Raw genomic sequence first — 71,431 nt, forward strand, 5'->3', positions numbered from 1 at the left:
TGGGCCCCAGGGTATGCACACAGACAATACAGTCCACCCTTGGGGAAAGAACCCGGGGAAGAGAACAGTGCAGGCTTTGTAACCATTTGGACAGGGAATTCTGAGGTCACAAGCATATTCTCTAAAGAGGGGCACAGGATCTAGATGCATGTCCTCCTAGCCCTGTAATTCCTCACCCCCTGGGGAGGGGCATGGCCAAAGGAGGGGTAGATGAGGACCCAGGGCAGGGGCTCTCTGACCAAGGTCAGTAAGGGAAGTAGATGACACTCCTCAACCTTTAAGGAGCCTCACCCTAAAGGTAACCACAGCACTTCTGCTCAAGATGAAGTGACCAGAACTTAGTCATTCAGCCACATGTATTGGCAAGGAAAGCTGGGAAAGATAGTCTTTGTTCTGGGAAGCCATGTGCCCCACTAATATTCAGAAATTCTTTTGCTCACTTGAAAAGGAAAATAGATATTGGGAGTAAACTAGCAATCTCTGTCTCAGACACATGCCTTTTCACAAATCACACTTTTGTTTAGACAAGTGAGTTCTTCACAATCTGCTTTCAGAGAGGTGAACTTGGAGGCAAGACAATACTGTCAGTTATAATTGACGGTCAAAATAATTGCACACCTGAGTTTTTTTTAATGGGCAGCCAATATGGAATGTTTCAGCTCTCAAATTTTATCTAATTTTCAGATAACTCAGGAAGAACCAAGTGAATTTTTTTCAATTCAAAGGATATAGTATGATTATGACATTCAATAAAACAGTTTTAATCTTAAGCCCTGAGAATCAATTGGACCTTAAGCAAACAAAAACTTAAACCTAAAACCTGACCATGCTTAGCAGAATTTTTTCCAGAAATATTCAGCCACTACTAAATGTATACTTGCCAATCCAAAAAGAGCAAAAATTTGGTTCTGGCATTGTTTCCACTGTCCTATTCATATATGGGAATAATGCAAAATTCATTAATTATGCATAGGCAGATGCATCTTCCATATTGCAAAATTAACCAACTATATAATAATTACAATATAATATTATAATAATGTAATAACTATGGAATACTCTAAATGGAACAATGTAAAAATGTATAATAGCATATAGCATTGATGTTTTTTTTACAAGTTGTAACAACACTCTGAAATCTTATGAAGAAATAATAGCGATACTGTGATGATAAATATATCGAACCTGCTTCATCTGTCTCCTTCCCTCTGTCCTCCCTGAAAGAAAATCAGTCTTTCAGGCCGGGCACAGTGGCTCACGCCTGTAATCCTAGCACTCTGGAAGGCCGAGGTGGGCGGATCGTTTGAGCTCAGGAGTTCGAGACCAGCCTGAGCAAGAGCGAGACCCCATCTCTACTAAAAATAGAAAGAAATTATATGGACAGCTAAAAATATATATAGAAAAAATTAGCCGGGCATGGTGGTGCATGCCTGTAGTCCCAACTACTCGGGAGGCTGAGACAGGAGGATCCCTTGGGCTCAGGAGTTTGAGGTTGCTGTGAGCTAGGCTGATGCCACGGCACTCACTCTAGCCTGGGCAACAAAGTGAGACTCTGTCTCAAAAAAAAAAAAAAAAAAAAAAAGAAAATCAGTCTTTCCACAAAGGAAAGAGAGCTATCTCCCTGTTTATCCATAGAGAGACTTTGAACACACTGCTTTTGCTCCCACCCTCTGGGCTAGTGGGAGCATCAGGTGTGCATTTCCTTGGTCGGAAACCAAGAATGGAGCCCTAGTGAGTCAGCTGTAATTCACATACTGAGCAAATGCTTCTGGCTGGTGATCATTTTGCTATGATCCTTCTCAAACTGTGGCATGCTGCTAGTTGTACCCCAATATTCATTTACTCCTTCCCCAATGGTAATAGATTTGTTAAACATTTTTACACACTTCTAAACATTTCCCAGCCTCCCTTGCAGCCAGGTGTGTCCATGTCTAAGTTCTGGACATGAGTGGAAGTGACGTTGCCAACTTCTGGGTCTTGACTTCTTGGCCCCATTCTTCTTGCCACAAGCTGAGAACTAGCAAGAGCATCAGCCCTGGAGCCAGAAGTGGAACCTCTTGTTAGGAATGGCAGACCAGTCCTTCTAGCTCAGAATTGCCTACTTCTAGATTGTAGCATGGTAACAAATAAACTACTACCTTTTTAAAGCCATTTTTTAGAAGGGGTAGGAGTCTGTATTACAGCTACTTAGCCCATACTTTAGTTCATTCCCTACCATTCAGAGTAATGCGTAGCACAGAATGTAGCTACGGAAATTGGCAAATCATCCTGCAAGTGAGGGCATCACACAGCTGAAAGTCTGAAATGCAATAGGACGGCGTGTATTTTGTTCATTCATTTCCTTCCCATTGTATAAAGGGGGAAAATGCTTTTAAAACTCAAATGGAAGAGCTTCATCTTCTGCCATTTCCTTTATTAATTATTTTGCCAGTAATGAAGATATATGCACAAAATGGATTTTCAAAATATGATGGACCACAAGTTGCCTCCTTAATACAGGTGTGTGCGTATATACACACATACACACACACACACACACACACACACACACCGGTTCAAAAGCCAGGCATCTGACATACCCCATTTTCACTCTTGCCTTACTAAGCATGAGGGAAATTATTTAGACTTTTTAAATCTCAGAAGCAGAGACCATAATTGCAATTTCCTTTGTATTTCTTTACATTACCTCATTAGAGAATAATTCATTATAAATACTCAGTTGCTGGATAGACCGAGACCTGGTGGCCAAGTCTAATATTCCATTGCTATCATTTATAATTACATGTAGTTCATTATATTTACAGAATCATTTCCTTGCCCTCATAAACTCACTTATATTTATTTTGTTGTGCCATATGTATTTTTAGGAGCCACCTCAAATTCTTTTTTGGAACAAGAAGAGATACAAATAAACGTAGTATTTGATACTTCACAAAACACTTACACATCTCATTTGATCCTAACAACAGTCTTATGAGGAGAGAATTATTCCCCTGTGGCAGATGAGGACACAGAGAATTAGGTGAATTGGCTTGTTTGAGGTCACACTGAGAGTGAGTGACGGAAGCAGGTATCAAACTGTTACTCTCTGCCTCCATGTCCAGGGCTCCTGTCAGCAAGCCCTGGCTGCCTGTGTTGAGGGACCAGTATAGAGCCTGTGTGTTCTAAGGTGTTTACAAGCTTTCATTTAAATTTTCTATGTTTTTTTTAAAAATGAAACAATATATTCAAAGTATTCTGAAGTGCCTATTTCTGTGATCCCGAGCATTGCAAAGTGTGACTTTTCAGGAAATGTCAGAAATTTTTAAATGGATTAAAACAAATCTCTATTCCTCTACTAAGGGTTAAAATGTACATCAACTGTTTTCAGAAAACAGTGCCTGGTGGTTTGGCCTTGGCAAAATATGAAAAATATAAATTGATTTGACTTATTTTAATGGGTATTTACCTGCAATTTGTCTCAAATCCAGGTGTAATCTAGATTCATTATCTTGCCCCTTCTGTCTGGGAACTATGAGTGCTGAGCACAGGTCTGGCAGGCTAGGAGAAAAGGAATTAGGAAGGGAACTGTTGAGCCAGGAAATCCAATCCTATGTGTCTATAGGATCGGTGTAGTCACTGACTCGGAAGGCACAAAATATAGACAGTAGCCAGGCCCAACAAAGAGACATAGAGGCAGGTGGCGGGGAAAGAATCTCAAAGTCTGGTTCTCCTTGGTACCCCTTGGAGCCGCAGAGCGAATCACTTCTATTGCTGCTGCTTTGTTGTGACCCTGAGCTTCCTATGGGCCAAGGGTTCCTTTTGGCAAGAGGCTCCCTAATCTGCCAGAGTATTTTGCTAGCCTCACTGTTTCCCTCCTTGCAGCATTGGGGGAAAGGGAACCATTGATCCAGTGGGATTCCCAGGCCTGTGCAGGAAACTTAGGAGTTGCCACACCTTTCCCAGATCCCTTTGCCTACATAGCAATCATCATTTTAGACAAGGCATTAATGGAAAAAGTAGGCAGGCAGCCAGCCAGATATCCATCTCCTACACCAGCAACACAGTGTCTTTCTCCCAGAATCTGAGAAAAGAAGATCAAGTGGAAAAAAAATTCAGCTTAAGATGTAAGATATGGTTTTGGTTGCACCCCTTGCTCCAGATCCCCAGGTATAAAAGGGAAAGGTGAATACCTTGATTTGGTTTACAAAGTTGAGAATAAAGTGATTTTTCTTATAGTCTGATTTTTATTTAAAACATTACTCAGTGAAACCTCAATGTTTAAAAATTTATATACCCCACAGCCTTGCAGTTTTAGTCTAAAGGAGGTCACCACACTATACAGAGTATCTTGCAGCACATTTTTTCAGAAGACAGATCTGGGGTACAGCAGCGTCTGAACATTTATATGTCAAGTGTGTAAATGCTTTGGAAGCCTCAGAGGAAAAATCCCTGACACACCTGGCAAGCCTGGAACCTGATCTCTCGTTCTTCCTCGCTGCTTCACATCGCGCTGACATGGTGCACAGGGGGAGGCTCAGAAAGAAAGAAAACAAAACCCACTGCCTGAGAATTTAGACGGCATAGTAAGCTCAAGTAATAATCAACAAAAGCAGGCACAATCACACGTAGAGTCACCTATTTCCAAGAGCCATCCTTGGGCATTTTCAAAGGACATACAAAGGAGTGTACCACTAGCTTTACAATGTAGCATTTGGTAAAAAGCAGTTAATCATATCACCCAAATTTTTTTATACTCAGAAGTTGCACACAAATGATATTTGACTTTACTTCAAAGCCATTCAACCTGAAAGATTTCCAAGCATGTCACATGTCACATTTAGCCACTTTTGCTATGAAGGGCATTCAGCCAACTGGCTCACATTCATTGCCTAGAAAAGCAGAGGAAGAGAAATGCTTAGCCAGTCAACAAGCAAATAGGTAACCTCCCGAAATAAATTGTATTATACTAGTTCAGAATAAACCACACAGCTTCCTCACGTAGATTATAACCCTTCAACCAAATGTATCCTGTAATCTTGGAGATGTATTTGTTCTGCTGTTTAAGCAAATCCCCATTCTACATGTCAGAATCCAGTTCATTACTTAAGACCTAGCTTGGATCCCAGCCCCATGAGCCTTTTTCCAGCTCCCCTTCCCCCACCGTGATTTCTGATTTGTCTCTGCCTTTCTTGTATACATACCTTAGAGTGTTCGCTGTGGGGATTACCTGTGTGCTTCGCTTATTTGTGTTACCGGATTGTTAGGAAACGAGGAGTGTAGAAGGTGCTGTGTTCACGTATCCTTCCAAAATGCCTTGCTATGAGTAGATTCTAAATATTTGTTGACTCTAGTTGATTTTCTGAACAGCCTAATCGCCATCTGTGACATCATCTGTGAGGTACCAACCAAAAGTGTACACACATAAACACATGCACACAGATTTCTTTATGGTAATTTCCTTCAAGTTTCAGATAACCTTCAGAATATGCATGTATCCTAGTCATTTTTCCTTTGCTCATTAGCAATAGCTACAAAATCTTAAACATTAAAACTCAGACATATAGTTCACGCCCTCTTTCCTTCCTGCTTCCTCACATGGACACTAATAACGATAACCCTACAAAGAAATTTGTAACTACAGACTTTAGTCATGCCTGCCTTTTAGATTATTGAGCCTTTTATGCTTTCATTTCTGCTTACTGTCCTTTCTAGAACAAACTAGAGCATAAAGAAATGAAAGAATTGTTTAAAACAAAGAAAAAATATGTCTTTATTTATGCTTTTTTGTCATTCAAAAAATAGACATTTACTTAATGATTGATAGACGGGTGCTAAGGATACTAATGAATAGATCTGCATGAATATTGCTATATGAATATTACAAGTTCTTGACCTTCTTGACATTTCTAACATCTCTGTTGATTGTGCATCTGTATAATAGTGTCTTTCATCCTAGGTATATTTGTAATAAATAAGTACAGGCAAACTGAAATCACAGAATATTTTCACATTATTTTAAATGTTTTAAAATAGTTTGATCATTTGTACACAGCTTGTATTTACATGACAATAAACAAGCCTTTTCTCAGAAAAGAAACTAGCTGGAACATATGTGTATGGACCACAATATTTTAAAAAATCAGTTCTACTCTTTATCTTTTTTTGTTTTTTTCCATATTGAAGGAAGTTTTCGAAATGAGGGATTTCAGCCAGGTTGTCCCCAGTTGAGTTCACCTCTGGAAGGCTCTGTTTAGCCATCAGGGGAGAGCCCCATCCGGCCGCACCTTTAGCTTCCCACACCCACTTCGTCCTCACACACCAGATATGTTCCTTTAAGTCAGGGTTTTTATGAAACAAATCATGTGAGCTAGAAGCACTGATAATGAATTTGATGGAGATCCTTTTGAAAACAAAAATTATTTTGCAATATGAATATTTCTCCCTCATTACAATAACTATTATAATTATGATCAGTTACTGGGTATGATTAAATCAGCCTATATCTACAAGGAAACAGTTGGGATAGTAGGTAGAGTTCAAAACCACTTTATACTTTTGAAAACATGACCCAACATTATTGCATAGAAACAAACTTCCCAAGACCTTTAACAGATGTTATAGCTGACTTACCTGAACATATGAAAAATATTGACCCTTTGATTGGTACCTTTTTTTTTTATTATGTCCATATTTCTGTGAAAATGCTAAGCTCCTAGAGAAAGTTAAGCCTTGAAATAGAATCATCAGGTCAACTTACAGACAGAGGGAAACAAGCATTTGTAGGAATCTATAATTGCTGAAAAGCTACATTTGATTTTCAAAAATTGCATTTTAGAACCCTGGCAAAAAAACAAAACAAAGCCCCCCCCAAAAAACCCCTCACATTATTTATGTGACATTTTCTAATTATGCTTTCATTTGTGCATTTACATGTTTTCATTTCGTCCTAAAGAAGAAAAAGCCTTAATATGCTTTGTTTTGGACATTGAAAATATTCCACCAAGATTCCTAGTACAGTTTCTGCAATGGCTATAATTTGTAAAATCCAGTAGGAATAGGAGGTGATTATATTGGGCTTAAATCTGAAGAATTGTTTTAGCAGGAATTTTATATGCAAGATTAAATGCTGATCAACAGAGCATAATATTATATTCTGAAGTATGCTAGCAAAAGCAAAATTAATTTTTTCTTCTTCTTTTTTTCTTCCCCTGAAATCTTCTGCCATAGCGACTGCATTTGCCTCCAGACTTGTCAGACACGGTGAGCCGCTCAAGCAAACAGGATCTGGCAGAATCCGCCAAGCGGCTGGGCCCGGGCTGTGGCATGATGGCCGGAGGCAAGAAGCACCTGGATTTCTAGGGATTCCTCCTTAGTCGTTGCATGCAGAATTATATGACACTCTAATTATGATTGCTAATAGCTTATGTAAATATTTTTCTTAACAATTTGACCCTCCAATCCTTGAAAAACACAGGATTGAAAAATGGGGCCACCATTCTTCATTTTTTTTAACCAACTTTTTATACAGAAGCAGTACAGCAGAAATACTTTTATTTTAAAATTTTGCCTTATGGCATATTTGGAGAAAATAATTTTATTTTAAATAAATGCAAAAAAAAGGGTCAAAATCTCCAGATGCATTACAGTGGTCGTTACGTGTACTAAGGCACTGGGTATCATGGGTACATGTTAGAGCAGGTAGCATATAAAACATTGTGAAATTCAAGATTGTATATGAAAATATATTTTCTCTTTATTTCAGAAAAAGCCACTTGCCACCAAAAATGCTAAGGTTTTTTTTTTTTAATGAAAATGTGTTTGCTAATACATAAAATAAATTTGCATTTATGTATACCGTTATTAAATTGATGAAGACAAAATAATATTTTGGGATTTAGATTCTATTAAAGATAATTACTCTGCCATAGTAGTTAATAAATATAAAGAATTTGAGTGATAGAAAGAATAGAAAAAAGAAGTTGATGGTCTTCAGTTTAGTAATCCTAAACAATTGAAGTCAGCACTATGAAATTATGTCAACAGATGTAATTCAGGATTGAAATTCAAACTGACAGCTACATTAATGCTAGGATACCAGGGGAAAAACATATACTGAAGCTTGGTGAGAGATTTTTACTGAACGTAGGTCTGAGACAAAGTAGAAAAATGAAACTAACTCAGATTTCCATTGTATCACATAAACCTTTTGTTAATTATGAACATTGGTTGAGTATGTAAATTTCTAACCATATAAACATGTGTTTTGGGATGTATAGCATACTGAACCAGTTTTCATATGAAACACTAGATTTTTAAATCATAGTTCCATATTTTCAAAGCTTTTAACAAATAATAGATAAAAAGTGAAACTTAAAAAGTAACTTGCATATTTAAGTAAAGAGTCTCAATTTTTAAAAAGATATTTAAAAATCCATTGGGAGAAACTGAATTTCCAAAATACATTTGCAAATATCTTAGAATATTTTGAAGCAGTTATAACTAGCATTTTTAAGCAGTTTGCTTTTAATATACCACAAATTATACTTTATTTGTTCTTGACACATTGTAGAAAACAAAGACTACGTTTTTAAAACCGTCTACCCAATATGATGAATGTCAGTCACTTAAAAAAAAACCCACTGTAGCATAAACACATACTGTATACAGCTTTTATTCAGAATTAGAATAATTGAATCAATGACAGTGATTTGCCAGGATGTCAAATCTCTCCATCATATCCTGTCACTACCAGTTTATTTTTTGTGATCAAAATCAAAAAGACAACTATTTTGTCACCCGCTATTTCATTAGTACTAAAAATCAGGTTTCTTCTTCTATTTTTTTTAGAATGTCTGGTTTATTTTTTTCTTTTCTTTTAATTCTAAAGACACAAATTCTTCCCCATTTTCTTTTCAAAATAAAGTTTCAGAATTGATCTGTCAGTTAAAATTAAAGGGCTTTTTTATTAAGCAAAGGTGCTTTTAAAATTTAAAGCAACTTCAAAAAAATCGATGTAGTCCATAGATAATAAATAATGTTGTGCAGATAGATGCTCCACAAAAGCTTTGATATGTCCTTTGAAAGCATTATGAACAATCTGAATGAATTCAAATGAATATTTAAGTCAGGTTATTATTTTAATAACTCTAACCTTTTTCTTACCGTGTTGTGGTTCATTTTACACAAACACACAACGGAACAATTACATAGCATTTGACTCTGAAAAGGAGATGTGAGGTCATCAGATATGTAAATTGCTTGTCAAAATACTTAATAGGTCATTGATTTACTTCCCTGGCTACCATGTCTATAAATTAACAGCCAATTACTAGTTAATATATGCTTTGCAAATAGATAAATACTATAAAAATTGAATGTGCATATTTGAACCCTTATTTTAAATGTAAAAGAAAACTTTTCAAACTCAGTAAAAGTGCATTTTGAACAATAAGAGTACCTGGCTTTCCAAAAATCAGATCGAAGTGCTCTGTTTTTCTGATTCACTGGGCAGGCTTTGTAAAAATAAGCTACTGGAGAGGGATGTATATTTTTGTTTTCCTCTGAAAAAAACCCACTCTAAAAATGTGTTTTCCTTCCTTCTGGAAGCACTATTTGTTATCCATTATGCTAATAACTTACTACATAAAAATATTGGTCTTCAATAATGGTACTGTAGGTATAGACACCATTGTGATACATTATGAAATATACACTCTAGTAACAGACTTTTTTCAATTATCAACTTGACTCAAAGATATAAATACTTAAAAACAATGCCAAACATAGTATCTGGAATGTCCTTATATCTTTCAAATGTTTCTAGTACATGAATTTCAAAACCCTACAGGGTATTCATTTCTTACACTAGATTTGTCTTTCCTTAACATGAGGTAAATATTTTGACTACTGCAGTCTGCTCAGGTGCTTGGGTTCTAAGACCTTCTGAATTTCTTTTTAGTAGTCATCAATGTCCACTTTTCTCTTTCTTTCTTCCATTTATTCTTTATCTCCACCTCCATGATCTTTAAATACTAACACTAGAAACACACACATACCATACAAAAGGAGAATGGGGGGTACCCCTATTCATTTGTTTAAGCTCATTATTAATGTCATTTCTAAGACATCATGTTACTGCTTTCCAAAGATAGTCACCATCAACAGTATGGAAATTAAATAATACTAACCCTAACTACTTACACCTTGAACTTTAAAACTGAGCAGTTAAGTCATTCAGGACCAAGGCCAAAAAATAGATGAGGTTTAGTCTTGAGAAACAGAAAAGAGAAGAGTATATGTTTGGCCTTGGGGAGCCAAACATACAGAAAAGAAAAGCCTTTTTTTTTTTTTTTTTAATCTTGTTAATAGTAAAGGCCAGTGCAAAAAAAAAAAATGACCAGAAGAATATAGACAGAATCCTAAAATGACAAACATTCATAAAACAAAGCTGAATCTTAAAATAATACTGTGTAAATGAATCTTAGGAAACCTAGTTATAATAAAAAAATTAGGAGGAAATGATTACGTGAGCCACATCAGGAAGCCAGTTGTTTACCATTTAAGAATTAAGAGGCACAGCTTTGGGGGGGAAATATTCTGGAAATTCGTTGCAGTAAAAAGCATTTTTTACTTAAAGTAATTTGAATATTTATTACTTAAACATTCAGCTCTAATTCTGTTCACCTGGTTTCCCTACGTCAGTCAAATTTGGAGAATAATTTTAGGCTGTTAGTCCTGTGATTCTACTGAGGACTGCACAAATAGATAGTCTCCATCCTGGAAGATGGCATCAAAATATCCCTGCAGATTTCCCATTGATAAATATATAAATACACCTATCAGTACATAAATAAAAATAAATTATTTCAACAATGAGTAAAAGGCCAGTTCCCAGGCACTGCTACCACACAGTGCCTGCCACGCAGTCCCCAGGAGAGTGCCTGGAGCTCTGTTCAGAAGGACAGCTCATGTCCCTAGGGTGTGGGCAGAAGGCAAGGCAGCCGTTCCCGTCCTGCTGGACCAGAGGGCATCTGCAGCTGAGCAGCCGCTTCTCCAGATTAAACCAGGCTGTGCCACTCGGCCTTGGCAATCCTGACCCTCAGAGGACACGTGTACGTGCCCAAGCGCACACATGCAGGCCCTCGGCTCTCACATCACTCCCCTTCTCCCATTCCCAGCTCTTGCACCTAGCGTGCCACACCCAGGTCTCCAGAGTCCCTGCTCTCTACACAACAGAGCTGTGGTCCAGGATTGGCTGCCTGACCCAGGCCCAAAGCATAGCCATTTGGAAACTGTCCCTTCTTGCGGGGAAGAAGCAAGCCAGCCAGCAGCTGCAGCACACACTCCCACATAGCCCTTCTCTGACAGTTTCCTCAGTACACGTCCCTCAGGGAATGTAGGCTGCAAAATGTCAGGAGGTAGAAATGTCTGCACAGGCGATTGTACCAACAGTGTATGTGTGTGCTCACATCCCTGCAGAAGTGTGCCGCTGTGCAGTGCAGACTGACATTGACTAAAACTACATGCACATGTATAAAAACTGCAATCAACTTAGGAAGATGTCTCTAAATGTGCAGCAACTCTGGTGGAATAAAATTATTGGCATATTGAATGCCACAGCGATAAATCTCAATTACCTGTTCCTTAACAAATAGTTCCTTAACTAAAAAAACAGTAGATGTTGAACTAGAAGGTTAGGTTTAAATGCTCCAATTAATTTCTATATTTCTGATCATTTGCCTTTGGGAATTAAAAAAATAGACAAGCAGGGTCCAATTCAGTGGAAGTGTGTCTTTGTCCCCAGAGGTTTCTGCATGTGCAAGCATTTTAATCCAGACTGCCAGAACCCCCAGGCTTTTTACTTTTAGTTTGCAGAAGAAAACTTATCTATATTGACTTATATGTTGCACAGAACAGACAAATAAAAGTCTCAGACGGCCTTTTTTACCCAACAAAGGCTTATTTTTTTTCCATCCTTTGCTTGGGCTCAAGCACTCCTGCCCTGCGTGCCGCCACTTTAAACATGATCAGATCTGTGCTTCATTGCAAATAACAACTGACCAACAATGGGCCCTGCTTCATAGATTTGGGAATGTTTGGCTTAAGCTGCCAATGACTGAAGGCCTTTAACTCCCACCGGCCAGTCACAGTCCGCTTTGTTGTTGTCTGTTGATGTGTCTGTGCTCATTATTCCTTGACATGCAACATCCCCCCTTCCACCCTCTAACCATCCACAACCGCACAGAAAGCAAGATTCAAATGGGAACAGCTGTAGTGGTTCAATGGGAAATGATGCCTCTTGTGCAAAGGGGAGGGAGACAGAAAAGGGAGAGGGCCTATTTGAGAAAGGCAACAGCTTTCAGAGAGTCTCGTTTAAGAAATCCACTTTTGAATATACTTCAGTGAAATCATTGTTGAAATAGGCTGACAATGGAAATCTGCCCAGATTGAAAATGCCAGCCCTAATTCAAAAAACAATTCCTAGTTAATAGCTTGTTGCATTTTTAAATTATTTCTGGACTTTGAGCTTTTGAATTAAATGGCTAGCTGGGAAATGTTACCATTTTGTATATATGTTGTGCGTATAAATGGGCACAGATCTACACAGAGCTTTAAGTGGATTTTTTTTCCTAACACATTTTTGATTTATGATATCTGTAAGAATTATTTCTTTAAAGATCATCAGGATGTAAAACAGGATTATGAAAGTAACCATTGGTTTAGAATGTTAATCTAACATGGAAACAAAATTTGTAACACCACACTATAAGGTTAAAAAGAAAATAGTATAATAAAGGAAATACAAAGGCTTTGGCATGGTTTTTACAATCAACAATGGTTAATTTTGATATGTAGTTGTGAACAACTTCAAAACACTTAAGTTTAAAACTCTTGCAAGCACTTTTAATTGATTAGGAATGAATTCTAGATGCACAAAATGATTGGACTGTGAACAGTAATACAACTATATCTAAGAACAATTAACTTTTGCTGGCCAAAAAAGAAACGTATGATTGCATGAAAATGTGTATAAAACATCTATAGAGTATTCTTGTCAAATATAAATGAAATTAACTTTATTATAGAAATCATTCTGAGGATTTCTAGGGAAGACAAATACTTACATTTTGACATAAAACAAATTGGATTATATCGAAGACACACTCTACCTTTTAGCTATCAACTTTTTTCTTCCTTGAATTTATATCTTACCCTTTTTTGCACATATACTTCATCTGTTAACAACCTTTGGAAAACCAACAGATATTTCTTACATAAATCTAGTGCGTGTTGTTCCAGGTTTAATTATATGCAAAGGAATGATACAAACTTGGAACATCAGTCCATAAAATGAACAGATGGGTAGAAGTATTCGATATATCTTGATAAAACTCTTAAATTCATGGCAAAGCTTGTTGATCATGGTTTCCTTTTTTAAAAAAAACAACTTCATGACCAACACAGATCAAACATCCATCCAGTCTACGTTGTTCTTTTTTTCATTATAACATACAAATGCCCATTTACAAATAATACACCAAAATGAATAAAAGTTTGGATACCAAAATGAAGATTTGTTCCAACTGATATCGTGCCTTCTGTATACAAAGGTCCTTGTTTCAAGTCCATTCCCCAGTGGTAAAATACAGGACACAGTTGTAGAACTGAAGTGCTTCTAACAGCCATTTTCTTTCTTTCCTGAACGCCCAACTGTTGTGTCCACATAGTCACTGACTGAATTAACACAATATTTCTTTTTTTTTTTTTTTTTTTTTTTTACTGTAATCTTGGCCAATATTGAGACATATCAGGTTCACTTCCGGGAACTTGAACTGGAACTGACACACCAGGGGAAATGAGTCCTAGAAGTGGATGAAAGAAATAGCCATGTAGATATTCCTTTCAAGAGACAGGCATGGAGTATGAATTTATAGGCTTTCAAAAGCCTCTAATACTTTCTAACATTTTTTTACTATATTAAAAAAGATTTCAACAGTTACCAAAAAAAGTAGCTTCAGAAACTAGACAAGTTTATTGATACCTATTAATTCCAAGTCCCCCCACCCAAGATAAAAGAAAAAAAAAAACTCTTGACTTGTTTGAATGTTTGGAACTTCAGCAAGAAAACTCTCTCTGGAAAAGCACTGTGGTACTTCTTCACTTGCAGCGAAAGGCATATAGGAGCTGGGAGGGTGAGAAGTCTTTGAACAAGCACCCACCACACAGCTCAGTGAGCCCTTACTATTGAGGTTTGGTTAATAATCTGCCCTCAGAGACAGTCTCAGGCCCTGTCTTCATGCACAACTTTTGTGACCAAATTCAGGAAAAACTACTTTGGTTTTTGTCTGTATGGTGTCAAATTACTAACTAGCTTAACTGAGTTTCCCTCTTCGATCAGTTTTTTCCCAGAAATAAAGGCAGCAAAGAATTAAACACACCCTCACACCAGGCCAAGAGGTTCTTTTTGGGTAAACTTTGAGCGAAGGGAGATCACCTGGCAAAAGTTGTAAAAGCCACCCCCGTGCAGCCTGCAGAGCAGGGACTCACCTGTTGAAGTGGTGCCCGAGGTGCCCATTGGCTGACTGTTCATGTGTGTCTGCATGTGTGGGGGGGTGTAGGTATCATAACTCCGCCCGTTCACCGAAGGGCTGGTGGGCAGCATGCAGGAGTACGAGGAGGTCTGGCTGGGGACTGGGGGCTGTGAGGAGAAAAGCAAACCTGTGGTTACTGAGAAACGCATCACATATCCCTATCCCCAAGGCTCCCTCCTCCCCAGGAACTCTGCCAACAAGTCTGATCATTAAGGATCCCTTCATGTAAAGAAAGTATTGGAACTCCATGTGATAAATCTACCATCTGGCCTCCAACTAGTCCTTCTTTGGCCACAGCTGGAGTGAAGCCATCTGTACATCAAACTTCTAAAGCACTGTAAATTCAGACAACAGTTAGCACCATCCATAAATGAATAGGATTTTTGTCCATTTTCATCTCTAACCTCTACTGGCATCTTTAGGGAACCTGTAGCATGAGGACCCCCATTAAAACACATCCCCTCTCCCTGCAAATCTGGATCTATTTGGGAACCCTGTGACCCCCAAATCCCGTATCTCAAGCTTTAGGGCAGAGAGCAGTGGGAGGAGCTCTCAGTAAAGTGTGGTTTAGGGACCTTGGGAACCTTTCACAGCTGGACTCCCGGGATTAAAAATTCTTTGAAGAGGCAGATCCATAATGATCTCAGGTTAAAATGGTCAGAAGTGTCAGTAAATATAACCCAACTCCATTCTGAGAACTAACTGTGGCCGTATGGTGTCAAAAACCCAGATTGGGTTTTAACCATAAAATTGTGTTGCTGCACTCTACATGTTCAGACTGGTAGTGCTGAGGAGATAAACCTTTCTCCTAACTACATAAGAAATATGCAGAGCTGGGACAAAACCTCTCCCGAGTTCTCACGGAGCAATGCCAGGGCAGCAAACTTGGGATGAATTCATAGACGCATAATGCTGGGAACAGGGAGACGACAGTACAGTTTACCACTCTGCTCTGCAAACGGGAGAAATGTTTAACATTTCAGGATCCACATTCTCAGAGAGGGTGACGCATCAGAGAAGGTTCAGAGGAAGACATTCACCCTTTATAAAATGGTTGTGAAGATTTTGGTCAACAGAACGAATAGAAGGACAGACTGGCCCACCCACACCAAAATTCAAAGAGTATTTTTCTCTGAACAGTAAAATTATTTTCATTGTCTTTATGCTTTATGAATGCAAATACTTTTGATTTATGTAAATTGTGTGATTTTTAAAAGTCAGTGTTTACCCCTACACCACTCTGTATATGGAAACAACGCTAATATATGGTAGCAACACATTTTGTTATCCTCACAGCAACTTGGATATTGCCATAATATATAAAACTGAACAAGACACTCTGTGGCCTTATTAAAGTCAGATGATGACTGCCAACATCAAGTTCAAAGAGGCAAACAAGCCTTGAGGGCCTTGTCAGAATTTCAGCTTGCATTTGTTTCTAATTCCTACAATCATTTCCTCTAGGCAAACTGACTTCTGGAAAATTCCAAGGCGGTTATAGCAACACCAACTAATGGGCTATTAATCCCTTAATTTACATCAATTGCACTATCGCCAGTAATATCCAGATGCAATAAAAATAAACATGTAAATAATTCCTCTGAACTCGCTTATCTAGCTGCTCCTATGTTAGTCTGAAGACTGTGAAACATTCATTTTGCTGTTATTTGGATTCAAAATCCAGCAAAAGATGTTCAGTGGAGAATAAACAATCTGTGTAACCCCAGAACTGCTTCCAGCAGAGGCACATGCTGGCCCATCTCACACCATCCGACATCTCTAATTGTTGCACAAACAGGAGTCCCAGGAAAACCAAGACAGAAGGCCCATCAGAAGATGGATTTTTTTTCCCATCAAGAATTCATCCAGTAACAAGGTCTAGTACAGGCCAGCACCTGCCTTGTACAACTGACATCATAAATGGTGAACCTAGTACAGAGCCTCGAGATGCATTTTGATGCATTCACACAATCCACAGTAGAGACACACTAAATTTCCAGCAAACACCTTCTATACCTTTTCTTATTGTAAGACATACAGAGAAAACTAGTTTTCCCACTATAGAAAGGATATCTCACTATGTAAAAATTCCATTTCTGGTCCTTTTTCCTTCCTCACTAGTTTATCACATATACCCTAAATAATGTCCCAAATGCATAGATTATATATGTTATTAATATGAACATATTAACATAAATCCAAATTTAAAAATACTAACCTCTTACTGTCTCACAGTGTGCCAGCATTATTTCTACTTTCTGGTACAAGTTTCACTGCTACCCAAAACATGCCCCAGTACCACCCAACATTGTCAAGCTAACATTATGATAAAAGGCAGATTAACTTGACTGAAGGGATCAGTTTTGTTTTGGTTTTTTTTTTTTTTTTTTTTTTTTAAGGCATGAATCAATGAGTCAATCAGTTAAAAGAGATTGGATCGACTGTCTCAGACTTGACTAGTCAGGCCAATGACTATAGTGCAAAAGGCTCCCAAGGGGGCAGACACAGCCAGCGAGGTCTGCAGACCCCGACCTATTCCTCACTTCTTCTCGGGGTACCGGGTGAGCAGGCGGCCGCCAGCCTCACTTACTTGCATAGGCAGGTTATTCGCCATGGTGAAGCTGGGCATGGGTGGCAGAGCACTGTACGTGTTTGTGAGGGCTGTGTCTGTTCGGCCCAACATGGAGCCAGATGTGAAGGAGGAAACTGCAGAGAGAGAGAAATGACAGGTAGTCACGGTGAGAGTCAGAGCCCAGAGCACACAGGTTTAAACCCACTTAATAGCAGCATTAGGATTTCAAATTACCAGGTGTGGTGGGTTGTGGGATTGGTTGGTAGACACTGGTGCTGAAACTACTGCTGATGGGAATATGACTAGGGGTGTTGCTGGCCTGTCTTCTCTGATTCCTCAGTTTTTCTTCTCTTCTCCATTTGGCCCTTCGATTAGAAAACCATACCTAGGGAGCAGACAGAACAGGTTAACCCTGTGCTGCCCCAAGCCAAGCCCACCCGACACCTCCATCGCCGCCCTCCCCACCTCCATGGCAGCAGATTATTTAGTAGATTGAACCTGTTACTATTTATATTAATAAATGGTATCCCTTAGAAGCACGTTTGTTTCTAGGAATGGCAAATGGTATGAACTACAAAGCATGAAACCACACAGTCCCTGGGTACCTGTATTCTTGCTTCAGGGAGATCTATTTTGGCTGCTAGTCTTTCTCGGGCAAACACATCTGGATAATGGGTTCTCTCAAACTCTGAAAGAGTAAGTTATTTTCTATGTTGCGCCAGAACTACACAAAATATGTTGACCAAGCCCTGGATCAAGCTGATTCCCACCTCTCCACTCCCATCACCTCCAGCCAATTCCCCTTAAAATCCTTTGGCTATTAGTGTTGACTGTGCTTGGAAGAACTTTCCCACCAGAACCAAGTTAAATTTTCTTTGGAATGATATTCAACGACCCTTCAGTGGCCTGAAATAGCCAAATCATCATTTTTTCTTTGTAAGTTAGACTTCTAGTCTTTGAATTACTGGTACATGAAAAGAAGAAAGAAGACACACACACATACACACACACTCTGAAAAGATGCCCAGAGAAAATAAAAAGACAGAAAGAAAAAAGAAACCTTTTCAGTCCTCTATGCAAAGGGCCCTGGCTAAATTTAGCTCTTTGTACTGAAGATGTGGCATTTACTTTGATTTACTGCTTCTCTACTTTGAAAAACTCTATCACCTTTCTCCAGGGCCTCAATTTGCTCTTGGGTAAAGGATGTTCTATTTCTTTGCAGCTTCCGCTTCAGCTGAAGTCGCATTTGAGCCTCGTCTGAATCTTCTCCGTTGGAGCTGATAGAGTTGGTATTCTCTCCCCCTCCTTCCTGTTGCTGGCAGCCATCTGGAACAAAAAGAATAGGACGGTAAGAGAAATTTGGAATAACTTGGAGCCTCCAAAAGGGACATGGTATAGTCTTAAGCTCCAAGAGCAGTATATTCTAACAGTCTCACCAAAACATTCCCAAGGTAACTAAGTATCAGCCTTCTTTCAATAAAAGACATTCAAGACATTAGTTACCTGGCCCGCATTTTATTTCTCTCTGTTTTTATCAAGATGAGTCTTTACAGTACACACACAGTGGCATTTCTTCGAATGACAAAATAAGCACTGAAGTTTCCAATTAAAATGATCTTTCATTAGTAACCCCGACGCCCCAAATGTCTCACTCAGTTCCCTTTCCCTACAGAATGTATTTACCTAGGGCTGTGTTGGGAAAATAGAAGAGTGATGTTCAAGATTTCAGTTGATCTATAATCAGTAATTCCTATCTAATCAATTAGATGTTGATAGGTTTGTAGAAAATGCTATTAAGAAACCAAACCAAGCTTGTAATCTTTTAAAAAAAATATTTATCTAGTTTTTATTTGAATTCTGCACAGTCAATTTCATTTTAAAGGTTGTGAATTTAGAAGTGCTCGCATTGTTCTGCAGTTTTATTCAACTATTGTATGAGTGCGCTTCGCCTTGACACCTATTACGAGCACAGCTGTAATTATATCATCACCAAGAACAGGCTATAATTGCTGAAAATGGAATTTTATATTTAGATAAAAGGACTGTCCATTCTTTGTAATGTGTTGCACCAGAGAAAAGTAAGATTTCTTTTAAATTTTTAACGTGTAATTTTAAAAAAGAAATAGTAGAGAGTTCACTAACTAGCTAAATATGCTATGCTGCAGCTGAATCCTTGGCATATCATTTAAGTGGTACATTTTTAATTAGGGCATTTCCACCACTTTTAATGTAATTTCTATCATTAAACAGGGGAAAGTTTTATTGTTTTCCCTTGCCGCTTGGAGGGTGAGATGTGCACTTGGGCTAGCTGTCTCTAGCCTTGCACCTTGCCTGTGAGGCCAGAGCCGGTCTGAAGGGAAGGACTCAGGCCCTGGCTGGGCCTCCAGGGCCACTGCAGGCTGGGTCCTGGATCTTGGGTCCTGAGGCCCCCAAGGGATATCAACCGGGCTGCCCCACTCCCTATCCTGGAAACTTGGCCAGTTGGCGGGGGAGGAGCCACTAGGAGTGCCTTGGTGGGAATCGACTTGGCCAGGAATATCATTTATAACCAGGAGACAATAGGCAGCGCCTTCAAAGAGTTCAGAGAATTGTGACAGGATCTAGTGGGATCTTTTCAGGAACTTTGAAATGTTTTAAAACCCCAACTTTCTCCCCCATTTAAACAGGCGGATTCATCGGCACTGGCCACCATATGGGCCCTTGGAGATCTATTGAGATGACCACCAACACTTGAATAGCGAGGGGCTGCTTTTCAGCGCCGCACAATGCCCTGCGAGTAAGGGAAACTATTAAACTCCTGGGGCAGGAGCGTTGGCAAACTTTCGTGGGCAGAATTTTGAGGCTACAATGAGTGCGGACAACAAAAGGATTCTCTTGAGGCGTGCAGCGGGCCACATTGTGTTACAAGAAGCCCAGTCAACAGACTTTTCAGTGAAGTGTGTTAACCCCTCTGCTCTGCTATCATTAATCACTGTCCGAAGAGCGGGCGCCTCGGTGCTATTTAGGGAGCTTGGCTGGGGGGCTGGAGGGTGGATGGGGGGCCAGGGCAGGGGGTGGGAGGAGGCAGGGAGGGTGGATGGGGACCAGGCTGGGTGTGTTTGTGGGGGATGGGAGGAGGCCGGAGGGAGACCTGGGTTGGGGGTGGGAGAGGGAAACGGGGGAATGATGAGGGGAGGGAGAAGGAGGGAGAAAGAAGACTCAAAAGAGACAGACGCCAGAAAGGTATAAGAAGAAAGGACAGAAAAGAATGAGGAGATAAGAGGGTCGAACAAGAGGGGGAGAGAGAGGAAGAAGAGGACAAGGGGGAGAAAGAGCATTAGCAAATAAGCAAGCTGTGGCTCTATTTTGGGTCGTCCTGCACTACATCAGAAGGGGGGAGGCGGGGAGGGCTACTTAGTGGAGGGCGACAGGCTTGCTCACGACTCAAGTGTGCAGGCACAAGTGTCTGTGCTAATGTACTGCCCCAAGTTTCTGGGTGACTTTTCAAAGTGTTTTGCTTCCCTCCTTATTTTGGGGTTTGGTGAACCAGGAAGGCTAGAAATACAACCCTTTTTATGCCAATAGAAAGGCAGATCAGTTATGGCTTTTGGAAAATACAAAAATCTGCGCACATCAGGAATTTCGGGTGGGGATGCTGAGGAGAACACAGTCCCTATCTCCCGGATGGTCACTCATACCCCTGCCTTCCAGGAGGCCCCACCCCAGTCCCTTTTCTGGCTCATTCGGTCTTGCCAATGAGACAAAGCTGCCTGAGTCTCCCTCAGAAGACCCCTACAGATAGCATTCTCTGCTCTCCTTTGCCTCTTTGACATTTTCCAAATTTTAAAAACATGGAGATTCATAATCATATTTCTCTCTCTCTCTCTCTCTCACACACACACACACACACACACACTCTTACACACATGCGAATGCTACAGTCACCCAGAGCTGGCATTTAAAGGGAGAAAAGTCAATAGGGAAGGGGAGCTAGATTTTAAATCTTTAAGAAAAAAAAAAAGTGGAATTAGCAGCAAGAAGAAACCCGTGGCTGCAGGATCCCTCCACAACCCTGGAGAGCAAGCGTGCACTATTGAAAATTTGCTTGCTACTTTAAAAGTGGCAACAGTTTGCAGCCAGACGGTCACCAGTGACTAAGTGGTCACTCTCAGATTGGGTGCCTTTTTTTTTTCCCATTTAGTGGCTTTACCTTCCACTCTTAAAGCTTTTAACAAAATAAAACTAGAAGTTGGATCTCAAATTCCCCACATGATAAACCTAAGTGGTAGACAATTAAGATATCTTCTTTAAAAGGCGCCCCCTCGGAGTCGCGCAAAGAAGGGGCCTTCAATGTCCCGTCCACCTTGCAGCCTAATCCGTGAGAAGGCGAGTGAAAGCGCCTCCCATTATCCCAGCCCCAGGACCATCTGACGCAGGGGATAGGATTTGTTTCCTGGAAGAAGGAGAAGAGAAAGAGAGAGAGACAGAAAAAAAAAAAAGACGCTGGGAAATAAAATCATTCCTTAGTTTCTTAGTGTCTTAATCAGTGAGGCGGAAAACAAGCAAGAAAAGATAGCAACCCGGTTGCGGCACCTTTTCAGCTCTGGAGCGCGGATCAAAACATTGTAGCATCTGTTGAAAGAGAGACTGACTAAATCCTATAGAGGGCCTGGGTATTATGGGGGGTGGGGGGTGGGGTGAGGGGAGGAGATAAGAAAAAGTGTCTCCGTGATCCCTAAAACCACCAAATCGCTGGAGAATTGGGGCTGGATAGAGTTGTCTCTTGTTGTTGTCAGCCCACGTCGTCATGATTTTATTCACTGCCGCATGGCATTGATCAGATGGAAACCATATTTGTCTCCCTCTGAGACCTAACCTCGCCTTATGCTTTTGGAGTAATGGACTCTTTAAAACCCAAGAACGGCTTCCCGGGCCGGGAAAGGGGGCCAGGGAGGGAGGGGGACCCTCTTAGCGCCGAAAGGCCTGAGGATTCCCCAGGATCGTGAGCGGAAGCTCGCCTCCACCGCCCGAGCGAACCGAGCGTGACAGGCGTCCTCCCCACGCAGCTGGGGCTACGGGTCGTGCACCTGGGGGAGGATGCACAAGAACAGGGGTTTTGGAGGGGGGAATTGGCAGTTGACCCAGAATTTTCTAGCAACTAGGCATGTTAAAGTTAAAAGCTTCTGAACTAGCGCCACCTCCGGCCTCAACCATCACCAAGAGTTTAGCAGGTTAGACTCTCGCTTCCTGTCCTCACGCTGCCAGGGACGAAAATTTGCCCTAATCGGGCGCCACCTCTGGTGGAAGCTGCTGCCCTCCTCTTCTGTCTGGGCGCCAGGAAGCGGGAGGGCATATCCACCCCCTGCGCCCCAAGCAAATGTGAGCCCTCCACCCGGGAGGCCCGGAGTTGGAGGCTCTGGACTCAGCGCCCCCATCCTCCAGCCCTGGGCCACTGTGTCCTGCGTCCCTCCCCAAGACTTCCTGCACCAAGTCGGCCAGACTCTTGGCGGGGGAGGGAGTCACCAGGACTTGAGATTGCTGGGGGCGGAAGGTGGACGTTGTCAGGAGCGCGAGTGCGAAGTTCTGGAGTCATTTGGGTGTGTCCAGTGTGTGCACGTGGGAATCCTACAGTTTCAAAGGTCAGGCGGGGTTGGGGTTGTCTACACTCAGCTGGGTCAATCGCTAGTCCCACCAGAGGCTGGAGTCGGCCTGGGCCTGGGCCTGGGCACCCGCTGCGCTCCCGGAGGCCGCGGGGTTCAGGCCCTCGCGGGCGGGGTCGCCCAGGGGAGCCGGGCCCCGCGCGTCAGGAGGCCTCGGCCGGCCGAGTGGCCGCGCCGGGAAACAAGAAGCGAGCGCTTTGCTCCCTATCTTCCCAGTGTCCGTCCTATATTGTTTTCTGCTCTTAAAACTGACATGTCTAATTGGCAATTGGTGCCGAATCGTGTCCAGAGGTCTCTTGTGGAACATTTCTACAGCTGTCTCCTTCAACTAGACGCTTATTCATGTCGCCTTAATGAGAAACAAAACGTTCTCTAATGAGCAATTACAGAGCGACAGGATTGTTCCCATAACAAATTCTTGCGAGTGACAGAAGCATCCTTTGTACCAGATATTTCGCATACTGTTACCGATTTTCCCTTCCCTAGCCCGACTCCATGGAGGCGCCGGGCATCCGGAGCCGGTCCTAGAGCGCACGGACGCGCCGGCAGCCTCCTCGCCGTCCCCGCGGCCGCCCCCGGCCCGGAGCCCCCAGGCTCCGTTGTGCTCCTGGGAGTGAGACGCCACGTCCCATTATCCCGCATATTATCTCCTTGTCACGAGGACAACAAATACCGATTAATCTTCAGAGTAAACTGTTTCCTATTCTTGACCAAGCTAGGTCGGTGTGCGTGTGCAGGGGGGTGGGGGGGGCAACAGACCCCCTTCCCCACCCACTCCTCTTCCTCCAACCCTTCGCACGGAACCTGGGGCATTGCAGGGCAGATCTCGCCTTCCAGCCCCAGAGCCTCTCCCTGCACCCCGCCATCCTCCTCACAGTATCCTCACCCCACCACTTATACGTAGTCGCCACCCACAGAGAGTGTAGACTGGGGGCCCGGAGGGGTGGAGGGAGGAGGGGGAGGGGCAAGGATGGTGGAGTTGTTTTGGTTGGGAGACCACCACTTCCAGTGCCCAATTCTCTTCCGCCCAGCATCTCCCTGCTCACCTCTGATGCACCCTACTCATAGTCACATAATTTGTCAATTATGGCAAAAAGCAAAACGATACAATTATGTTTACCTCCCAGTCTGTCAGTGTGTTAACTTGTCACACTTCTACAGCAAGGGGCTCTCCGTGCATTTTAATGTCAAACTTGAATAGTGCACCACCGGGCTTGCTCTTACACATGCACATACTCCTGCCCACAAACACACACACACCAGCCATGTTCATACTACTCTTGTCATGCACAACCCTCACATTCCCAGGCCAACAAATGGTTCAACAACAACACCTACATACAGTGTAAGTTGATGTGTCCCAGGCCCTTGAATGCAGTCTCCCCTACCACATTCCCCAAGCACAGAAACCCAGAGGAGGAAAAGGCTGGGGCAGGAGAGGGTAGGCAAGGGGCTGCATATATATGGAGAGTTGGGAGGATGGCTGCTTGAGTTTTACCTTGTGTAGGTTGCCCTGGCACCGAAGTCCCCGGATACCAACCCGGGCGGGTGCCCCAGCTTCCGGTCTGCCCGTTCAACATCCTTAGTTTATCATACATGCCGTCTGCGCCCATCTGTTGCTTTTCGCTAGCCAGGTTGCGAAGAACTCTGTTTATTGATGACACCTGCAAATCAAACCAAAATCAAACTAAATGGTCTTGTCTCCGGAAGACACAGTCACCCATCTCAGCTCACCCACTGCCTTAAAAACCCTCAACACATTAAAAAGCCTGGGACAGTGGGTGGATTTGCAGATACACTGTGGAAAAAAAATGACAGCCACCACTCTTGGCATGGAAATTGAGTTGGGTAGAGAACTGGGAGAAGGGGAGTCCTTCACCGTTGCTCGGTATCTCTGGTGACCTAACTCACATGATTGCTTTGCTTTGTTAAAACACTTCCCGAAAAAAAAAAAAAAAGATTTAGAAGTGGTTTAGAGCTTTCTTTCATTTTATTTGTTTTATATTAGGGTGGAAATAGGTGTGTGACACCTGAAGGAAGGTTCAGGCAGGTGGATTTGGAGGAAGTTAGAATCTGGTTTTCATTTTCATTTTCCTTCTTGATTCATGTACCTTTCCCCAGGTGCCTCTGCCCTCTGTTTTGCAGCATGCAAATGAAGTGAACTACTTCCCACACTTGACTCCCATTTTCCAGACAGTCAAAAAGGTCAGGGCATTCCTCGATACCCCCAGGTACAGAGGAGACAAATGTGGAGTAGGCAGAGGACAGAGACAGAGCTACACTGGGACAGAGGAAAGTGGGAGGAGGTAAAGAAGAAGGAGGTAAAGAGAAAGCGTGGAGCTTAGGTTGGGGGGGCAAATGTCCTCAGTGAACTTACACTTGGTATGTTATCGTTGGTACAGACCCCCTCGGACAGTAATCTGTCTCGGATTTCCCAAGCAAAGATGGACGGGCACTCCCGCTTATACTGGGCTATTTTGCTTACAACTTCTGGAGTCGCTACTCTCGGTTTACTACCACCGATTGCCCTGGGTCTGATGGAGCCAGTCTCGTAATACCTGCCCAGAATCTTACTCACACATCCGTTGGACACCTGCATAGGGGAAGTGGACAGAAAACCACATTATTAATAATTTCAAGACAAAAATAAAATTGTTTAAGTATGCATTAAACAATGACAAGCTTACGTTTTGATTGTCCAGCACTTGGACTTTTGCATCTGCATGGGTCTATAACACAAAAATATACCTTCAATGGTATGAGAACTTACTGTAGAGAGCTTTTTTTCTTAAAATTACATTTGTAGCCCTAAAAACTAAAAATATGATACTTTCAAACAGTTTGAACTAAAAAACTAATTTAAAAGTTTTTTTTAAAAAACTGTTTTTTAAAACACTGCCTGAAGATGCATCAAAACGAAGTCAGATTTTTTTGTGCTGATCTTGCTTAAATTGGTGTTATGTTTTAAAGAGCAAAGGGGAAAAATAAACTGCATTTTAACTTCTTTCTCCTTAAAAAAAAAAATGCCCAATTGAGTAAATCTGACTTAGGGCGGGGTAAATAGCAGTTGCCCTTTAAAGTCAATATATATTCTTCATAAACATGAAGAATGCAAACAAATATCTGAAAATCTGAGGTAAGCATGGGATGGGGAAGAGCGGAATGAAATTATGCCGGTTTATATAACTCAGCTCATTACAGTTCATGAACTATTATCGCAATGAATGTCTTTACCAAATGAAAAAACGTTTTTAAAAAAAATCACAATTTTTTTTGCTTAAGCAGATGAGTTATCTTATGTAACTGACCCAGGTTGAAAGAAATAGGGAAGGATGGTAGAAGGAGAGGGGAAAGCCGGAAGGCAGGGAGTGGGGTGGGGACTGGGGACTGAGGACTGGGGTGGGTGAGGGTGGGGGGTCCATAATTAGCAGCATTTACAGTAAGAAATGAAGAGAGGGCGTTGAGAGTGGAGGGCCGCGGGAGCGGCGAGTGGGGCGGCGCCGGGAGGATCACCTGCAGAATTCGGGAAATGTCGCACGGCCGGGCCCCGCTGTGAGCTAGCTCTACAATCTTCTGCCGGGTGGAGTCCGGCAGTGGCCGCCCGTTGACAAAGACACCACCGAGCTGATTCACTCCGCTGTGACCTGAGGAAAGGGAGAGTAGGAAAGGAGAGGAGAGCACAGCAGAGTGAGGAGGGAGAAGAGGAGGAGGAGAAGAGGAAGAGGAATAATAAGAGGAAGAAGAAAAAGAGGAGAAAGAGGAGGAGGAGGAGGAGGAAGAGAAGACAACCACAATGCATCCTCAGCCCTCTGCCAACCCATGCCAACCTCGGCAATCAAGTCCCTGCTATAGATCAAAAAAAATGACAACCGGACCACCAGCCATGCGGGGCATCAGGCAGCCCAGCCCCAAACACAGTCGTGCTCCTGCCCACTGGATCGCAGAAGCCACATAGAGTCAGACACATGCCAACGAGCAAGAATCATGTACCTCACTACCACCGTCACCCCATCAGTGCCCCCCAGCCCGCTGCCCTCTTCATAAACACTCCAGAACCCACAAGGTGCAAATGACCGGCTCTAAGAATCTCCTCCCAAAGATCTCCTTTGAGTGTCACTGAAAACCGTGAGTTCTTCAGAACCCACACTGAATCTCCAAGGTCTCTGCAGTGTTGCAACAGTGATAAGCAAATCCTACAGCCTTTCAGTGCTCCCTTGGATGCCAAAATCCAGAAATGTTTACGTCACAATCCAAACTCTGGCGAAGGCCCGGCACAAACACCAGGTTTGGTTTAGTCTAGTTTTAATAGGAGAAGGGAAGGGAGAGGAGTAGAGGAGAACCAGAGCAGCAAATCTGTGGCCAGTGAACCCCAATCCTGGTTTTTTCTGCACCTCCACTGCCGAAGTGAGAGTCAGCCCCCGCTCGGCTTCAGCCACGAAGGAGACCGGCTGCCGCAAGTAAGACCGAGAGCCCGGGGTCTGCTCTCTCCGGCCACTGCTCGCTTTACTCCGCCCTCCCCTCAGCCAAGGACAGATATTAGCAAAAATCAAAAACAGAAAGGAAAAAGAAAAGACCACATTACAGCGTCCCCCATCCCTCCTTTATCTTTATATCTCACAACCTCATCCTATTGTCCAATCTTAGAGAATAGGGAGAGGGAGTTAGCACCTCTCTGTAGCCCCCTCCCCAAAAACCACAGGCACACATATAAAGCCAATCGCCAATTTCCACTTCCTTAAAAATCTCCAACCTGCAGCCCCGACTCTAGAGAGCAGCCCTCCCTGGAGAAGACGTGGCTCCCTGCTCAGCTCTTCTCTCCTCTCCTCTCCTCTCCTCTCTTCTCCTTGGAGCCTCCTGATAAATTGACTCCAGGAGCCTGAGCTTCTTAGCAATAAATAAGCTCCAAATATAGAAGAGGGGGGAAAATATGATGAGCCTCTCTGACATTTGTCTTTAAAATAAAACTAGCTGCACGTCAAGTTTGAGCTTAATTTCTGGAAATAGGCGGAAGTCGCTCCGGATCATGCATGGAAGGCTAATTGAAAAGATCAGTCGGGGCGCTTGTGGCAGCCTTGTCACTTTGTGACAGTGCTCCGCTCCGGGAAATTGCATCGTCACGACAAACGGGACCGTGATAAAACGACCCTTTCCGTCCCTATTTGTAGATCACTCAGATGAGATTGAACTGCACTCGTTTCCCCTTCGAGGGGAGCCGCGTTTTCAGGATAGCCGAAGGCTTGGGGCTGGGTTGGGGGGGGGGCTTCACTGAGGGTGGGGCAGAGCCTCAACTCGATGAGAAGTGACAGGCGTTTGGGGGATCTGGGCTGCGGCCGGGCCCAGAGCATGCGGAGATATTGCGGGGACACCACTTCTCCAACAGAGTAAGGCCTAGTCCGCGCTTCCGGTTTCTCCTAAATTCCCTTTATTGCTTTCCTTTGCCTGACAATTTCCATCTATCGCTCCAGCTACCGAGCCCCACCTCTGGGCAAAGGAAGCCTCCTGGAAAAAGAAAGGCTGTCCCAGAGAGACCAAGAGACACTTTCCGAACTTCACGCATAGTCAGGGCAATTCCCAGTCTATGAATGCCAAGGCGTGTGAAGCCGCCTAAACCTAGACCTAGACCTCCCTCCTTTTGCCCCCATTGCAAAAAATAACACCCTGCACGCCGCCACCTCCGCAGCTACGGCTGGCGGGTGCTCGCCCAGGAGACGCCAGGGCCAGGGGCGCCTCTGCCAGCGTCGAAATGGCAGCGAGGAAACGCAGCTCTAAATTCCCCTTCAGAGGTTAAGCTTCAATCATTGTGTCCCTTCCCTAGGGACGGCTGGCGCTCTCGCCCAGTGGTGATGATTATGCGCCTAGAATTCGACCGCGAAGCATCTAATAGGAAAACATATGGTGTCAATTTGGATGCTCCGCGCCTCGCGCACAGCCGGGAACGAGCGGCACAAAGCCCTGCGGGCTGGTCTGCGACCCCGCGCCCCTCGGGGCCCGCCAGCCAGGCCGCAGCGGCAAACGCTCAGCGCCGCCTGCCCTGGCCGGGGCCCACCCGAGAGAGCCTGCGGCTGGGAAGTCTGAACTCCAGGGAGAGAACCCAGCCGCCGGAGGGGTGCCTCCTGGGCCAAGCCCTGGGATCTGGCAGGTTCTGCACAACTACCGCCACACAGCTCGCCACCTTTGTGCCCTTTCCTGAGCTTGGTGCCTACCAGGCCCGGAGGCGCCAGGGGGCGACCAGCGTTTCCAGAACAGAGGGCTAAGGCGCTGGAGACCCTCTTAAGTTTTCACGGTTCGGCAAGGGCAGGTTGCTAGAAGATTTAGGCCTTTCCACATACTGAGTACTGTTGAGCCCTGAAGCCCTGTACCTCAACCCGGTTTCACTGGGCCTCCAGGCTTCCAGGCCCGAGCTCTAGACTAGCCCTGCCACATACTAGCACTCACCGACCAAGCAGGGAGGTGGGTGGGGGCCCAAGGGGTCTGGGCAGAGGAAAGAAGGGAGGCACAAGAGCCATGGAATCAAAAGCACCTGGGCCTGGGACGACCAGGACCCACACAGTTGCAGCTGGCAGGGCAGGGCTTTTCCAGTTCCTGGACGCAGCCCCCACCTTCTCCCCACACCTAGTAAACCCTCCCGAGCTCTGTAACAGCCCCACGGTGCAAGTCTGCCACCCCACCCCTCTGCAGGCCTGGGTGCTCCGCTTTCCTTCTAGGCCCATAACTGGGGTGGGAAGGGGAGGAGCTGCCCTGAGAGTGACTTGGGGAGGGAAGCCCCCCATCCTGCCCGGTCGGTGGAGACATTCAGTCTTGGCTAAGCCCAAAGGGGCCTCCTTTTCCTCGCGCAACTTGGAGAAACCTTCGCCCCGCCCTGCTCAGCCCAGCCCCTCTCTCCGGGGTCAGAGCCCGGGCAGGGGCGGGGAGGGGGTATGAGTTACAGGATTTGGTGGGGGGGGGGTTTCTCTACAGCAGCTTCGAAAACTCGAGAGGGCTGTTCTTAAGGGCCCAGCCCCTGCCCTTCCAGGATCGAGAACAGCAGAACAAACGCCCTCCCCTCCCGGGCTGCCGGGCGCGGAGAGGGGTGAAGCCGGCGCTAGTTCCCGGGCCTCTTCCCTCCAGCGGGCGGCCTGGCCCCCGCCGCCACCGCGAGCCTCTGCGCCCTCCACTGACCCGCGGGTCCGCGCGCCCACAGCCCGAAGTCCAAAAAAGATCGGAGGCACTTACTGTTCTGCATGCTGGCGCTGGATGGGGGCCGCGGGATCCCACGGGGCTCGAATATGGGTCTCTGTTTGCAAGAAAATAGGGGTTAATCCCGGGCTGCTGCATCAAGTAGGCCTGAACTCCCAAGCGAGGAGGACTCGGGCCAGGACAGAAGAATCTCCCTTCTTTAGGTATTGATCAGCCGTTTGGGGCGATCTGAGGGTCATCCAGCTCTGCCAGTGCATACAAAATCTACCCGCTGAGTTTCAAACAAAATACTCCAATATTCCCAATCCGTTTCCTCTAAATCCTTTTGTAGTTAACCCTTTAATCAGGAGAACCCATGACCCAATTTTGAATTTCATCTTCCCTCTGAACTATAATGAAGTATACTGAAATAGTTTGCTTTGACTTTTTCTGGTTTTGAGCCCAAAGCAGCCACTGCAGAACTTGCCTGAAATCTGGGATGTCTGTCCACTCTTACAATAAAGGGCCTCACACATCTGCGCGTCCCTAGTTAAAGTCTTCCCCCTAAGACAAAACAGAAGGAGAGAATCGTATGTCAAACTGTGGCTCAAAAGCACAGGTCCATGGGCTCTCTGAGCCCCACCCTCAGGAAAAAAAAACGTGCAACTGGGGTTCAGTCAAACTGCCATAAACTCTAAATCCCAACATTACACCCACATTTCCAGCAGCCTCTCCCACAGAAGTCCCCACCCTTTGGAAGAGGCTGCTCTGGTCTGGCTTGGGAGAAGTGGAGAATCTGATGAGTTGGGGTCCCACTTTGTAAAAATATCAAGAACCATGGAAAGGAGAAGGGGGAAACAGGAGGGATAGTGGAGAAAAGAGTAGAGGCCAAGAGCTGGGGAGTGGGAGTGGAGACTAATACCTAAAGTTTGGAGGTGAGAGAAGGGGACCTCCAAACTTCATGGCTCCTGAGGGCAGGGGCTAGAGCAGTTTGGGAGGGCCGCAGGGGCCATATTTCCTCTTTCCTTAAGGAATTTCACCACCTCAGTTGTCCCAAGGTACCCAGAACCCAACTCTCTGGTTACCCCTTTATCCTTCATTTCTTCCTCCAAAAAAAAAAAAAAAAAAAAAAAAAAAAAAAAACTTTCCCGTGGCCCTTTCTCCATCTATCTCTTAGCTCTTTCTGAGACTTTGAAAGTGGCAAGCCCAACTTTTTCCCCCAAACCTCACAAACCTCACTTATTGTGATTAACTCCTCTTTTGGCTTTTAGATCTTCCCCTCTTTTACTGTACTGTGACACACGCTGTCTACCTCGCCTCACTGCTTTAAAAAGTACGAACAGGAGGGGGTGAGCGTGGTCGACAAAGCCTACAGACAGCAAACAATGGCTTCTATTCTCTGGCTTTCCTCGAACCCAAGGAGCAAAACCAAGTCTCCCTAACCAGCAACACAGTTTCCAACCAAACGTACCAACAACCTACCAACTCACAAAGGGAACAGAGGGACACGTCTAGCTCCATAAGTCCTGACCCACTGCAGGTCCCCCAAGGCTCACCCTCCTCCACCCCCTCCCCTACCTTTCCTTAAATCAGGTTCTTGGGAGAGTGGAGAAAATAGAAAAGTAATTTCTTGTTATAAATATCTGGAGGTAATTGTGTTACTGGTGTGAGTTGTTAGGGGCTGTAAAAAGATACAACGGCACCGTGGGGAGCTCAATTGGGAAGAGAGAGTTACAATAAAGAGCCCATTCAAGAGGTTTGCCCCCCAAAAAGGAGGTAAAATAATGAAATAGTCACAGCATCATTTCTCCCTGTTGTTTTTTAATGCATTATTTTTCCTGTTTTGCCTACAGTGATTATTAATTTTGCCTGCCTGCAAGCAAAGAATTCCAGAAGCACATTTTACTCTTCCAGGCCATTTGTGGTCTAATTTTTAACTAGCTGGTAAGCAGCTTAAATCCATAAAAAATAAACCTAAGATGAGGACTTTTCCTCAGCATCTGAATGTGGCCTGGTAAATACTGGCCACGGCAGAGGGCTGCTACCTAGTTACCTCAAGCTGAGACGGCTCTCCAACAACTCCCTCCTGTCTCTCAGTCCCCACATCCATAGTCATGCCCCAGACAGGCAGATACCTCAATTGCCACACAAAATGCCCCTCCACCAAATGTAGGACTTTAAAGCAGCAAAGTAGTAGCAGGTTGGGAAAGGGGGAGTGGAACTCCCCTAGGAGGGGTACAACTTCCAGAACTCCTCTCTGTAATCCACACTGCACATAATCACAACTGAATGCCCCCATTCGGGCTGGGAGGTAACTTCATGATGCCATTTTTAAAAATTCACTAGCTGATTCCAGAGAGGCCTAGCTGATTAATTTTCGAAGCAGCTGGGAAGGTGGTAGCATTTCAAATTCCAGTTTTGCTCCACTCCCATCCCCCTCTCGGCTAAGAATCTATCTCATTACTTAAGTAATCGTTAACACTTAGTGCAAAAGCAACCTAGGAAGTGAGTCGTAGGGACACACAGAAGCAGTCCTGTGGACGCAGAGAGGCCAGATCCCTGAGCCGAAGCCTGAGCCCCGCAGCCCAGCCCGAGGCTTTGTATGGCCTTGCCAGGGCCATAGACCCACATCCAGAACAGTCTCCAGACACTATGGAGTCACCCCGGCCTTGGTCCACTAGATCACAGGGCCACTGCCTCTTCCCTGTCCCCAACCCAAGCCTCAGTTTCAAATGCTGTTGTTATTTTAATTACTTAATTCTCAAAATCCATCCCAAAACTTCTTAGCTGGGGTAAAGGGGAGAATTCACTTTCGGTCCTCCCAGTCCCCAGCCAAAGAGTAATTAGCAATTAAAATGACAAAGTTTTACTCTCTAGGGCCAAATAAGATAACAACTAATCAAATTGCCTTCAGACGTTTGCAAAGGTCACCAGCCATAAAAAATGTAATGTCAACTGCAACAACTATTATTTCTCCTCAGTAAATTCACCAGGCTATCAAGCTCTTTGCTTTTCATTTCATTTTCTGCTCCCACCCCCTTCTCAAACCTTCCCAAGTTCGAGTTAAACGTCCAAAATGGCTTAGGAAGCTTGGGAGAGTGAGGGGAAAATAAAAAGAAAGAAAGAAAGAAACCACGTTCACTTTGTTTTTAAACTTTCTAGAAATCACCCATGAATGAAGGGCTGGGTTTTAGCACTCGAAAAAGAAAGCATTTCCACTTGAAATTCAACTCCATTTCCCCCAATTACACTTGCTAAAATTCAGGGCTATTATGGTGCAGGGAGACTGAGAAAATCTGCACAAGGAAAGAGGCAACAACTTTATGAACTTTGAAAAGACACTTTTCCTCCGTGGGTCTTAGAACCGAAAGCTCTCAAATTACTCAGACTAATTAGCTGGGAGAGGATGTGATCAGACGAGGAGGAAAGCCAATGCTTTCATATCGATTTATTTTTAAGACCTCACAAAGAGAAAAATCAGAGGACAGGGAGAAAAAAAAAAAAAAAAGCAACCACCTTTCCACCCAGAAACTTGTTGAAATGGCAACACCTGGTGCGACTTGGTCAGAGAAGACAAGGAAAGATACCCACCGAGTGCTGGGGGCCGGAGGACCGGGAAGACCCCCAGCCTTCGCAGGGCAAGGGAGAGGAGGGTTTGGGGAAGTCTGGAGAGCGAAGAGTTTTCAAGTTCCGAGCTCTGCGCTCAAGTTAAGTTGGGGGCAAGAGCCTGGGGCTTGATGGAAGCTGACAGTCCTCCAGTCCTGCTCTGAGTTCCCTCGGAGCGCGCGTCCGACCGCCTTGGCCTGGTGGCTTCCTTCTCGGCTCGCGCTCCCTCGCTCGCTCTTTCTCTCTGCCTCCAGCTTGTGGCTGCCTTGCCGACTGACTCTGCTCGCGCTGGTGGCGGCCGTGGTGTCCCCTTGGCGTTCGAGTGCCAGCGGGCTCTTCTGCGCCGGAGCCCAGCGCGGCACAAAGCCCGAGGGCCGGCGGCGGGCGGCGGCGCGGCGAGCCGGCTCCCTCGGCGCTCCCTCGGCGCGCCCGCTCTCTGGGCCCCGGGCTGGACAAAGCAGCTGGCAGCAGCTGGTCTCTGAGGCCGTTCCGGGGCCTTGGGCACCACAGAGCCTCCTCGTCCTCTCCCGCCGGTCGGGAGCATTTGGCAATGATGGGCCCGGGAGCCGCGGCTGCAGCCGCGCCTGGAGCCTCGATTCTTGCTGCGAGCTCAGCCCGCGCTGGCGCTGGGGCTGAGCCGGCCGCCCGCCCCAGCACCGCGCCGCTCCCGCTCGTCGGCCGTCGCCCTCCGAAGCGGGCTTTCGCTGGAAGTAGAAAGTTTGGGCTCCTGCGTGGAAACTTCTCCGGCCCAACACTCCCGGCGTAGCAGTGGGGGAGGGGACCGGCGAGAGGGAAGGAAGGAAGGGGGGAGGAAGGGGGAGACCTGCCTGAACATTGCAATAAAAATAAAGCGAGATGGAAAGAAGCGGACTCACCTTTATGAGGCATCCTCGTTGTCAAAGCTTCTGTCAAGAGTTTTGTTTGGTTGGGGTTTTTTTTTTAATGCTGCTGTTGTTGCTTAAAGACCACAACGGTTTGAAATGACGGTGTTTTAAAGGAGTTGGTGGTGAGAGTTTTCTCCACGGACGTCGCTGGGTTGGTGTGTGAGAGCAATTCTCAGATCCCTGGGAAGGAGACAGAGATTGACAATAAAATGGGCTGTCAGCGGCTGGAGAGTGAGAGATAAAGAGTGTGGGTGAGGGAAGTGGCTGCAGCCAGCACACCTATGCTGATTGGTGATGGCTCAAGTGTGTTAATGTGTGTGTGCCGGCGCCCGGCCTCGCCTCCACCGCTCCTCACTGGCCCATTAGCGAAGCCTGACCTCTGTCATCATCCTCCAGCAAAACACTTCCTCCTGCGCCTGAACCAGAGCGGGAAATGAGGCCGAGCCACTGTTCGCTTTTCAAACCCACTAATCACTCCGCAACATGCAAATGCACCGCTCGCTCTCACACAAAATATTGCTTTATGCAAAGCAGCGCCGGGGCCTCGCGCCAGCCGATTGGATGCTCCCTCTCCCCGCCTGGTGCAATTGGTCCGTTTGTTTGAATATGAATACACTTGTTTTCGGCTCCGCTGGTGGGTCCCGGCTTCTCTCCCCAGCGCTGGGCCCCCGCGCCCGGGCTCTGGCGCTAGCCGACATCTCCCGTCTCCGCGCGCTCCGGGAGTCAGCGCGGCCCGCACTGCGGCCGCGAACTTGAGCGGTCGAATGAAGGTTTCTGGGCTGGGGATGTTGCCCTCACCCCGCCCCCCCCCCCAAGCTGGGTGCAGGACTCCCAGCCCATGGAGGGAACAAGTTTCTGCGCTGTCCTTTCTTGCCAACTCGAGTGCAGCGTGGCTTGCCGCCCCGCCCCCCTCGCCCGCCCCTGCCCCACCTCGGCCTGGGCCCCAGGACTCGGAGCACAACGGTGGCTGCACTCTAGGCCACCTGGCCTTTGGGAAGAAGAGAAAAGGGGCAGGAGCGTCACTGGGTCCCGGCAGCTCCACTCCGGCGTCGGAGGCCTCAGCGAAGCCTAGGCCGAGAGGAGGTCGCCTGGCCAGAACCCAACGAGGCCAGCGGCCTTCCCAGGCCAGGCCTCTGGGGGCCTGTCCAGTCCCCCACCGCGCTCCCCTTGGCCCTTTCTTCTTTCCTTTCTCCTTTCGGAAGCCGCGGTGCGCAGCGGAGCGGAGGCAATGACCGAGCTGGAGAGGCCCGAGTAAACACGCCACTTACTTTGTGTACAGAGGGTTCTTGTGAAAAGCCCTGAAGAGTCCTCACCAAACACTCACCAACTTCTCCCACGTGCCATTTGTTGACTAAGTGCGGCTGCTTTTCCAGGCGCTCCAGAGGAGGGGAATCGAGGGGGAGATAAGCGGGGAGGAGGAGTGATGGAAGCCTGGAGGGGGGTGACCAATGCTGCGAGAGCTTCTGTGGGGTGTGTGTGTGTCCGTGTGTGTGTCCCTGCGGCCATGTCGGTGTGTGCCACCGGTTATCTGTGTGGTGCGTGTGCCTCCGCACCACAACTCCCTCTCCCGGGTCTGCTCAGTCCACGGAGGCTGCCCCCCTTCAGCTGTTGCCAGAAAACCGGGGAGGAAAGTAAGTAAATGGCTTTTCTCTTCTGACCACACACCAGAAGTCCATTTGTTGAATGCCGGACGATTAAGACACACCTCAGTACACTCCAAAGGCGCCCCTCAGAGCCCGCAGTTAAGGTGACAGGGGAGGAGCAGTTGCCTCGTCCTGCGCTGTCCGGAGCTCTCTCGGAGGCTGCGGGGCCGTGGGGCCGGGAATGGGAAGGCCTGGGATGCGGGACACACCCCAGGACCCGGCAAGGGGGGCATGGTGTTGGCAAAGCTGAGGCAAAGAGGCTGAGATGAAGCCGCCGCCGGGCACACTTGACTCTTCTTAACTTATGAAAAGTGCTGAAAGTCAGAACTCATCAATAAAGGCTGCGCAGCCTGAACTCGCTGCTGACAGGCCGCGACGCCGCAGCCCCTGGGCGCCTGGACCGTGAGGACTCTACTCTGCAGGCTGCCTTGGGTCATCTGGCCTAGTGTGGGCCTCACGCTTCGTCCCTACCGGGGACCCAGCAACCCCGCGACCAAGGAGCCAGAGCAGAGCTCGTGGGGGAGCGGAGGCCTCTCCGGCCCGAGCCAGAGTTTGGGGCGCACAACCCGCTCACCTCTCGTGCCTGGGGAGGGCTGCTGCTCTGCCTCTTCCCGCGGCCCAGGAGCACTCAGCGCCAGGAGGAAACCCAAACGGGAGGCAAAGGAGGTGGTATCGGGTGCCCAGGTCCACGGCCTCCTGTGCGACATTTCATTTCGTAGGACCGAGACTTTCGGAGGATCCCAGGAAGTGGGGCAGCGGGTCTGGGTCCCAGACCAGCCAGAGTCTGAGTTCTCTTTTTCTTCCTTTTTATTTCTCAAGCAAGCATTAAAGAAGCTTGAACTCAAGTCCACTGGGCTTGAAGGGGGTGGGGTGGGGAAGGCCCAGTGACTCTGTCCGAACTGGAGGCGAATATCATTTTTACAACCTCTCAATTAGCGACCGAGTGGATTAGCACCTTCTTAAGCTTTGCCTCGGAAAGAAGCAGCCGTAATCTTGTTGCTATTTCCCCCCAGGGCACTGGCTCTTTGAATCAGCTACTTCTCCCGCCACCACTCCCCAACCCCCACCTCACCTCGGAGAAAAGTTTTAACAAAAAATCAGAAAAGGCAAGGAGCGAGGAGTGAATGCCACTGACGTCATTGGGTGGGGATGGGGGCTCCGGGAAGGACTCTTGGAAACTCCTCTGCACAAACAAGAAACAAAAAGGACTTGGCTGATTCCCATGTGTAAATATTTAGGGAGGGGCGCTCAGCCCCCGAGTGAGACAGAGTTTTCAAAGTTTAAGGAAAGAGGGGTAAGAGTGAGATTTCCCCGATTTCTCTGGGCGAGTCTCAAGGAGGGTAGGGGTGCTTTTCTGCCCGGTGGGGCGCTTCACTCCCTCTGCCAAGTAGCTGCTCTGGGGGCGACGCGGCCTGGGGGTGGGGGCAACGTCGGAGACGGAGGTGCGGGGCGCCATTGCCAGAGGTGTGCGCCAAACTGAGACTACTCGCAGGTCGCCATTTTAATTGCGGCTTCCAACGCGCCTGAGGTCCACTTCCAGCCCTCCATGGAGCGGGGGTGAGGGGGACTGCACCTTAGGTTACTGTCTTGCCTTTCCCCGCCTCTGCCCATGCCCCCCTTACCCTCTCCGCCCCCTGGCGCCAGAGCACGACCTCTCAAGGGCTGGCCGGTGAGTTCCTGTAGGGGCTGCCTGGGTCGTCCCGCCCCACCCGGTAACGGGAGGCTGTCTGTACCCAGGGAGTCACGCTAGGAATCGCGGCTCTCGGGAGAGTGCCCAGAGCCTCTACCCAGTACTGACGTGTAAGTGTGAGATTAGGCAGCATCTCACCCCCACCGGTCCCTGGCATTCTCTTGTGCCCACCCCATTGGGTCTCCGGTCTGGGGGCGGCCTCTGGGGAGGCAAAGAAGTGCCCAGTTCTCGGGGAACGTGCTTTCAGCTCCCATCTTCGGAACCAAGAGTCTCCTACCCGGTGTTCTGACACCTCCGAACTCCCTCTTTCCACCGCCAGGCAGAGGCATAGTACTGGCGGGCCGGGCCGGGAAGGGTGAAGACTGGCATTTCTTTGGAGAAGGAGTCTCTGCAAGACACCTGCGTCACTTTACAGAGCCCCAAACGTCTCTCTCTTTGCAGACCCTGGGAAGGTGGGTTCCCTGGCTTGCGGAGCTGGCAGACGGGTCAAAGGAGTACTAAAGGCGAAGGCGCCCACCCCAGCCGCCCAGTCCGGGGTGCCTCCCTCTCTCGGGCCTTTGTCCTTCTTTCTCCAGCAACCTGCTGGTTCCCGCTCACGCAGCAGATTCCCCGAGACAGAGCGTAGGGAAAGAGAGAAGAGCCCGGAGCCGGCCCCGCGGCGCCTCCAGGCTGTGTCCTCACTCGGCTGGGGGAAAGGCGCGCTGCCCTCACCCTTCCTCGTCTCCTGCCAAGTGGCTAGTGCATCAGGGCACTCTCTGGGTTTAGTCTTCTTCCATTCATATTGGGCGGCAAGTCTCTCTCTTCTCTCCCTTCTCTCTCTCTCTCCTCTCTCCCCTCGAAAAATGCTTTAAAAAAATGTTCAGCGGGATCTCCCAGCGAAGAGATTTCTAGCAGCCCAGCACATGCTGCTGTCTAGATAGGAACAGAGTTTAAAACTCCTGATTTGTAGGGCACTTGAAATCAGTGCAATTTCCGATTTTTGCAAATAGGATTCCTAGGAAAGTTTGCTTTCCATTTCGTCACCCCAGGATGATCCCCCATCACCCCTTCCCTGTAACCTCCGCCACCAATAGACAAGAGTTCAGCTTCAAACGAAAAGAGAGCAAGCCAAGGCCACCCCCGTCCCTTCTCCCTGGAGACCCCCTCTCTAAACAGCTGCCTGTTCTAAAGGCCAGGGACCCAGTCCTGCGATTTGTCCTGTCGTATAGCTTGGAACACGCGGGTGGGAACTGGAGGCTTTGCTGGGGTATTTGAGGCTGGAGTGGGGGAGGGAGCAAATGTCATGGCTGGCTCGCTGGAGCAGCCAGGGAACCGGAGCTAAGCGCATCCTGACGGGCTTTTAAAATGACATTGATTAGGACAAGCTGTTCCCAACCCCAGTAAGAGTTAATCTGCCTGTTAATCAAGGCACTAAGGGGCTCAATGCGAGTTTTATTAGCGACTGGAGAACAGAGGCGGCAGCGAAGGATCAAAAGCTGAGATCCTAGATATTTGTCAGCGCACTCTCAAAAAAAAAATGTATTTTCAATTAAAGAACAATTCGGCGCTTTTCATCACACACGGTGACTTACAAACCTGGCTAGTGGGGAAAACCGCAGCCCGGGGGGCAGCCGGGGAACAGAGGGGCGGGGAAGGAGTTGCGGTTGGCTCCGCCGTGCTCGGGAGAATTTAAGAATCCTCAGCCTCGGGCCGTGAAGCCTCTGATTCCTCCCGAGAGGGAAAGAATGAAAAATGAAGCAACAAATAACACCACCAATATTGGCAGCCATCCTTCGCGGTCAGCGCGTACTGCTCAGGCCCGGCTCTGGCGCAGAGTGGCGTCCAGCCCCTGAGCGCCACTGCCCGGCCCGTGGAAAGTTTGTGCAGCGAGAGGGAATCTCTTTCCGTCTCTTCCGCGCTGCCCCCTTCTGCCCCAGAGGGCCGTTGGGTTCCCTTCGGTTTTCCTTTCAAATTCTAAAATAATTAAATAAACTTCCGTGCCCTGGGGAAATTTGAATAGTAATTCCTCCAATAATCCAAATTACGTGAGAGGGTGTGAGGAAAAAAAAGACAAGGCACTCATTCGCCCTCGGATCTAGGAGGGCACGGGAGTGAGAAGGCGACAGAGGAGGTCCTCGGCTCGCCCTGGGCGCGGGGCGATGACTCTGGTCAGAGGTAATTATGTCACCGCGTTTTCTCGCCGTGACAGCCGAATAAACACAATCTCCAATAAACATCTCTAATGAGGGAGGAGGCCTGAGGATGGCTGGGTTTGATTTATGACTGGAGGAGAAGGTCCACTTCCCACTGCGAAGCGGGCAACCTGCTCGCCGCCCAGCTCTGGGGAGAGGGACCCGCAGAGGAGAAGACCCTGGCCCAGGTAAGGCGCGCGGCCGCACGGCCGCTTCGGTAGTTCCCCGTTTCCAGGTGGGGTGGGTAGGGGGAGGCCACCGCTCGCAATTGGGTGGCGGTCCCGAGCACCTGTCACAGGTGCCTGAGATCCAAACGTCCTCCGAAGGTCTAGAGAGGGAGCGCCAGGAGCGCTAGTGGGGAGGGATGGGGGTGCACCCGGGCCTGGCCTAAAAGCCGCCCCAACCTCCCGAGCGGGGTGCTCCCAGTGCCCCGCCTAAGCCGGCCTGGGCGTCTCCAGCCGCTTAAGGCTGACCTCCCAGGACTTTCAGCCCGCAGAAGCACAAGTTAGTTTAAGTTTGGGTCGCCCCTTTCCTGATTCACTTCGGAGGAAACTTCCGGCACCCGGCTCTGGCCCTCCAGCGGCGGGAGGGTGGCGCGGCGCTGCTCTTTCCAGCACTCAGCGGCCGGGCTCCCCTCGCGCTCTGGCGCTTCCCGCCAAGGCAGCTAGCGCAGCGCCTGCGGTAACCTGAGCCTGTGTTCTAGCTCAGTGAGAATCGCTAATTATTAGGTCTTCCGAAGTGAAGCTCAAATCACACGCTGGGGGCTTTACGCGCTGTCCAGCTCTGCGGGCCGCATTCTTTCGTCCTCCTCTCCTTTCGGAGAAACGAACCACATCTCTAAGACTTTGTTGCGGTCCAACTATCTACACTTTGCAACCGCGGGAAACTTGATGCACCTCGCGCGACCCGCAGCGGGGCGTCTCTACGCGCTCCAAGCGTGGGTAGGGACTTCTCCACGCGTGAATGTGGTGAATTGCAAACTGCATCCCCACCTCCTGCATTTTTCACGGTCGCCAGCGGCTTTAGCAGATAGCAGCAGCAGACCCCCCCCCCCATACCCACCCTCAGCTCAGGGCCCAACTGGAAGTCCACTCTTGGGACTGGAACATTTCGCTACTTTTGCAGAAAAGCACAATCGGCAAAAACAAGTCCCTCCCCGCCCCCCATCCCGCCCTCAGTAACTCCCTTCCATCTTTGTATGCGTCCTTTTAAAAGCAAAAATCAAGCCCTGGGGCCACTTGGGGCGGGCTTTGATTTGGGGGCACCCATCGCGGGCAGCTGAGAGGAGCCGCGGCCCCGAGCCGGGCCAGGGCCGGAACCTGGGCGGTTACCTGGGAGCGGAGGGCGGGGAGGCAGGTGAGCCTGGCGGCGCCGGTTCCCACACTTCTCACCGCCGCTCGGCAGGGGAAGTGGCAGATCTGACAGCCGCGTTCTACGCGAGGACCTGCCCCAGAGTTTAAATGTCAATGATAAGAAAAGAGGGTGCTCAGGCAGGCGCTAACTTTCCTTAATATCCACGCCAGCGCCGTCCTTATTGGCTGCCCTGCCCGCGTGACGTCATGGCGGCCAGAGTTGGGCTCAGCTCCGCACAGACTAGCTTTCCCGCCGGGCGGAGGCCTCCTCCTCCCCACCCAGGGTCCGGTCGGCTCCATCCCCTGCTCTGGCCTTCCTCTGCCAGGCCTGTGGCTGCCCAAGCCCAGCCCGGTCCCAACCCAAGCCCTCATTTAAAGGGTAGAGTCAAACCCCAGGAAACTAGTCCTCCTCCCCATCGGGCACGCGGGCCCCACTGTCTCTACCCATAGGCTGGCCAGCTACCTCTCTGGGGGACCATCCTGCTCCCTCCTCTGATCTCCGAGGGAGTAACTTCAGAGAAACCCGAAGGCCGCTCTGAGGTTGAGAGGGGCTTCTGGCAGGAAGAGTTTTCCGGAGGAGCTTGAGGCGGGATGGGTACTCCAACCTGGCTCTGGAGCCCACAAGTCACTAGCTGGGCACAGGTGGGGGTTCCGGGAAGAGGATAAGCGATTCTTCCCCCGGTGTTAGGCCAAAGACCTCGCCCAGCCCGCTAAGTTCTCATGAGGAAAACCCCAAACGGTGCCCTTCGGGGCTTCCCTCCTCCCCTGGGTTGAAAGTCTCCAGCCACTTAGAAAATATAGGTAAATGATTGTAGGCAAATACTAGGATGTATTTATCCTTGACTTGAGGTTAACTGTTGACTTTGTGGCCTAGAGGAGGAAAATAGGAAATTCTCAGATTCTGAAGTCAAGATGCCACTTCCCAGCCCTGAGGAAACAACAGAAATTGGGGCGGGGTCGGCAAGATACTGACCTGCCGGTCAGTGCCTGCTTTTCCCTCACACCCCCTGTGGACTGGGAGACGGCTTAGCTGGGCATGGTTATTTTGGGATAGAGACATAGACCCGCGTTGTCATTGCCTCCTCGCACCCCACAAGACAGGGGGCTTCTCAACTTCTAATCTCCTTGTCATGTGTTTCCCTCTGCTTCTCGAATTTAGAAGTGACAGAGGTCGGGCGCGGGGGAGGAGAGAAGAAGGCGCTGGAGGAGTTGGTGGGAGGGGAAGAGGCGTGGAATTACCTCTAAGGCCGCTGGTGGGAGACTCAGCCCAGGTGGACCCGGGCATGTTTGTCCAAGCGGGGAGGGGAAAAGCTTGGGCCGGAGGAGGGCCCCAGGACCAGTTCCTGCACACCTTGATTGGGTGGCAGCGGCAAAGGGAGAGTGGAGCACAGATGGCGCAGAGGCGCGTGGTCGAGCGGTTCCAGTTCCCGCCCCTGGCACACCTGGACAGGTGCGGGACTTCGCAACCGCCCAGGAAGCAACTCCAGGCAGCCCGCCTGCCGGCTTCTCTGGGCCTGGCCAGCTCCCAGCCCGACTTGGTTTTTTTGTCTTGTTTAGCCGGTCAAGGCCTGGAAGGCAGGGTTGGGGTCAGGGTGGGGATGAGGGTGGGGGTGAGGGTGGGAAGGAGAATGGCAACTTTGGCCAAGAGATCTTGGCGGGATGTTCTGACGTTTACAAACGTTCTTCACATTTCCTCTCTCCATCCCAACTCCCTGGTCGTCCCACGTCAGTGCCAAGGAGCGTCCCACCCGCCATTGCCCACTCTAGTCAGGGCCTAGACCCTACCGTAGTCCTGTCGACAGGCTCAGCTGGGAAGTGGCGCTCAGGGAGGCATTTGCTCTGGTTTTCCTGCCGCCGTCGGCCATCTCCAGTGACCTAGTTTTCTCGGCAAGCCCCTAGCTCCCTTCCAGAACCTGGTCCAGCTCCGGGCCCCAAATATCCTGGGGTCTTCCCCACCCCACCATCCGCCTTGTAGTGTGGGTTGAGGCTAGGCGCGGGCCCTGGTAGGCCTCCCCAGATCCCCAGTTTCTGTCGGAGGCTTTCTCCCCACCCGCCCCCTGTTGCAACCGGAGGTCGCCAGGAGGACTGCTCTGGGCTTGTTTGGAGTCCAGGCCATTAAGTGTGTGCGGATCCCTGCAACCCAGCAGGGTGCTCGAGAGCGACGCTGGAAACGCCACGGCCTCCGCCTGCTTATCTGCCTGTCAATAAAGGGCGCGTTCGGGCTGCGCGGGAGCCCCTGAGATGGAGGCGAGGCCCGACCTAGGTCCCTCGGAGCTCCCGGCCAACGCACGAGCCGCTCTCCATTGGCCCTGGGCACAGAAGGCGGGGAGGAGGGAGCCGGCTCTGGCGTCGCCACCGGGGAAGGTGCAGGTTTAGCTGCTGCCTAAGTTCGGTTCTCCGGGTAACTCTTGACCTCAGAAAACTATGGAATTCTTATCAGAAACCCAGTGCTGAGGGCTCCCCTCTCTGCCTGCCACCAGCCTTAGGAGAGGCTGGACAGGGCCCTGCGTGGGGCCCCGCCTGGGCAGAGGCAGCCTTTCCAGGCCCCACGGGTCCGGTCCACAGTGCCGGCAGAAGGGCGCCGCCGGAGGCCCAGGGGCGACAAATGCCAAGTGCTACCTGAGGCAGGCCGTAGGTGGGGTGCAAAGGACCAGAAACCGAAAAGAAACCTCTTTTCTTTCAGGCTTCCCCTCAGCCCGGGCTAGCCCAGACTGCAGTTCTCCGACACCTAGGGCAGTCCCAAGCTCTGATTCTCCACAGCAGCAGTGAGCGAGCTCGCAGCCTCCCAAGGTGCACAGGCTCCCAGGCCAGCCCAGCCCGCAACTGCGGCCGGGAAGCCCAGAGCTTCCCCACTAGGTAGCAGAAGCTAGGTGGGGAGTGGGGATGGGGATGAGAGGCCTCGAGTTGGGGGCGTAGGGCTGGAGAGAGAGGAAGATGGATGGGGTCCTTGGCTTGAACTGTAACTGAGATCTGTTGTTCTTGTCCAAGGTATGTTTTCCCACCTCTTTCTAGGTCTCTGTCTCTCTTCCAGTCTGCTCTAAACTACTTTATGCAAATAAAGTGGCTTCCAGATTGTCAGAGCCCCTCCCGCTAGATCTGTGCTTCTAGGTGGGTGGGAATTGACTTTGTATTTGTCCTTTCATTGGGAATGGGCATTGAGTCTCCCAACAATTGAAAAGTAAAAGTGGATTTTTTCCAGTTAAATATCTCAATTTCATTTTACTAAGTCTGGATGATAATCCATCCTGTTAACTTCTACAGTCTTTTAAAAAATAGTATTCTTGGGTAGGTGCTAACTTATAAAGGGGTTTAATAAAGCTTTTCCATATAAAAATTAATGGAAGGAGAGAGAAAATTCCTCTAAATACTTGATAAAAATACTATGTATATTTGTGTGTCATATCAAATAGCTGTACCATGCAGCAATCCATATATCATCTAAGAAATGCAATTTGCTAAGCAGTACATGTGACTCTTGCTTTTCTTTCCCTTTTCTCCACTTTCTCCCCTGGAAACAGCAAACTTGTTTTAACAAGGTTTTTATTTTAAATCAAAACTAGAGGAACGTTTTGTGAATTCAAGCGTCAAAAAGGGGGAATATTTAGCAAAGATAATATTTGCCATCTCTTCACCCTGGTTGAAAGGACTGCATAATGGCACGACCATATGCAATTCTGTGCTTTTTCTGCTATTCAATTATTTTCCTGATCTCATTCAAAGAAATTCTTTACTTAGTTCCGTCTCTCTTCTGTATACTACCACACCATAAAAAGTTTTCTTAGACCTTTGGGAAAATCTCCAGTCCTTCCAGTTTTCTTTCTCATTAACAAAATCTCTACTACAATCAATTTGAGAAAACTCTGCTTTTCCTTTCCTTTTAAACATTTTCATATTAAGTCAGTTTGTGGCACCATGTTTGATTTCTTTCTCTCCCTTGTCGGGGTGGAGATGGAGACATTAGCTGAATTCCCTGGGGGTGATTGGATGCAATTCGCTGAAAGTAGACAGGCACGTCCTGGATGTTAGAAATTCACTTTTTCTCAACGTGACAAGGCCGGCTTCGATCTACAATTGTATTTGAATGGGCAATGAGCGGAAAGATGTCTCATCATTAAGCTTGCTTCTACTTTAGCAAAATAAGGAGAGCCTTCATTTGCACACAAATGCTCATAAAACTATAATTCCCTGCAACCCCCTTTTAAAAAGGATCGCTGCTTAATTTAAATTGGAGGTGAAGCGAAGGCAGAGAGATGGGGGGTTTCAACTGCATTCCCTCCCTTCCCCGAAAAGGTCCATGTGATCGAGTTGACTTTTTTACTTTAAATCTTAAATAAGATGTGAGTTGTAACAAGAGGATTGGCACTTACTCTGTGACCCTTATAATTGGATTAAATATAGACTGAGACGTACAAAAACACACCAAGATTGACACCTGCCAACTGGACTTCCTTATGATTGATTGTGATGCTTCGTGCTGGCAACAATAATGAAATAAATTGTACGGATAAAACAGCACATTTGTCATTTCCGTGCCATGAGTGAGGAAGTCAACGAGTTAGGCAAGCTGTTAGCTGACAGGCGCGAGCGGGAGGCAAGCTAAAGAGATAAATAAGGATTCCAGGCATTGACAGGACAAATTATAACTTGTCACAATCTTTTTAAATTCAGAAGTTTTCAATTAACATATATATTGCTGTTACATATAAGATAAGGGGGCACCAACGTAAACACGCGCCTGGCGCAGAGACCCCCCCCCCCCAATACCAAAGGCTTGGGCATCAAGGCCTCCCCCGTTGCATTGCCGGCAAACACCAACCCTAGCAAGCCAGGAAGGCACCCGCGGGCCAGGGCTGCATGGCCAGCTCCTTGGCTTGGGGCTCAGTAAGGTGAGTGAGAGTGTATTAGGCTGAGAGGCGTCTCCTTCTTTGGCTCAAACCCACAGCTCGCCGGTCCAGCACCCTTTTTTCATATAAGCAAATCTCCCAGATTGAGGGAGAGCCTGGGCAAGGCCTGTGTCCAGGCCTGGCAGGATAAGCTCTGCTGGCTGTGTGTCCCCATGTCACCGTGGACGGTGTAAGAGGAGGTCCTGCCCCCTTTCACACTGGCAAGTCTCGCCCTCAGGAGAGAATCTGAGCTCCTGGGCCCAAGGTATCAGCAGTGGCCACATCCTGGGGGCAGGCAGGCCTAAGCCACCGAAACCTGGTGTGGACTGAGGACGCTCCCCAGCTCTGGACTCCTCTGATTCCCGGGCCCAGCGTTGCCCTGGAGGAGGCCAAAGAACCGGCTCTTTGTCCTACCTAGGAAGATCTTCTTCTCCCTGTTCAGCCTTTGGCTCTTGAACACAGGGGCTTTTCGTTGGCCCATAGGTGGGTACAAGCCTGTTGGCGGGTCCCTGGGTAACCTGAGGACATTCACATAGAGTTAGTAAGGCTTTAGGAAGAGCGAAACGCTGGAGTTACCGAGCGGGTCTACAAGTTAGGGGCAGCCATGTGATCGCCGGTGAAGTCTAGTGTTGTGGATGTGGCCGGAGACCGCTATGGGTGAAGTCTGTTGAGTGTGCAGGAGAATGTAAACTTCTTCACCACCCCCACCCCAAAGGAGGCTGACTTCTTAGTTTTAAAGCTACCCCCATCCCAAACTAGAATCTGAACGTTGCAGTGCGTGACTGAACTCCGGTCCCGGGATCCCGCCAAACTCCGACTGGGAGGGAAAGTTTGCGGCAGGAAGTGAGCGGCCCCCTGTCTGAAGCTGCAGGGCCTGAAGCACGGCCGAGGCGGGTGAGTAGCGCACAGACCCGGGCCTGGTCCTTGTTGGACCAGACGGCTCCAGGGCAGGCGCGAGGCACGAGGCCAGGTCCAGTTTCCGGCGGGTCAGGGAGGCCTGGCCCAGGAGGACTCCGCGCTTCCTTCAGACGCCGCCGTCGGTCTCCGCTCCCCAGTCTGGATGCATGGTGCTCGGAGCCCGCGCCTTCGTCCTCGTGGGGTAGAGGCCAGCCTTGCTGTCGAGGCCCCAACCTGTCACAAAAACTCCCAGAAAAAGCGCGTCAACCCCAAGCTCCAGAGCTTCTAGTCTTAACCTACCGGCACCTGCCACCAAATTAAACACCGCAAAGGCTCTGAATCCTTGCAAAGACGGAGCCTGGCAAGAGAGGGAGGGAGGAAAAAGGGAGGCAAAAAATAAGTTACATGGAATCAATTGGAAGCGGCCGCATTCCCCAGCGACCGCAGCCATTAACATTATAATCTCAAACGCCATTTTTTATGTAACACTATTGTTAGTAAATCAACTCCTCAGGTCCTCAGAGACGCTGACCCCTGGCAATTCAGTGAAAGTGTAATTATCTCCCCGAATCTTGGACAGATTTAAGAGATTACATTTCAACTAAATCTATATCAATGCTAATTCCCTTCCCCCTCTCCCCCCTCCCCCCCCCCCAGCCTGCAGGTGCTAGGCACGGAAATGGCGTCAGGCCCCAGCAGAACCTTCACAAAGAGGAGAGGGCTTGCTGCCTACAGGGCCAAAAGAAATGAAGCCCCACATAAAATTACACCTATTTTTTTTTTTTTTTTTTTGCTACAAAACCTGGTTCTTATATAGCAAAGTTAAACAAAGCAGCTATGCTAAATTAGCGTTACATAAAGGCGAGTTTAATGCTCGGTTACAGTCAACTGGTGTATCTCTGATGGCTAATTGTCTATCAAAATTAAAGAGAAAAGAACAAATGATTCGTTATAAGAAGGTGTTAAAAGCCTCAACAAAAGGACATTTCACAAATATAATATCGGCAGCTCGGGGATTGCCCACGGGGTTGTTCAGGCCCCGGCCCTGCGCAGCTATGAGAAGTGGGGTGCGAGGTGCTATTTGCCTGGCAAGAGCTCATTTCCTCCCAAATGAGTATAATGAAAACCCGAGAGGCGATATTAGTGTAAAGATCGGGATTAGTCCTAATCGCCGCGATGGACTTGGGCTTCAAAGGCGACCCCTACTCTCTCTGCCCAGGCTGGGGGCGGAAGGCTCTTTGCTATCTCCCCAAGAACACCCCACCCAACTCGCCACGGCCCCCAGGTTCGGGGACAGGAGGGAGCAAGCATCCGGCTGAGGAGGGTAGTTTCAACAAAGGAGAGCGGGCTCTGCCGATTCCGGCTCTTCCCTGCCTTCTTGGGGCTGGAAGGATACGGTCCAGGCTCTCTCAGGGACTCGGAGGCGCGGGCACAGACCAGCACGTGCCTTTCTGACGCGCGGCGCTGGCCTTGCCCCTGGCTGGGAAGGACGCAGAATATTATACGACGACCCCCTTCCCCAAGGCGACACCAGATCCAGAGCTCCAGGCATATTTGTTGTTCAAAGTTAATTAAACCTGAAAGCAACCAAAATGCGCGCGCCAGGCGCACGGAGGCGGATTCCCGACCCGTGCAGCCGGCCCGCAGCGCCAGAGAAGCGGCGAGGGCCGCCGGGCTAGCTCACTCCGGCGGAGTCTCTGTAAGAGAATCTCAGGCTGGGGAATAAAAGCCGAAACCAAATCAGGCAGCAAGAGCAACAAACCGTCTGGAAAATGGACCCACGGAGCCGCAAGAATGTACTTTATTTTTTTTTTTTTATCTTTGACAACTTGTGTCCTAAAGAAAGTGTATTGAAGATAATTGAAATGATTACAATTCATTGCTGCCTGACTTTGAATATGAACAGTCCCATAATGACATGCCCGCCATACAACAACAGTTTAATTTCCATTATCCGACTTCGGGATCCTCGAGCCAGCCGCCGGGGCAACGCCGTGCTAATGCAGAAATCTTGGCTCCCGCCTGCATTATTCATTTCGGGGGCGTGGGGATGGGATAGGAGTGGAGAATGGGTTTGTTCCCCTCCCCCAGAACTTGTTCTGAAAATCTCAGGGACCAATGGACACCGTGGAGCCGACAGCAGAGAGAATCGCCGTCAAGGGGCCACTTAGCCCGACCGGACTTCGGGCAACAGCGCTCTCCGGCTGTTTTGTTGTCCCTAGGGGGCCTCCGGCCCATAGAGCACGATCCTCCAACTCCCTCCCTAATTGGGCCTGATCCAGGAAGGACCTAGGCGAGGGTCCCCTAGGCCAGGGTTCACTCGCCAGGTTGTCCTCTCCCCTTTCCCTCATTCTTTCCCCTTCCTTCCTGCCCTCAAAGCCTTTCCTTCTTTCTGCTTCAGAGCTCTCAGGCTCGCACACAGGACGGGATGGGCCCACCTCTGGGAGCCCCATAGCAGATTTGAAAGTTGCCTCGGCCTTTATCTTGTCCCAGTCTCCCCGCGGCCACCCCACATCTCTCGACACGCGGGGGAAAAAGCGAAGAAAACCAGAGTCCTTTTGCAGGGCTGGGACGCTGGCGCTCACCTTTGGGCGCAGCCTTGGCAGAGCCTTAGGGCCAGAGCTGGCGTGGAGTGGGGTGGGGACCTGGGGTGCTCTTGGGGCCGAGGCCTCCGCAGTGCGCAGGCGCCGTTCGGGCCCGCCGTCCCCCTCCCAGGGCGCGGGGTCCTGGGGACAGACCCCACGCCCCTCTCCGCGCAACTACAGTCTCTAAAAAAAGACCATCTGGTAATTGTCTTTCTTTAGATCTTCCCTTAATTATGCTTTTAATTAAAGATGGTTCAAGGCACCGGACCACATGAAGGGCAGTAATTACAAATTACATTACAAACCCGACAGATGTAGCAGGATCTGCTGGGAAAAAGGTACCGGAATAAAAATTTGACTAAACTTTGGGATAAATTAATCGGTGGCTTGGAGAACAGAAGCACAGTTCTGATTATGTAGGCTCCAGCCAGGATTTAAGTTTTGTGTCATGATTGTTTTCATATTTCTTTGACGTCTATTGATTTGGAGGCAGCTGCAAGCCTTTGTCACAGGAGAGAAGAGCAGTCACAATATATTAGCTTGATGGCATAACTCGAACCGGAGAAGCGAGGGGAGCTGGAGTGACGGGGGCACACGTGACCCCCTGCCCGGGGCCTCCCAGCCCAGCCCTTACTTTTAACTTGTTCTAACAGGAATTATGGAATATTACTATTAATTCATGGTCAGAAGGTGCATTTCTGTCCAGAACGCAGGCGGCGGGACTTGCACCGCCGCAGCCCGGGAGACCCGAAAGTCTCCACGCTGGGCGTCCCGCGCCTCGTCGCCGGCCACAGCCCTGCGACCAGTGAGTCCAGGCCGCGCCCACGTCTAGGGACGCTGGGTGGAGAGAAGTTCGCGGGTTCCCGGGGCTCAGCCCCGAGGCTCCAGGCCGAATCCCCACTCCGGGCTCTCTTGGGGGGCCTCCGGCGGGCAGCCGAGCGGGTGGAGGACCTGAGGCCGGGATTGCGACCGCCAGACGGGTGGCCAGCCTGACCCGGCGTTCACGGCCGCCGCTCGCCTGGCGCAGGCTGGGAGCGTACGGGAGCGTGACGCTGACTGTGAAAACAGAAGGGAGGGAGTTGGGTCATTTCCTTCGCTAATCATCGCCCCCGCCTGCTTCTCCCCTCACCCCCATCCCATCCTCCCTCTGCAGCCCAAGCTCGGACACGCTTCTATGCCAGAGTCTAACTCACTTTGAGCCAGTGGCTGCACTTTATGGAAAAAAATATACGTGCCCATCACTCACCCATTTATTTATTTACAGCGCCCAAGCAGTGCCTCGGGGAGCACGCATGGGTAATTAAACACACCCACTTACAGCGGGATGATGAGGCTTTCTATTAACCACATGTGTTCAGAAGTTGATACAACCCAATTTTGACAGAAAATGCTGTTAATGCACCTTGCTATAGATGAACGTCCATAGAAAGGTGTGTGATTCACGCCTGACCTAAACTAAGAAAACAGGACGGTCTTTGCCAAAGATCCAGTGGCCTGACACCTTTTCTTGTTGCGGGGAAGGAAAGTTTTTCTTTTGATTCGTCCACTCACTATTTTTCTCTTTTCCTTTGCGTTACAGTTTTCTGAGAGGAATGTAAATATTTTGACTAGACCTCTGCAGGGGCCTTTTAAACACCAGGCACAATCATCTGTGCGATACTGTAGTGCATCATTTCAAAACTTGGGTGTTGGAGTCTGTCTTGCTGCGGGGGTACCCACAGGATTAGTGGCGACCTCTCAACTCCCTATTTGTACAATGAAGTGAAGTCTTCCTTAGTGATTGTCCAAATTTTAAGGACTTTTTCTGTCACTGCTACTTTCCAATTGTTTGTAGAGAAGAAAAATCAGTCGAACAGACTTTTGATGAGTTGTGGCAAGATCAAATTTCATCGTGCTCCACGCTTACCCCTTCTTCACTTCCTGCTGTGGGGCATGTGCATGAAGTGTGCAAAACTCTAGAAAGGAGATTTGAAAAAATTAAAACCCTCTTTAACTCTTTTCTGTGTTTGTAGTAGGGATTTCTTTCCTTTCCTGGATCTAATACAAAGCAGATATGTTGAAACAGAATGCAGAGTTCAGAGAAACTAACATTAGGAGGCAAACAGTGCTCAGGTTTCCTCAGTTTCTGTATATAATACAAATAATATAATGTCTTTTCATCCAAAATGAAGCAAAAATTGCCAGAAAGCATAGATCTTCCCTGAATATGTGTGTGTGTTTGAAAATACACCAAACATTCCTCAAATGTAGATGTACCATGGTTTTATGGTCTGAAAATATTTCTAAACACAGATATGGCATAAAAATATTAATTGCCTTTGTTGTTAAAGTGGCAATAAATTATTCTTGTTAATGTCAGTGGAGGCATTTGAGGGCCTGGATGGTCTAGGAAAACTGCCTTTAATGTGTTTATTTCTCTGTCCAATTCTCCTATAATGTAATGAGTACTTTAAATAAAATATTTTGAGCATCCCTAAGTCCTTTGTTAAAAATCAAATATTCTACATTTGTGACAAATAAGGCTGAAAATTTTTGTTTTGTTTATAGCAATTAATAAATAAAGCATAATACTGAGATTTTAATACAATGCTATACAATGCTTCAGAGTAGAAAAATACTGTTAGAACTACCTGTGTATTCCCTGTGATCCAATTTCTTTTTTGATGTAAGAAATTTGAATTTTTCAGCTAATATTATTCTGTTTTCTCATTCTATGTTTCCATTAGAATACTCACCTCTGCTCTGTGTTCCCTTGCTGCTTTCCCATAGCTTATGTGAGCATTATGAATTTCAATAAATATAAATTACTGTTTAAAAGAGTAAAGAATGGCTACTTTATGTCTCATTGTTCTCTCCTTACAATCTGCTCAAAAATCTTTTTTACAAATCCTATTGCAGCTATTTCCCCTCAATTCCATGATGAAAGTGAATGGCAAATGCCATTCAATTTAGAGGAACTCAAGCACAGAGAATATAAAGATTTTGTTCAAAGTCTCCCTCAAATCTATTTTTGGACCTGGAAACAGAACTAGACTGGAGGCAACATCAGTACACATCCCTGACTCCACATGAGGCTACTTGAAGCAGGTGGCTTTGGGGTTCATTTTGGAAACAGAAGACATGCATGGAAGTATGTGTTCCATAGAGACTGACAGGCAACAGTGAACCTCAGGAGAAATAAAACAACTCATGCTCTCAACTGTCTCTGATTTGCAGACAAGGGAGAGCTTCCTCTCATTTTCTTGCCTGCAAAAGTGTGCAAACACACTTTTTCCATGTTTGCCAGCTAAACCAGAGAGCAGACTGCAAGATCTTGCCTTTGGGGATTTCCTGTGGCTTTGCCACACTCCCTGGAGAAACTCAAAGTCCTGGAGCCCATGGAGGGATTAGAGAGCCACAAACATTATTCTCCCTCTAATCCATCTGGGGCAGATGCAGTATTGATAACAACCTTTCTGTTTACTTGACAGTTTCAGACCATTTAAATGAGAACAAATAATAGGAATTTGGTAGTGGAGGTGGGGAAAATAGGGGCAATTGGTATGGTCTTCTGAGTTGGAAGAATTGGTTTCTATTCCGAAATCATGGAACCAAGTACAAAATTAAACACTTCCCACTCAATTCTTTTGAAGTGATTTCTTCTCTCTTTGGTTATTGTAGTGCAGTTGGATTAGGGAATTGACACATTTATTTACCAAGAAATCTTACTTTGTCCCTAGAACAGGACAGTGCTCAGTTGCTTGAATTTTGTAGCTTCAGTTTGCTTGGCTCTCCCAGCTTGAAGCTATTATGTTAGGTAATAAGGAAGCCTATTTGCATTAGATAATAAGAATTGGGGACAAGACAGACACAATGCTGATTAAACAAGGGCTCATATCCCACTTTGAGAGCTCTCTGATAACCACAGCTGCAGTCACATTGGTAGGTCAAGCAAAAATCTGAAGATAAAATCAATGTCAGTGTTCTGTCTTGGTGACAGACAGTGACCCACCAGAATCATATCCAGGAAATCTTGTTATCGAGTACCTCACTGTCACTGATGAATTCAGCTATGCTGTGGGTCAAATATCACAACAGTGCTTGTAACATTTCTCAGTTTGACACAGACTTGCACAGAACAATATGTTAAGAATTACAGCTGTCCAACAACTGCTTTGTACTGTAAGGCAAGCGAAGACATTGGGAACGTTCCTGTGGAATCTGGGCTGTGGTAAAAGCTAAGCCTGCAGGGAGGAGCAGTTAGGAAAGTCGACCTACTGCCTGAACTCCTGATCAGGGCCAGCTGTATCAGCATTAGTCCAGAAATATTTATTTTATCTACTGGTTAATTTATTAAATAACTATAAATATGATTACCTTTTGAATGTGATGAGACATTGTTGTGCTTCAGAATTCTAAAGTTCAAAAAATATTTTGGGAAAATTCTCCTTACTGCTCTGTCATCCGGCCACCTAGATCTTACTCAAGTAAAGCAACCAATACTCTCAGTTTCTTGTATATAGGGGAGCTTTAAAAATATGGAATCCCAAGGCCTACTTAATAAGACTCTTTGGGGACAGAGGCCTTGCTATCTGTGTTTTGTTAGGAATGAATTATTCATTTCATTTTTATGATTAAACTTTACTAAATTTATATATAAGTTGAATTGCAGCTAGTGTGTTGACATAACATGAACATGTTTAGCCATGTAAACATTTATTAACACTGACTTTACAGTCTGTTTTTTTTAACATTTTGGAGCTACTGATTTTGGGGCCAGGGGCCAGAATTTAAACATCTTTTTATGCTTTTGAAGAGCCTGTAGGTTTTAGGTTCTATACCTGAGGTGCTTGTTTTAATTAGGTTAAGACTAAGTTTCTATGACAAGTTGTCCCAGTAACCAGAGTTCAGTGGATTAAGGGGGATAGAAGTTTGTTTCTCTTTCATCTAACAGTGTGAAGTGTATGTTTCAGGGTAGCTGGCAGCTCTGCTTTATGTAATTTTTCAGACATTTAGGAGCCTCTATCCTCTAGGCCATTGTGTTTGTCTATGTGAGATACAGGTCACTCCAGGTTTTGGCTTGTGGGAAGTGGAAAGAGAGTGCAGGAGGTGTCCCCATGGTCTTTAGGTCTACCTTGGAACTGGTACACATCCCTTTGGCTCACATTGCTTTGTCTGGAACTTACTCACATGTCCACAGAAAACTACAGGTAGAATTGATCAACGCATACCAACCCACTTTCAAAGCAAGGAAAGGATGATGGATTGTGGCGAACAACCAGCAGCATCCACAATAAGGCATAACCCAGGTAAAAGCTAATGATGGTCGCAGTGCTAGTTATGAGAGATGATTGGATTCTGGCTATATTTTAAGGAATTTTCTAATGGATTGGATAATCTGTGAGAGAAAGAGGAATCAAGGATGATTTCAAGGTTTTAGTCTGAGAAACTGGAAGAATGGATTTTACCATTTATAGAAATTAAGGAAGACTGAGGAGGAGGTTTATGGGAAAAAATAAAGAATTTGGTATTGGGTACATTAAGTTTGAGATGCCTATTAGACATCCAAGTGGAAATGTCATATGAGTTGAATATAAGAGTCTGGAGTTTTAAAATTACGAGATGGAATAAAATCAGCAAGGAAGTCAATGTACACAGAGAAGAAGTCTCAGAATCAAGCTGTGGGACATGTCAATGTTTAGAGGTTTGGGAGATGAGGAGAAATCAGGGAAGGAGATTGAGTGGAGCAGCCAGCAAGGCAGGAGGATAAGAAGAAAGGGTAGGACACAGGAAGCCCCTCAGAGAGAGTATTTTAGGAAGGAGAAAGTGATCAACTGCTAATCAGCTATAGTGTCAAATGTTGTAAATAGGTCAGGTTAGATGAGGACTAAGAATCGACTGTTGGATTTATCAATATGTCATGAATTGTTGGGTAAAGTGACTAGTAGGGATAGAATGTTGGAGTGGGATTGAAACAATGAAAGGAGAGAAATGTGAGGCAATACCAGTACCATAACTATTTCAGTGATTTTTCTTGCAAAGGAGAGCAGAAAAATGGGACAGTAGATAGAGATCAAGGTTTGTTTTTAAGGCTAGAAGAAAAAAAAAATCAATATGTTTGGATTCTGATGGAAAATATTGCGCCAGAGAAGGGAAAATTGATGCAAGGAGAGAGAAGAGGATTGTGTTGTCAGTGTCCATGAGAAGGCAAGAAGAAATAGAATCCAGTATACAAATGTAGATGTTGGTCTCATCGGAGGTGTGGATGATCCATCCACAATAACAGGGGAAAGTAGAATTGATGAGCTCAGATATGGTGTGGAGGTATGTGATGGAGATGGAGCTTGTCCTCTTCTGTCTGATTTTCTCAGTGACATAGTGAGTCAAGTCATCATTTTAGAGTGAGGATGGAGGAGGGGGCATTGTGGGTTTGAGGCGGGCGGGGGGGGGGGGTTGTGAAAGTTATCTAGAGAATGGAATGCATGAAATGATTGGAGACTTGCACAGGTTTCTGGGCATCTCTGGGGACCCCACCAGCCTCACTGGTATGCGCTTTTCTCTAGACACAACCAGCTCAGTTGCAGAGTAGACAGAGAGTTGTATTTGGCTAGGGTTGGGTTTTTGCAAGGACTATATAATGAAGGGAGAGAGAGGCAAGGGAGCTACTTGTATGTGTGTTCAGGGAATGATTCCACAGAATCTAAACTGGGCAGAAAAGGAAATGAGTACCTGAGGGGATGAAGGCCCATGAAGAGGTGATAGGTTTAGATTTCAGTGGGTCAATGAATTGTTGAAGTGGTGGAGTGAGCTGGAAAGATAGGAAGTCGTAGTTAGAGAATGGGATGAAAGAGAGATGATGGAGAGGTGAAATTAATGTCAGTGTCTGGAGTAAGCCCTTGGGAGTGAATGGCAGCTGGAGCAAAGGAGGGAAAGGAACTGAAAAGCCGAGGCACTGGAAAGATCATGGATATTGACATTCCCAAGAATTAGGGCAGGAGCTGTGCTGGAGAGAGGCCTGGTAAGATAGGAGCAGAAGTCTTCAAAGAATGAGAGGGAAAGACCTGGGAGTCTACAGACCTTAGCCACCGGTTTGGGATAGTTGGTACCATAGTCTGATGGCATGAGAGTCAAAGCTGGAGGATTTTAGGGGGGAGGGAGAGATGGGTATGAAAGTGCCAGATAAGACAGACCCTGTGGCATGAAGTCCATGGAGAGAAGCAGCTACCACCTGAGGTAGAGCCAGGAGGAAGAGCCAGTTGTCAGCAGGAGAAAGTGAAAGGGTCCCTCAAAGAAGAGGGTATAAGTGATTGTGCTGAGGACAGACCCGAGGGCACAGTGGAAGGATATAGGGGCAGAGTCGGGAGTGCACCCATCATGTGGGATCCTGACCCTCCCACATCCTAGACCCTCTACGAATGTTGACATCTTATGACTTCTAATTTACTTCCTCCCTCTGGGCTCCTCCTCTCTTGCTTCTACAGGACTCTCCTCTCTGGTCATTCAAATTCTTTCTCTTTCCTCTCTGCCATCTCTCTCATTCATCTTTCAGGTTTTCTACTTATTCTCCTCCTTGCCTCCTTCCCTCCTTCCTTCCTATTTTCCTTCCTTCCTTCCTTCCTTCCTCTCTTGCTTTTTCTTTTGTTCTTTCTCACTTAGACAATGAGGTGTAAAATAACAGAAAGAGGAAAGAATGACAAGTGACTTCACCAGCTGTTAACACCAGAAGACGTAGGGACTGTGTCCCTGAGGAGGAACGGTGGCTCTGCTGGCTCCTCCCTTGTTCACGTGCTCCTGGACATTCATATTCTATCTACCAAGACAGAATCAGAAGAGAGGGGAGTAAGGCTCACTCAGGAGAGCTTTGTAAACCAATATCAACAACCTCGTTCACACAGGGCACAGGAGGAGAAGTAGAAAGTGTACTCTTGTTTCTCAAGAAGACAGAGGAGAACAGCCTTCAGTGGGTCAATGGGAGTGTATAATGCCATCCAACCAGCACATAATTCCCACCATCAGCCCCCTGTGACCCCAAAAACATGTTCAAAGAGCCTTGTTACAACTTGTCATTGAGTTATCAGTCAGAGGGAGTCACTCATAATTGACGACTTAGGAAGAGATTTTTGGCTGATGGGTTTATCCGCCTCTGTTTATATAGATTATAATTATTGATTTTTGGACTTATAAGAGACTTTGAGAGCATCTTTATAAAATGTATTGTTCAAGTAGATACAACATCCTTTTGGAGTAATGTTTACAGCTGAGGAAAACAAGGGCGAGAGCTTGGAGAGAATTGCAGGGAGCACTGAGAGAAAGGGCGTCCAGACGGCAGATGAGGGAGTGGCTCCAGGGCCTTCTAACGCCACGTTTAGCCCACCTTCCCCTACCTCAGGCCGCCCCCCTAAGCTCAGGGAACCGTAGGAATTAATCAGATTAATTAAGAAATTTGCTCAAGGCTTCACAGCTAGACAGGGATGGAGCTTGGAAGGAGACCCCGTTTCCTCAAGCGATGTCTTCTCTGCCCCCTGTCCAGGTACAGAGAGACTCTGCTGAAGCGCAGTCCATTTGGTCCTCAGCTGTGGGTTCAGCCCCAGCCCCGCTTGGGGACCAATCAGGCTCAGAGACAGAGTAAGTGTAATGTTGCCGGGATCCTGGGTTCACAGCTCAGCATCCATCTAACATTAACTGGTGATCCCGCCCTGGTCTCATATCCAAGGTCAGGAACAAGAGGCTGCTAACCTTGCTGCCCTATCACTAACCCCCTGCCTCAAAACTCAGCTTGCCCATCAGAGCCTGAGCTGCTACCTGGCTTCGTCCTAGAACTCAGGTCCTCAGGCTGGGAGGAACTAAAGTCACACAGAGTTTGTGTCACCTTGAACAGAATCTCAGCATGAACTGCTGAGTGTGCAGAAATAGGTTTGGTCCCTTAAATTAAGAAATAACAGTAAACAGGCCAGGCGCGGTGGCTCACACCTGTAATCCCAGCACTTTGGGAGGCCAAGGTGGGAGGATCACTTGAGCCCAGAAGTTTGAGGTTGCAGTGAGCTATGATGACACCACTGCCCTCTAGCCCTGGCAACAGAGTGAGACCTGTCTCAAAAAAAAAAAAAAAATTAACAGTAAACATAAAAAGGAAACATTTCAAATTTAAACAATATAGAAACTTATAAGGTAGGAAGGTTTCTCTTTCTTTCATTTCAGTCTCCTAATTGCATCCTTTTTTAGAAGAATCCATATTAATTGTTTAGCATATAACCTTCCAAATTATTTTCAATGCTAACTAGACTTATATACACATACTTACATATACCATTTATGGAATAAAGGTTGCTTTTGGGGGGGGGTAGCTAGGGGGTCATTTAACAGAAATATCTTTCCAAGTCATTGTCATACTATTTCTTTTTCTTTTTCTTTTCCTTTTCTTTTTTCTTTTATTTTAGAGATACGGCCTTACTTTGGGGCCAAGGCTGCAGTGTAGTGGCATTATCATAGCTCACTGCAACCTCAAACTCCTGGGCTCAAGCAATCCTCCTGCCTCAGCCTCCTGAGTAGCTGGGACTACAGGCACAAGCCACTGCTCCCGGCTAGCATTTCATTTCTAATGGCCATGGAGTATGCCATTGTATAGATACAACATACTTTATTTAAATGGTCCCATAGTGATGGACATTAGGTTGTTTGGAACTTTTTCTATTATAAACAAAGCTGTAATATATACTTTCCTGTGCATATATCCTTGTGCTTGAATTTCAGAAGCTGGACTCCTACAGATAAAGTTGCTGTGCCACCCTGAATGTACATTTTAAAATTTGATAGACACTGCCAAATTGTTCCCTCCCAAAATCCTGTACCAATTTACAGTCCCACCAGCAGTGTATGTGTGTGCCTCTTTCCCCATACCCTACCCTGTAATTTGCTCCCTTCTGGAGGTCTACAAAGAAGCAATCTGTCAGACAGTGGAAGAGGCAAATGAGAATCTGTGTACATTGAATACACCTGACACCTTGTTGACTCTTAGGGCTGGTTCTGCTGATCTGGCTGCCAAAGGGGGTTCCCCCCTCTCTCTCTGGGCTCCATGGGGATCCCAGCTGAGGACTGGTTGATGAGTGGCACTGGAGTGCCCTCCTTCACTTTGATTTAAAGACTACTTCTCAGTCCACTGCTACTCAGGGACAACATGCTCTGATGGCTGATAATATGCTCTATTTGCATTCTAGCTGGATATAGGTACTAGAGCCAAGTGTTCATTCACTTCCATCGGGGAAAGTCTTCAAGCACCGGGTGCTCACCTTGATCTCTAATTGTTGTCACAGAATCAAAGCCCTGCTGTCATCTCAAAGGCTCACTCAGATTCTAAACTTTAGAAGGTCTATTGGCCTTCATCCCAAATGTGTAGGACAGGTGGATGCTTCCATCACAGGGTTCCAACCGCACTGCCTGTCCCCCTGTTTTAAATAAAGTGCAAAGGAAGAAAAAGCCATGCTCACTGAAGCTCAGAACCTTTTAAAGCACCAATAATTTGCATGAACAATGATGGCCACTTTTGTTTTTAAGACCACTTAATAGACTTCATTTCTTAAACTGAAACCACAGATTAATCTTTCCAGACTGAGTCCTCAAAAGAGAACTGCCACAAATTTATTCAGAGGACTTCAAGCAGTAAAAATAATGTGCAGTTTATTTTAATGGGTAGTAAAATCCCACAAGAAAAATGAGTCTTTCCATGCAGAGAGTAGATGCTTTTCAAAGGAGACTCACCTGCCTCCTTACTTTTTTTTAAAAAAAGAAGAGCTTTTTCATTTTTGTAAAATTAACACATTTATAGTTAAAAATTTTTAAAAATGCAGAAATATATAAATGAAGAAAGTTTAAAAAATAATAACATGAAGTCCTACAATGCAGAAAAAAATCACATTAACATTTTGATTGGACACATTTCTATAAACACTCTATACATTTATACATATATACGGACCATCCTCTTTGGTAAACTGCTTTTTTTACACTCAAAAATATACAATTACCATCCTCACTTTAATATCAACAAACATTTTATTCTATGGATGCCTCACAATTTACTTAGCTAGTTCTCTAATGACGGACTGTTAGGATATTTCTAATATTTTTTGCAACTGCAAACAATATTGCTATGGCCATCTCTAGAGCTAACTTTGCACATATCTTTATATACTTCCATATAATACATTCCAGAATGTAAAACTGATGGACTGAGGGAATTTGTGCTTTTGAAAGTATTTTAGAAAGGTATAGAATTATAATCCCACAAAAAATTATGAGTGCTATTTCCTCATATGGTAACACATATTGAATAATAACATTAATAGTTTTATCTTTGCTAATTTGATAGGTGGAATAACATTGATTTAAATTTGCATTTTTCATTTAGTGAAGTTTGACTCTTTTTTATTATTTAATGGCCAGTTTGTATTCTTTGCTCATTTTAAAAAATGGAGTATTTATTTAAAATAACAACCACTTGTCTGTCATATCCATGTTGCATGTATTTTCCCAGTTAAATTTCAAATTTTGTTTCTATTTTAATTAAACTTAACCAATCATATTTTTGCATTTCCCTTTAAAATATGAAAAATGCACTTTTATAGGGGGACTGATACATTTATCATGGCGATACCGAGAACTTTGACTGAAGGAAACTTGCGGAGAGGTGCCAAAGTGGGACAGATGGCGTCCTTGGTCGAGGATACAGAGGGTCTACTTGGCAGTTACTTGGCCAGAGGCCTTAAAGATATTCTAATACTATTTGCTTATGTACTATTTCCAAAATCGAGGGAAGGGGAAAGAAAACCCAGTTGGAAACATCTAATTAAAACACAGACTTCTTTTCCCATTTCTTTTCCCCAAGTTTTGTGAATTGCTCAGGCTACTGAAGACTGGGGTTGTTTTGTGGGAGAGTTTGGGTGGTTATAGCACCATGGCTGCTGAAACAAAACCATCATTGGACAGGTCCTCTTTTATTGTAATTTGATTTCTTTCCCTTCCCCACAAGTTTTCATGCCTAAAATCTGCCTAAAGATCAAATATGTGGTCTTTTGCCTAAGGGATTGACCTAGATTTAGCTTTACTTAACAATTAGAGGTTAACGACAAGAAACAAAACCAAAAATAATAGAATTTTAAAAAACATTATTCCAGATTTCAATGTGCTTACTTTATAGTACTTAACAAATGATGGTAGCTGAATAGGAAATCTTTATTCATTTGGGTTCAAATGGCTTTCAAGATTATAGGGGAGACATGTTGCTTACTCGAAGGAATGCTCTACTTTCAAGAATCTTAGTGATTTTATTTTGTAGAGGCAAATAAATATTCTATAAAGTTGGGGAGCATTTACTACGGGCCAGGCATTATTCTTAATGCTTTATAAAATATATATAGATCTGCATCTATATCCATGCTTAATTTGCTTAATGTGCCACTGCACTCACCCAAACCTTGAAAGAAAAAACTGAGGAAGCCTTAGAGTGGCCCAGGAGGGAGTTCCATGTCAGGAAGGGTGTGGTCCTTTGCAGAAATACTTCAATCTCTTCTTATGAAGGTTGGAATGAACTGGGTGAATATAAGGTATGGGTCACCTTGACTATATGTGGAGTCACAATAGGGACTCATACTTCAGTCAATATCAAAGCAGAATTTTGCTCTTATTTCTCAATCTTATGCATTTAAGAAAAAAACTGGCTTTTAAAAAAGTTATTACTTTTATTTTTTAATAAGTAATTGATGCACATGGTAGAAAATGTATAAGGTACCAAATGGCATACACTGAAACATAAGTCTCGTTCCCCTTCCTGTACCACCTAGTTCCTGGCAGCCACTACTGTCATGTATAGCCATCTAGAAATAGTCTATGTGTTCATGCAATTATGCATAAGCACACACACATTCTCTCTGTACCACCTCCTCATGGAAATGGAAACATACCATAACACTGTCTTGCTTTTTTCAATTAATACTGTATCTTGGAGATGCATTATTCAATTCTACTGTATTTATTTAATCAGTAATTAAATAATTAAATACAGAATTAAATAATTAAATAAATACTAAATTTATTCAGTCAGTTAAAAATAGTCTTTTGCTATTACCAACCTACTGGGGCTGCCAATGTTGCTCATGGTAGGTGATGCTGCCTGCTATTAATTAGGCTAAATAATATGAAATTGTAGACATTACGCCATTTTTTGCCTACAAAAAAATTGGCAATTTTTTGCCTTGTGGCATAAAAGCTGAAAAAAAAAACAAAAAGCAAAAAAATGACAATTTTTCATTTGCATTTTATTAGTGGCTTAACTAATCTTAAGTTTATTTTTTGGTATCCTAGGGAGAATTCCATAGAAAACTGAGGAAGCTTCCCTGTGAACAGGGAAGGTAGGTTTTGGAGCCTGGGAAGCTGAGAGACAGGAGTGAAGGCGGGTGAAGTTGAGGATACAGGAGGCCTCTGGGAATGAGCCTGAATAGAAGGTAAAAGTGTGACTCAAAGAGGTGATGTCCCATTTCTACAAATTTTCATGAACTGAAGTGGATCTCCCCTCTCCCTGTGTGAAGCAGAAAACTGTGGTGTAGCAAGAATAATCAGGTTAGGGAAGCCATGGGGTACATCCCCAAATATGTGCATTTGGCTTAGGGTTTTAACCTCAAAACAGAAGCAGATAGGGATTGAAATCTTGGTACATTTTGGGATTTGGTACTGAAAACTTCACTTGAACATTGGGGTCAAAATGTGCCCTGTTAGCATAGACTTAAAAGTGGCCTTGAAGTTCATTATCTTAAATGGTTGCTAAGGGGATGATTATAGGAATTTTCCCACACTTGGAGAAGAGTCATCCTGGAGTGCTGGGATAAATACATAGTGAGGGAAAGTGTGTTTCCTTTTAAAATTAGAGATACAATATAACAACATTAGAAGGAGTTTAGAAATAGAGGGGAAACAGCACCTATAATCACCACCCTAACAAAACAGCCCTGAATGTTTACATAATCCTTCTACTCCTTGGCAACTTGCTTTCATATTTTTACAGCATTGCAATCACAAGCTTTTCTCATTTTGCAGCTCAGTTTGTTTTGCTAATTATCATTTTAAATGGCTGCATACTACTCCCTTGAGTGGTTGTACTATAATTTGCCTACTTACCTTCCCATTCTCAAACATTTCAGGTTACTTCCAGTTTCTTACTATTAGAAAAAAGCCTCTTTTTAATCTCTAGGCCTGAAAAAGGGCTTCCATCCACACTTGAGTTTTTTCTTATTAAAGTAAATTACTCTGCCACATGCTGACACAGGGAAGCCAATTTCTCTATTTTACTAGCATTAAAGGAAATAACATTTCTTGCAAAGGCACTTTAGAACAGTGCATAGCAAATAATGGGTGCTATATCAATGTGAGCTATTGTTGTTACTAGCCAGGGTTCTTGGTCACCAATACCAGAAAAAGACCTGCAAATAAAGAACCTGTTGAGAAGATATTGGATCACCCACAGAGAATTAGGATCAACAAATGGGGAGCAGCCAATGGAGGGTAACAGTAGAATTGTAGCCCAAATCATGCCATAGGTTTCTGGACACCTCTGTTGATACTGCTGCCACCAGTGTCCCTGGACTGTGTTGCCAGTACTCCATCCCCACCAGGAAGAATTCTAGTATCTCTTGTGTCTCTGCATCATCTACTTAAGATTCAAAGATCTGGATGTCCAGATAGCTGAGCCTAAGTCATGTGCCTAAGTCACACACATCTGCAGTGGGAGATAGGACCCTGCCTCCCACCAAGACTTTGACAGTGGAGAGGATACCCTCAAACGGGAAGGCTGTTTGAGTTCTGGGGAGCCAGTTGGCAAATATCTTCCTTTGCTCATATTACTCCTCACCTACAATATGGCTCGTTCATAACGGAGATTTCAACTCAACTTATTGCCCAAAGGGAAACAATCTTTTGGTACAAACAGCATGTTCCCTAGACCAGCAAAAATGCCCATGGGAAGTCTTCTGTTGTCACTTTGCCCCTCTAAAGGAGCCCGTGAATAACAAAGGCTCAGTTTGAAATTATGACTGATGTCAGTGATGGGGTTACTTTGTTTCCTGGGCTATTTGGGTTCTGGTGCAATTAGCTAAATGTCCTTTCCCCTCCCCACCCCTAAAATAAGAACTGAAGGTAGAGATGGGGTAAGGGTAAAAAATAAATGATATGTTTCTTATGAAAGGTCACTAATAATTGGGAAATTTAACCCATCCCCAAACATGAACAATACTGTACTGACTCAGGAAGCTAGCAAATGTACAAACTAAGAGAAATAGATTGCAACACAATTACATAACTTACTTAAAACTTTCCAGTGCTTTCTCATCACTTTAGGATGAAATCCCAAATCCTTTTCCTGACTTCTAAGACCCTGCGTGATCTAGCCCCTGCCTTTCTTTCAAGATTCTGTTCTCTTCCCTCTAACCCCAGTTCTTGGCTGTCTTCCTGATTCCTCTTTCCTTGCCTTAGGTCCTTGTCATGCTGCTCCTTCTACTTGGAGAGGTCTCTTCTTTGCCCAAGCAGTCCCTGCCCCCATCTGACATTAACTTCTGGTCTCAGTGAAATCATCTGCTATTTTAGGGAAGCCTTCCCTGACTTCAGGAAAAGGTTTGGTACTCCTTATAGATTCCCATGGCAACCTGACTTTTGTATTACTCATTATACCTGTTATACCCATTAGGCTTTAAGTTCCATGAGTGTAGGAACCTGTCATGTTCAGCACTGTCTCCCCAGTGGCTGGCAGAAAGTAGGCACTGAATAAATATATACAGAACAAACTGAATGAAAAAAAAAAATGAAAGTTAGCTTTGCCTGTGCTTGCATTAAACATGCCCATAAACATGCAGATTATTTAAAAAGATTTTTGAAAGAAATAATTTTAGATTTACAGAGAGTTTCAAAGATAAAGAGTTCCTGTAAACCCTTCATCCATCTTCCTCTAATGTTAACATCTGACATAACCATAACATAAATGTGCTAACATTTATCAACACTAAGGAGTTAACATTGGCACATTACTAATGCGTAAACTATAGATTTTATTCATATTTCACCAGTTTTCCCATTAATGTCTTTTATTCTGTACAGGATCCAAGCTAGAATACCATGTTGCATTTAATTATCATATCTTCTTGGTCTCTTCTTAGCTATAATTTTTCTCTTTCCTTGTCTCTCATGAACTTGACACTTTTGAGAACTAATGGTCAGCTATTTTTTAGACTGTCCCTCGCTTTAGGTTTATCTATATTTTCTCATGATTTCTGGACTTACGGATTTGGGGGAAGGTTATCACAGAAGTGATGTGCCCTTCTCGTCTCATCACATAAGAGAATACATAATGTTGATATATCTCATTACAGTGCTGTTAACCTTGATCACTTGGTTAAGGTGGTGTCTACCAGATTTTGCCACATAAACTTACAATTCTTCCCCTTCCATAATCTATTTGGTAGAGATGCAAGTCACTAAGTGAGGCATTCTCATTTCTCCTGGAGAAAAGAGAATCAGATGATTTGTAGACACATGTTAGAACCACCACAGTAATTTATTTTGAGGGAGAAACTTCAAAGCTATGCAACTATCCTGTTTCTCCTTAAAATTTTACCCACTTATTTTAGCATTCATCAGTGGATTTTGCCTGCCCTGTAGCAATTATTATTGTAGTGTTCATGGATTCTTTTGGGTACAAAGAATACAAATTCTTGTTCATTAATTCTTTTGAAATTTGAAGTTTACTTTTCTTAGCAACTGAACTATTATTCCTATGACAAAGAGTATTCATCCAGGAGGAATGAAAATGAGGGATCCCCCTTTTTTGTAGCCCTAACATTGAAGTTAAACCATAGTCTTTAATTTTTAAGGACATTTCTAAGCTTTCAGCTCAGATATTTCTTGTGAAAATTAAGATGGGAGAGTTAAAAATATTAGTGGAGGTCCCATCAACAAAGTGGGGTAATTAAATACTTAGGCAGAAATTAATAAGACAGAGAAGCTTGTTGTATGTTCAGTTTCATTAGCAAATCTCATAACTTCTGGAGTCTTAGATGTTGCTTAAAATACAAAGTCCTTATTCTTTCTCCTCTGCTCTTTCTGGCATCTGGCAGCACGTTTTATGGTCAGTTCTCCTAAGAGAGACCTGGATGGTAAGCACATGGAGGGACAAGAGCTTTATAAATGGTAAAGCTCCTATAAAGCAAAAAGATTGGTATTACTATTTTTTTAATTTGCTCCATACAAAAAAGCAAAAACCTGGCAACACAACATTGCCTTGTTTCTTGGAGCAAAAGTGGGAAATAACTTTGTCTCCATCTGCTAGGGACACCAAAAACAGGCCGACTCTTTGCTGAATGTGTAATCTCCGTGGGAGGTGGGATAGAATGCAGTGGAAGCCACACCAGAAAGAATCCTGACTTCTACATTTTAACAAACGGCAGGGGCTCTGGAAGAGCTTCAGAATAAAGAGAAAAAACCAGTGGTATCTGAACACCGAAGTGGGATGATTAAATATTTGGAGGATGAAGAATATGCAGATAGGAAGCTGTTAAAGGATCGAGAGAAAGGTCATTCCGTGACTAAAAATAGAAAAAAATTAAAATACCCTGCCCCCCCCCCATAACAAATACCTCTTAACAGTAGTGTGGAACCTTGACTCTTGACTCTGTGTACCTCTCTTTCCAGATGACTTGTAAAGCAATGATTTATTGGTCCCGGAGCCAGTGAGCTTGGGAGCAGTTCAATAAGACAGTGTGGTCTGTGGGTCCCGAATCATTATTCTACCTGGCAACCTTATGACAGCTGCTGAATCTTGGAGGGGGCCAGGAGGAAATGATGTTGATTTATAGAGGGAGTGAAATTGTTTGTCAATGAAAATATAACTGTGCTTCTTCCAGGCTCAGACAACTATAGGAAACCACATTGGCCTTTCCTGACAATTTAACATAGACCAAAATTTGGAAAAGCGAGCACTGCCTTGCATTTTATTAAAACTTTGTACTTTTTGTTAAAGGTTTCACTATAGCTCTGTGAGTATACTTTTTATAACGTTGGCCAAAGGATACAAAATTTCAGTCAGATAGAAGGAATACATTCAAGAGATCTATTGTACAATATGGTGACTATAGTTAATAATATATTATATTCCTGAAAAAATGCTAAGGGAGTGGATATAAAATGTTCTCACCACAAAAATGATAACTATGTGAAGTAATGCGCATGTTAATTAGCTAGATTTAGCCATTCCACAGTGTATCCATATTTCAAAACATCATGCTGTACACGCTACATACAATTTGTCAACTTAAAAATAAAAAAAAAAACATTCTCTAAGATAATTGGCACAAACTCCTCCTTCACAGTTTATAACATTCCCCATAATGTTAGCAAAGTGGTGCTCTTGTGGGTGGGTATGATGTACAGAGTACACATACGTTTCAAGGAAAAGTTTTGCATTTTCTAAATGATCATAACACCCTGCATTTACATACACATGATATTACACCCATAGTTTCACTTGCTTTGTATAACAACCATGTGGCAAACACATTTTGAAAGATGAGGAAACTGATATTCAGAGACTTTAAATAACTCGGGTAAGGTTAACTAGATAGTCACAGAGCTGGTAGCCGCAGATCAGAACGTGTCCCCTCGCCCAGTCTTCCCCCTGCACTGGCTCCTGCAGATGGAGTTTTGTGCTGCAAAGCCTCCTATGACCCACTGAACAATAAGAGGGGTACATGCATCGTGGAGTTTGGCAGGATCAATCAAAAGCAATTCTATTTACTCTACATTAAGCACGAAAAAAATTAAAAGCCATCCAGGCTTGAATCTTAGATAGACAGGTAATAAGCCGTGATCGCTTTTAGGTAGGGCCCCCCAGGAAGAAGCTCTCAGCTCTGGGTGGCAGACACATGAATAAATAGTCAAACCCCATCAGAAGAATGATTCTGCCTAGGCTTTGGGAAAGAGCTGCTTAGAAAAAGTGGGGACGATTCTCCAACGGACTCCAGAGTCCAGAGGTTCAAAGGCAGATCTGGGAGAGCCTTGTGAGGGGCACAGAACCCCTAGAGGAGATTAAAATCAGCAGAGAATGTAATTACCTGAGTAGGAAATGGGCTGCAATTTACCTTCTCCAAGGGTGTGCATTCTTCGGTTACTAAAAAGGCATTTGCTTCCAAAGAGTTCAGTATAATAAATGGATTTTCTCAGCCTTGTAGTGGATTTTAAAATCCAAATGTTGTGACTTGGGTGGCAATTTTTTTAAATCCTACTATTAGGGATATACATATTACGGATTATATGTTAATGACCTCTTAGCCAGTAAATTAACATTGGATAGAATAACTGTTCAAGGCACCAATTTCATTCTAATTAAGTCTGAAGTCTGAAGTTGCTTGTAAGGAGAAATAATGAAAAGATTTAAGCAATTCCAATCAGATACAGTTCTTGTTAGGAATAGGAGTTGGTGGAGTGAGTGATATAATCAAATCCCAGTAATTATTTATATCCACACATTCAATGCTTGTAATGCTGGGCTTCCAAGTATTTCCCAAAATCCAAAACAACTTTTATTTATTGAAGGCCTTAGCTGAAGATGAATCCAAGATACCAGTAAGCCACATGATGTTTAAAAAATGTGAATACTTAACATTCCAAATTAATAAATAAATTACTCCTGAGGGGTCAACTAAGCAAGTTCCAGGGGCCCAGGCAATAATCTTGGGGCCTTAAAGTCAATATCTCACTTTATACTGTGTGTCTTGGTAGCATTTGCTCACTGCACCTGGTTTTAGAGTCTTCCCATTAGGCAGTTGCCATTCCCAGGAGATTGCTGGAAAATCCCTGGGTGCCAGTCCCAGGCTGGCTAACTCTGACGAGGCTTCCTTGGGAAAGAAGAGCCCATGTGGGCTGACCTCTCTGTTAGGATTCACGGGTGCTCAGGTTCCCTTCCCTCCAAGACCAGGAGAGCTTGGAAGGAGTCACGTCACTTCTGGGTCCTTGCTTTCTCCTCTTGCACAAAGTGAGCATTCAAATTCTTAAGAATGGAAGAAGTTATTGAAGAAAAATGTAACATTGAATAGCACTGAGAAATTAGGGTAGTTCTAAATAAATCAGTAGATGAGAAAATAAGAACTTCAGTGCAAATGGAAAATGCATCCTATAGCATTCATGCTATTTTCTCTCTGAGCCTTGGTTTGAGTCTCTATCGCCAGGATTTTGAAGGTTCATGGTCAGCCCTAAGTGAGAAGCATGGTGGGCCTTGGACCCTCTACTCAAAACTGAGGTCTGTGAAGCACTTGCTGACTGGCAGTTCTGGGGACATTCTCTGCAGAATTGTACAGTCCCCTGTTGTGTGAGACCCCTGACATCACCAGCTTGTTCTAAAATGCCATTCGGGGCAAACCCAAGCCCATATTGCTGGCCTTAGTGCATTTGAAAGAAGAAGAAATGGGGCTCATATTTAAAAGTTTCCATTAAATACAATATTATGAAGATAATAACCCAGAAAAACTCATTTTGAACAAAGTTTTATGTTAAAGTTTTTTTCAGCTTCCTGAAATTTGCCCAAATGGGTTTCAGAAAACTTGGAGAGAATTTTGCCCATCGCCCTAATATAGTGGAACATCGTGTTTCTTCTTGTCCTTTGCAGATAATGACAAAGGAGCTAGCTGTGTTTCCAATCGGCTCTGATTCTGCATTTTCAGCAGCATAAAGAAAAACATCTCATTCCTTTTATAGAAATGCAGTCCCCTGAGGTTGTCCCTTAAAAGCTGTTTTGATCCATGGATGTTGTTGCTGCCAAATTCTCCAACTCCCAAACTACCATTATGCATTTTCTCTTAGACAGGGAATTTTAGGATCATCCCTCCTGACCCCATAATAAAGCCATTTATTTCTCCCTGAAATGGAAGATTCATTTATTTTTTCCTTGTTTCTCCTTGGCAATTATCTCTATTACTACCCATAATCTTCCCAATCTTTTTCAATAACATCCTGTGATTAAAGCCAATTGGCTCATGTTGAAAGCTAGAGGGAAGTTAACCAGGCACAGAAATATCACCCTTGGATTAAAGAAGGCCAACTTTCAGTAGGCTGGTGCTTGAGAGATTTTTGATGAGGAAGGGTGGATGTTGAGCTGACACTAACATTCAGTAATGTTGTAAAAAAAAAAAAAAGGCAATGCTCAAAATAGGGCTAACATATGGTAGTTCCTTACGGCAGACCAAAGGACAGATTTGCCTGCAAATGAGGTCAAAGGATGTCTTACTAATTTTCAAATATTGTCCCAGTTATTATACTGGGCAATATTTTAGAAGACAAAGAACTAAGGAATATATACATATATATTTTAGAGAGACAGGGTCTTTCTCTTTCACGTAGGCTGGAGTGCAGTGGGCTGATCATTGTAACCTCAACTTCCTGGGCTCAAGCGATCTTGCTTCAGTTTCCCAAGTAGCTGGGACTATGGGTATGTGCCATCAGTCCCACTAATTTTTAAATTTTCTGTAGAGATGGGATCTTGCTATGTTGCCCCGGCTGGTTGCAAACTCCTGATCTCAAGCAATCCTCTAGCCTCAGCCTCTAAAGTGCTGGGATTACAGGCATGAGCCACCATGGCCTGCCAGGAATCTTAATAACAGTAATAGTGATAGTAGTAGCTGCTACTGCTTATTTATCTGAGTCATATGCATTTATTACATCACTTTATTCTTTCCATAACTCTTTAATATAGGCAGTATTATCCTCATTTTATAGAGGC

The 71,431-nt window shown here is 45.7% G+C and overlaps 2 protein-coding genes across 38 annotated transcripts in view; one reads left to right on the plus strand and one right to left on the minus strand.

The window, feature by feature from the left end:
• The window catches only part of ELP4 (elongator acetyltransferase complex subunit 4), a 213,623-nt gene extending 206,105 nt beyond the window's left edge, over positions 1-7,518 (plus strand). For both annotated transcript variants that reach the window (XM_069469770.1, XM_069469771.1), the window contains one exon: positions 7,210-7,518. In XM_069469770.1, the coding sequence (XP_069325871.1) occupies positions 7,210-7,355 (146 nt within the window). In that variant the 3' untranslated portion in view covers positions 7,356-7,518. The remainder of the gene's footprint in view (positions 1-7,209) is intronic.
• A 5,345-nt stretch (positions 7,519-12,863) lies between these two features.
• Positions 12,864-41,417, minus strand: PAX6 (paired box 6). 36 transcript variants are annotated; one of them, XM_069471238.1, is made up of 14 exons: positions 41,265-41,417; positions 34,421-34,609; positions 30,427-30,503; positions 29,997-30,057; positions 26,298-26,428; positions 25,472-25,513; positions 25,363-25,377; positions 24,283-24,448; positions 18,313-18,471; positions 17,751-17,833; positions 17,380-17,530; positions 17,164-17,279; positions 14,530-14,680; positions 12,864-13,844 (listed from the first exon to the last, which is right to left on the minus strand). In XM_069471238.1, exons 4-14 carry the CDS (start codon positions 30,004-30,006, stop codon positions 13,759-13,761), a joined length of 1,110 nt encoding a protein of 369 aa, XP_069327339.1. In that variant the 5' UTR covers positions 30,007-30,057; positions 30,427-30,503; positions 34,421-34,609; positions 41,265-41,417; the 3' UTR covers positions 12,864-13,758. The 36 variants fall into 36 exon arrangements, with proteins under 36 accessions (XP_069327339.1, XP_069327316.1, XP_069327309.1 ...); XM_069471215.1 differs by having other exon boundaries at positions 25,162-25,377; XM_069471208.1 differs by having other exon boundaries at positions 25,162-25,377; positions 26,223-26,428.
• Between the last annotated feature and the right edge of the window lie 30,014 nt (positions 41,418-71,431).

This window comes from Eulemur rufifrons, chromosome 6, assembly GCF_041146395.1.
Source record: "Eulemur rufifrons isolate Redbay chromosome 6, OSU_ERuf_1, whole genome shotgun sequence".
Lineage (NCBI taxonomy): Eukaryota > Metazoa > Chordata > Mammalia > Primates > Lemuridae > Eulemur > Eulemur rufifrons.

What these genes read in the sequence shown, in the direction of transcription:
- PAX6 (XM_069471208.1), bottom strand. An exon ending in CCCTCTCTTCATTTCTTACT is followed by an intron (nt 25,514 to 26,222) that starts GTAAATGCTGCT and finishes TTTGTGTTATAG; the next exon opens with ACCCATGCAGATGCAAAAGT. An exon ending in GCCAGGGCAACCTACACAAG is followed by an intron (nt 18,472 to 24,282) that starts GTAAAACTCAAG and finishes TTTTTGTTCCAG; the next exon opens with ATGGCTGCCAGCAACAGGAA.